This window comes from Triturus cristatus, chromosome 5_2, assembly GCF_964204655.1.
Source record: "Triturus cristatus chromosome 5_2, aTriCri1.1, whole genome shotgun sequence".
Classification (NCBI taxonomy): domain Eukaryota; kingdom Metazoa; phylum Chordata; class Amphibia; order Caudata; family Salamandridae; genus Triturus; species Triturus cristatus.
Window position 1 is genome coordinate 966,215,781 of NC_140588.1, and position 72,089 is coordinate 966,287,869.

General features: G+C 43.6%; 3 long non-coding RNA genes across 3 annotated transcripts; 1 reads left to right on the forward strand and 2 right to left on the reverse strand.

Annotated features, from left to right (window-relative positions):
* Nucleotides 1-10,067: 10,067 nt before the first annotated feature.
* Nucleotides 10,068-11,315, reverse strand: LOC146829487 (uncharacterized). Its single transcript, XR_014961994.1, has 3 exons — nucleotides 10,674-11,315; nucleotides 10,483-10,592; nucleotides 10,068-10,378 (listed from the first exon to the last, which is right to left on the reverse strand). It is a non-coding gene; the product is annotated as an uncharacterized LOC146829487 (long non-coding RNA).
* Nucleotides 11,316-15,860: 4,545 nt separating this feature from the next.
* LOC146829488 (uncharacterized) lies at nucleotides 15,861-16,385 on the forward strand. The gene is made up of 3 exons (XR_014961995.1): nucleotides 15,861-16,004; nucleotides 16,086-16,195; nucleotides 16,295-16,385. It is a non-coding gene; the product is annotated as an uncharacterized LOC146829488 (long non-coding RNA).
* Nucleotides 16,386-23,164: 6,779 nt separating this feature from the next.
* On the reverse strand, nucleotides 23,165-58,549 carry LOC146829489 (uncharacterized). The gene is made up of 3 exons (XR_014961996.1): nucleotides 57,980-58,549; nucleotides 31,689-31,731; nucleotides 23,165-25,884 (listed from the first exon to the last, which is right to left on the reverse strand). It is a non-coding gene; the product is annotated as an uncharacterized LOC146829489 (long non-coding RNA).
* Between the last annotated feature and the right edge of the window lie 13,540 nt (nucleotides 58,550-72,089).

Consider the following 72,089-nt stretch of genomic DNA (forward strand, 5'->3'; position numbering starts at 1 on the left):
GAGTGCACCACAACAACAATTTATTTGTACTGAGCACATGTTAATCTGTCAATACACATATGCTACATACGGAGTCAGGTATGTGCCACATGCCCTGGATACGTATGGCTGCCAGGTGACACTCCTACCAAGACCCAGCTACACACAGAGATTGTGAACCTCCACATGCCATGGCATGGGATTAGCTGTGTCCCACTGTAAGTGAACAGCCAGACGCAAGACAGGAGTGACATACATCCACACATCAGCAGAAGTAGGATGTCGATTGCAGAGACTGGTAGCGGAACACTAGAGCCACAGGTCACATGACATTACACTAGGACAGCCCACACACCTTGCCATGAAGGTGTACATGTGATGACTCACCACACATTCATAGAGAGTATGCAGACATGTCCTTGTTATGCTACTCCGTGTCCCATGCATACATACGCACCTCACATCCGATACCACATGTGGCATGGTGTGCGGAACAGTGTGCCATGTCAATCTACACACAGACACATGTTGGTCGCTGCAACAGCTGCAGCTTTTGAGGGAGCTCCAACATCAAGCTAATGGGAATCCCCCACACATACATGACATAGTCACATCGTGCACCGTGGGTAGTGACATGTCAGGTGTGGTAACCCCTGTACCGGGCCTCAGGGGACACTTCCGTGTGTTGTTGTCCGTGCCATGCCAGTGACGCTCATCCCAAGTGTGCAGTACGACATGCACACATGTCAAAGGAGTCAAGGGCATGCCTGGCACACATTGCACCGTCACACATTACATGTGTACACATCTCATCATACATCTGGTGCCTTCTCGACTCCGGAGTAATGTGCCACATCACAGCCTTTCCTACCTGTGCCCCACACATGTAGTACTGCCCAGACAATGCCTTGATGTCCATCCATGGACAAGTATGTCAGCCCTATTCCTTCCTGTGTGCTGCCTGTCACCACTGTGATGTGTGAAAACCACCGTACTTTCGCTAAGGGGGCCTGTGTACGTTCCCGTATCACTATGGGAGTGCTGCCGTATGTGTACCCATAGTGATGGTGAGCGTACAGGCGTGTGTACGGTCCGTACCACCATGAGTACGCATACGCGAGAACACCCATAGTGGTACGGAGCGTACACGCGTGCGTACGTTCACTATCACTATGGGTGTTCTCGCGTATGCGTACTCATGGTGGTACGGACCGTACACACGCCTGTACGCTCACTATCACTATGGGTACGCATACGCGAGCACACCCATAGTGGTACGGACCGTACACGCGTGCGTACGCTCACTATCACTATGAGTACGCATACGCGAGAACACCCATAGTGATAGTGAACGTATGCACGCGTGTACGGTCCGTACCACTATGGGTGTGCTCGCATATGCATACCCATAGTGATAGTGAGCGTACAGGCGTGTGTACGGTCCGTACCACCATGAGTACGCATACGCAAGAACACCCATAGTGGTACGGACCGTACACGCGTGCGTACGTTCACTATCACTATGGGTGTTCTCGCGTATGCGTACTCATAGTGATAGTGAGCGTACAGGCGTGTGTACGCTCCGTACCACCATGAGTACGCATACGCGAGAACACCCACAGTGGTACGGAGCGTACACATGCCTGTACGGGCCGTTGATATGCATTTGGGGTGCCCTAGGGCCCCGGAACGCACCGTACCTGTGTGTGAAGCTCAAAATTACATAGGGGACACATGAGGGACAAGTATAAAGGCCTACATGCATGCTGGTTGTCATGGAGACCAAGTTTAAAGTTAGAATTTGTTCTGGAAGGTGCACAGCAGAAGTCAGTTGGAATGAATCTACTTTGTTGCAATGTGTTTGTGGGGTTGACATCATGCTGAAGAAAAAAACACAATAAGAACCCACTGACTGTGCTAGGTTTGAAGGGATTGGAGGAAACATAGGATGCAAATGTGAGTGACCAATCACTCTGTACTCCTGTGCATGAAACAGGCCGGCAAGGCAGATATAAGGCAGCCAGGTCCCATGAGGGAGCACTTGCCTGCACATCTTTGTATTCCACGACCCAGCTGCTGCTACTGATTCCCTGGAACCATGTCAAGGTCTGTGGAGAGGTCACAGCCCTTCACCCTGGAGGAGAACCTGGCTTTGCTGGATGTGATCCTCCCACAGTACCCCATGCTGTATGGGCGAGCAGGGTATCAGGTGAGTGCAGAGTCCACCAGCACAGACTGTGTCCCTTTTTTGTGAGTGTGACTTCTGGCATTGTGTCCAGGTGTGGCACACATGCTATGTACTGTAGGGGGGGTCCCGGGGGGGGGGAATGCCTGATGTCTCCCAGCCAGTGCATGCTGTGGTGCATGTCTGCCGTCCTCACTTGCATTGTGTTTACTGTGACAATCACTGCATGGTGCATGCCACATTCTGCCTGTCTTGTCCTCCTGGGAATGTAGCCTCTACAGTCCTCATGTGATTCTGTGCTCACACCAGTGTGACAGGTGACTGTACCCACAGATGTGTGTTAGTTCTGTGCACCTGTGCTGAGAGTGTCCACATGATGTGTTCGTACCCTGGACATCGGTGTATGTGTAAGTCCCCTGTCATGTGGGTGGGTGCATATGTGGAGTGTGGCACCCCAGCTGCATGAGGGATGGATATACCCTGGCCATGTGAGCAGGGAGCAGTGCTGTGTGTCTGACGTGCAGAGCCAGCCCCACACCTGTGAGCCCCCCCCCAGTCTAGTGGCACATGTGCAGATTGAGGTATGTCGCTGCATTTGGCAATGCCAGGTGAATGTCCTGTGCCTGTGTGTGTCTGTGTACTCTGCTGCAGTAGCGTCAGTGGCCTGTGGCATGTGACTGCTTAGAGGTGTTGCACATTATCCTGGTGTAGCTTGTGATGCACAGTGTGAGCCTGGATCATTGATTGTGTAGTTGCCCTCATTCCACCTGTGTCCTTTCAATGGCACGTACTGCTTTTGCCCTTCCCCAGAGGATCATGTCCCTATGACAAAGGTGCAATGCGTTGGATGCATACTATGCCTTGTTGTAAACAGCAAATGTGTTCTAATATGTGCCCCTGTGACATGTGCCAGGTGTATTGATGTAGTGTCACTTTTTCATCCTCACAGGTAGGCGCCTCTGCCAAGGAGCAGATATGGCTGACCGCCGTCAGCACTGTGAGGAGTGTGGATGGTCGGAAGCGGCGCCTGTCCCAGGTGAGGAAATGCTGGCAGGATATCCGGTGCTGGACGCGGAGGATCGCACGGGTCCTGCTGGGGGACTCACCTGAGAGCCATAAGAACCGCGGGCGCCGCCGACTGACCCACATCCACAAGCGTGTGCTGCCGGTGGTATTTCCAGACTTGGAGAGGCGCTTACAGGAGAAGCAGCAGCAGGAAGGGGGTAGGTACATGTGTGCTTGTTGTGTTTCACCAGCATTTGTAAGTGCACAGTTGCATGGATACACTGCCAGGGTTTAAAGGTGCTGTGCAGATCCAGTTACCCACAGTATAGCTGTGCTCTCCTGCCTCCCTTCCCCTCCTTGCAATGTGTTCCCTGGTCTGTGTGTAGTCACTCCTTCCCAAGGTAATGTAGGCTGGCGCTTTCTCCACGTGAACTATGCCTGTAGCTTCATGTGTGGGGGTGGTGTGTAACAGGTTTGGGGACCTTGCCTGTGCCCTATCCAGTTCAGTACATGTGGGTTCCATGTCAGTTGGCACTGATGCAGAGTCCAGACATGGGAGTTAGTCTCACAAGTGTCATGCCTTACAGCGCGCATGTCCTATGTTGTGGCCTGTGACATGATGCGCATGAGTGTGCGATACGCATAGTGCAGGGATGGTGGCGTGTGTTGCAGTCATTCCCATTCAGGACCATGGAGTTGTGTTGCCACTACTGTCCCCTGGGGCATATTTTCATAGGTGTCATGTGTGTCATTACAAAACGTGGACACTCTCAGTGTCTACAGCATAGGTTGTGCTCTGTGCCATTGTCCCCTGGCACCATGTATATTGACGTGAAATGTAGTACAAGTGTCCACTGTACAGCCTGACCTGATTTTCCTTGTTCATAGTCACAGTGGCCAGTGCCTGTGTGTCTTGTTACAATCATCTGATGATGGCCATTTGTACATGATTATTTGGACAGGCGCACCTCGGGTATTTGGCGTCCAATCTTGCATTCATGCATCCCCTGTGTATTTCACCCAGACTAAGAGATGTAAGTGCCACCTGTGTCTCAACAAATTGTCTCATGTAGGGTGTGGTTGGTGCGGGCCAAGCCTACATGTCAAAACCAGAATTCTCCTTGCTAGGTCTGGCCAGTGTGTGATGTTTGTCTGGACATACACTCAAGGTGCAGTGAGCCAGTCATGTTGGGCATGTTTTCAGTATTACCTATGCAGCATGTGCCTCAAGCTCATGGATTTGGTCCCTCCTCATCCCTATTGTCGGCAACGCTGTGTGGTGCAGATGCAGTGCTGGATTGTCCCCAGGGCCTGGCTCCTATGTCAAACTCCATTTCATGTCATTTGCTATTGTGTCATGCTCTCCATGGATTTTCTGTGGCATGGTGGGTCAACCAACTGCGTGTTGCATGCCCTACATCTGTACCTTGTTTTGTAGATGTTACTTAACTTTCTTTGCAGGCTATGCACTGTAACCTATGTAGATTGGACTCATGTGACATATGTATACAGGTGTGTGATTAATTGCTGTCTCTTCACCTTGCCCACAGCATCGTCGGGGGACACGGAGGGAGACATGAGCACAGACGGAGCGGAGGGACCGAGCACCAGTGCCAGCGTTGACATCGTGGCTGGCACATTGAGTGGTACAGAGGCGGAGGAGAGTGAGGCCGAGGACCTGTCCACTGGCACCACCGAATATGATGCCGACGGGTCCGAGGATGATCTCTCCGAGTGGGCGGAGGCTGCACCAGCAGCTGACAGCGGAACAACATCGCACCCCGCCCCCTCCATTGCCATCAGCCGCCTCCCACTTGCTCGTGTCCCTTCCCAACGTCCACGGTCACCACATGTCTCCTTCCTGCCAGGCACCGCACCCCCTGCCCCTGTCTCCACTGCTGCCGCCAATGCCGAGTCTGTGGACATCCAGCGGCAGTTGCAGGTTGGTCAGGCTGCGATCCTTAATGTCCTCCATGGCCACAGCCAAGTGCTGCACAACATGGAGGCATACTTGGAGGGCATTTTTTCGTCGCAGGCTGACCAACGGCAGTTGCTGAGGTCCATAGACTCGACACTGACTGCAGCAGTGGGTCTCCTGCAGCGCTACGTCCCACCCCCTACCCCTGCCCCATCCACACTTCCCACTCCCATGCCTGTCCCACGTACACCCAGACGTCAGCATGCACCCACCACAACAGACACAGGCACCACACCAGCAGGGAAGGTCATTCGGACACCTCCTGGCACGCACACACAGGGTGAGGTAGGCACACCCACTGGGTCGGGGGGCAAACGTAAGACACGCAGCCAGAGTGGGAGTCCGCATTCCACCCAATCCACTTCCTCCAAATCCCCTCCCCTCAGCTCTCCTGGCCACATATCCGGCAAGGACTCCTTCATGGCCGCTCTGTCCCTGAGCCCCACTGCGACACCACCCCGCAAGCGGTCAGGGAAGTCCCCGGTCAGGGTGGTTGAGTCCCCCCCTGTCCACACCCTCCCCCAGTGGTGCTGCGACCCATCCCTCCGCCCCCCCCTCCTTGGGGCCTTTGGTTCCTTCAGGTGCAGGGGAGACGCTGGAGGACCTTGCTAAGGTGTGCAGCGAGATCCTGGCCTCCGCCTTTGGCCCTGCCCCACCCCCTGTGGTGGAGTCCTCCATCCCTGCACCCACGACACCTACCCTTCGCCCTCCTGTCCCTGCGGTGCCTGGTCCTTCCCCCCAACATGATGCCCTCCCCGCTGTGGAAGACGAAGGAGTCTGACTGTGCAGGCAAGCTAGGGGACACGCGTCCCACTGTGTCCCCCGTCCAGCTGTGACTCATGGACTGCCCTATGGGCTTTGTAAATATTGAACTTTCTACGAACACACTATTTAAGATCATGCTGATTAAAGCCATTTTTGTTTCCTTTGAACACTACTGCTTTCCTGATGTTGCTGTTGGTGGGGCTGCTACATGATTTTGGGTGGTAATCATGTGTTGGGTGTGTGGGAAATGTAGTAGTGTGCTGGTCATAGGGGGGACCCTGGTATCTGTGTGCCATCACATGGTGTTAGCTAAGTTTCTCTGTTCATGTAAGCAGTTACTGCATGGTGAAATTGTCCCAAGGTGTATTCCTTCCTCTGTGTACCCTGACATCTTCCCTGCAGGGTGTTCCCAATATTTAGCGCTGAGCTGTGTGTACATTAGCTGGGTGTGTGACGGACTTCTTCAACTTTGCACATGCATGCTGAGCGATGTCTCCACCTGCATCATTCGTGGCATCCTTGGTAGTCATTGTACTTGTGTATGTGGACTATTGCCATGACTTCATGTGGACATGTTTTCTTTTCGGCGCTATGCATGCGGATACTCCCAGCCTCGCACACATGTGGTACATGTACTGCAGGGTCTTTGTGCACCTGACTGACATTTGTGGGCATGGTATCTGTGGCTACTCCACCCTTTGCGTTCCATGGGCACTGCTGGGAGTGTTAGGCACCCACCCCTCCTGTGTCTGGGCACTGCTGTGAGGACTCTGCACACACCCCTCCTGTGTCTGGCCAATGCTGGGAGGACTCTGCACCCACCCCTCCTGTGTCTGGGCACTGCTGGGAGGACTCTGCACACACCCCTCCTGTCTCTGGGCACTGCTGGGAGTGATAGGCACACACCCCTCCTGTGTCTGGGCACTGCTGGGAGGACTCTGCACCCACCCCTCCTGTGTCTGGGCACTGCTGGGAGGACTCTGCACCCACCCCTCCTGTGTCTGGGCACTGCTGGGTGGACTCTGCACACACCCCTCCTGTCTCTGGGCACTGCTGGGAGGACTCTGCACCCACCCCTCCTGTGTCTGGGCACTGCTGGGAGGACTCTGCACACACCCCTCCTGTCTCTGGGCACTGCTGGGAGTGATAGGCACACACCCCTCCTGTCTCTGGGCACTGCTGGGAGGACTCTGCACCCACCCCTCCTGTGTCTGGGCACTGCTGGGAGGACTCTGCACCCACCCCTCCTGTGTCTGGGCACTGCTGGGTGGACTCTGCACACACCCCTCCTGTCTCTGGGCACTGATGGAGGACTCTGCACCCACCCCTCCTGTGTCTGGGCACTGCTGGGAGGACTCTGCACACACCCCTCCTGTCTCTGGGCACTGCTGGGAGTGATAGGCACACACCCCTCCTGTGTCTGGGCACTGCTGGGAGGACTCTGCACCCACCCCTCCTGTGTCTGGGCACTGCTGGGAGGACTCTGCACACACCCCTCCTGTCTCTGGGCACTGCTGGGAGTGATAGGCACACACCCCTCCTGTCTCTGGGCACTGCTGGGAGGACTCTGCACACACCCCTCCTATTTAACAATATGTACGCTTAGAACATACACGTGTGTGGGTTCGCTCCATGCATACGAGGTGGGGGTACGTGTCGTACATACACGGTTGGGGTGGGGGTACGCTCCATGCATACGCGGGTGGGGTTACGGGTCGTACTTACACTGTTGGGGTGGGGGGTACGCTCCATACATCCGCGGGTGGGGTTACGGGTCGTACTTACACTGTTGGGGTGGGGGGTACGCTCCATACGTACACGGGTGGGGTACGGTTCGTACTTACCCTGTTGGGGTGGGGGGTACGCTCCATGCATACGGGGTGGGGGTACGATCCGTACGTACACTATTGGCATGGGGGGTACGCTCCATACGTCCGCGGGTGAGGGTACGGGTCGTACTTACACTGTTGGGGTGGGGGGTACGTTCCATACATCCGCGGGTGAGGGTACGGGTCGTACTTACACTGTTGGGGTGGGGGTACGCTCCATACGTCCGCGGGTGAGGGTACGGGTCGTACTTACACTGTTGGGGTGGGGGGTACGCTCCATATGTCCGCGGGTGGGGTTACGGGTCGTACTTACACTGTTGGGGTGGGGGGTACGCTCCATGCATACGGGGTGGGGGTACAGTCCGTACGTACACTATTGGCATGGGGGTACGCTCCATACGTCCGCGGGTGAGGGTACGGGTCATACTTACACTGTTGGGGTGGGGGTACGCTCCATGCATACGGGGGTGGGGGTACGGTCCATACATATCCGTCCCCACGCTATGTGATGCTTGTGCGGGCCGTACCCAGGCCTTTGCCACGTGGGTACAGCCTTCCCGTCATCCTTGTTGGGATGACGTAGGTGTGGGCCGGGTACGACTCGTACCCACGCTCTTAAGGCGTGGGTACGGGACGTACCTGTATGGTTGTGTTGCCGGTTCGCGTCGTCAAGCACTTCCGTTGTGGTGGACGCTGGCTTAGCTGGACACGCCCCCACCCCCTCGTAGTGACCAGGGCCTGGGGGTCAGGTATGTCCAGGGCATGTGTGCTGTGTGACGTTGGTGGGGGTTTTGTGGCCTGCCCCTGCTCCTGCCCCCCCCTTTCCCCCCTCCCTTTGTTGTTCTGACCTTCTGCGGCGTCTGCGTCCGAACCTGTAGAGAAGGTCGACTGCTATGAGGGCTGGGATGACACGTAGGTTCGGGTCCATGTCTGTCCGTCGCGTGCAGGTACTCCTTGTTCGCGTCGTCCTGATTTCCCGGCAGTTTTTGGCAGCCGGAAAATATTCACCGTGCGGGATGACGTCGGTGCGAATCGTAATTCCTGGTTCGTGAATGGCAGGCTGCGTGCGTCCCGACGTCACGTCGGCGCTTTCCCGGATCGCATTTGTATGTTTATTTTCGTCGGTCGGGGTTTTGTACGAATCGTACGGAAATGGAGTTTCCGTGCGATTCGTAATTCCATGTTTGTAAGTTTTGACGACCGGGTACGCGTCGGACGGAGATTATGCTCCGTCCGACGGTTCGTACCCGGTTTTTACAGGATCGTGATCGGCACCAAAGTCTTTTAAACAATCACTTATAGAAACACATACTTATTCATACAGGATCTCTTCCAATCTCTCACTCTCACATATACTCACTTATATTCACCAATAGTCACATATACTAGTTTAAAACATATGTAGTTACTCATAAAGACACTATTGAGACAGTCATTCCCTCATTAACACACATATGCACACACTCATCCACCCATACAGTCCTGCACGCATGCTGTCTTCAACACATACAAACAGTGAGTCACTCATTCATGCACCTATGCACTACGTATTACCCATGTAGCTACTCACCAACCCATGCAGCCACTTATACACAAAGTGAGAGACTGATACAGATATTTACATATTTAAACATTACTCACTAAGCCATGTATTCACTAAGATACACTTAATCAGTCAGTTATACAATCAATTTTTCAAAAACAAAGCATCCATTTAGACACTTATATACCCATTTATTCTTCCATCGACCTTGAGATATACATATATAAAACATATGTAATTTTCATTCCAATGGTTTTGTACGAGTGAAAAGTCCAGCTAACTATAACGCCCCTGAAACCTATGGTTTCTTCAGTGAATTTCTAAGGTTTTTTAAATGCTAATTCCTAACTATAACATGCCTGAAACCTATGTTGTTTTCAAAGATTTGCCGAGCCCGTTTAGGTAACATTTCCAGCCATTTAATGCATTTTTGAGCAGCTCCAACCTTATGCGTTTCAGCTTTGTTCAGCCTTGTTCACAGGTAGGTGACATTACAACATAATTGCAAGTGCTCCAATTTATCAGGTCATGTGACTTTCGATGATAGCACTACAGGTTCCAAAATGCATTAGTTTTCATTAGTCTCAAAAAAGAGAGTTTCCCAGGGACCAGAAAGGACTGGGTGTCAGATATTTATCAAAAAAAGATTCCTTTCTGTGTATTACTCTTTTAGTTGGTGACCATGAGGCCTACACATTTAGATCAATAACCTTTGATTTTTGACTGTGACACTGGACAAATATTATTACTCCAGACTAGAATATACTTTTTGTTACTCTCAAAATTTATTTTTCATAGGAAAACACTTATGTTCAATAAAATCATATTTTAAAATTGCATTCAATATATACTCTGATTGGGTGCTCTGGTACAGTCTTATATATGCTATCTAACAATTCCGTATTACGGTATCTATCTCAGAGTCACACACACTTCAAATCATGTACTTTCAAAATTGCAAATTAAATACTACACAAATACATTTCATATGCTTTAAAAAGTCCCACTGTCGACGCGTTTCGGTGCATAGGTTACAATAGTAGCACCTTCCTCAGGACGGACGAGAATTTAAAACCAAAGTTTTGTTCTTCTTTCTAAAAAAGAGAATGCATATAATTAATACCATTTCCCTATGGAGAGTTAATTCTAGTTCTGGGCTATGCTGTTAGTGTCACTTATACATATTGTCTGCCCTTACTTTAAGTGTAGGGGTTGAAGTCCTTCTGTGGGTGTTCAGGACGACTTTATCACCTCTCAACTTTTGTGATTTTAGACCACTTGCATCATAGTCAGTGGAGTCATAGAATTCTACAAAAAGGGCATGGAGTTATTTCACCATACTTTTTGAGCCTATTAGCCTATTCTCATGCTGTTAAGCAAAACACTTACTTTTAAAAAGTCACGTTGACACATGTTCAATGGTGTCTTAAAGCAGGTACGTCTTTCGATATGCACCGCCTGTATTCAATTGTTTAGCTGTGCCTGTAAGGTACATAGATAATGCTATATACTTCAAATAATGATGTCATGGCACTGGTGTTTATTCTCAACAAATACATCCATATACCTACCAATAGGTTTTTCGCCTAATGTTTAAGTTCAGGCTGTCCTTCCCTGCACCTTTTCAAGTGGTGTCCTGATACCTGTACCGGAATAACATGACGTTCAATTTAAGTGTACAGTTATCCATAGATCATGGCTTTAGACATCTACCTATCCCCTACTCCTTCTAAATTAGAAAGGGGTTCAGTACATACCAGTTAGAGCCTGCAATATCTTGTGGCAGCCTGAATCTTGACAACGCTGTCTTCTTTTCTTTAAGCGCTGTCAGCCACACTGTAGGTTTTCTTGGGGGTGTTTTTACTTTTACTCCCAACCTGTGTATTAAAAGTCATATTGGAGGAGGTTTTATTTAGATCCTCGCATAGAAGAATCTTCTTATCGCATTCCCCAGATTTTGCCAAATTTGCTAATTACAAGTATGTCCTCTACTCTCATTGTCACTCATGCTGTTTTAAAGCAGTGCTGAGGTGTACTTTAATATTTCTTTATCAGACGTAACTAACAGAAACCGTGCCCTGTTCGCTTTGCAGTGCTACAGCGTTAAAAGCGATTGTCACAAGCAGCCCCTCCCTAGAGCACTTGCTTAATGACCCTCCCTAGAGCACTTGCTTAATGCAAGCTGATAGACTAAGGTCTTCAGAAAAGGAGTACCACAACTTTCCCCCTTTCCTAGGATTTCAGTCTTGGAATCCTGCATAGGAGAAAAGATTCTCTCCCTCACTCTACATACATTCGAGTGCCCAATGCTTACTCAAGTCTTCTATCCATCTAGTTTGCACCAAAGCGGTCCTTACCTTTAAAAATCGGCGAGCCTGCTAGTCACAACGTCCTGCTTCCACCGCAACTGGTGAATGCAGTCGTTTGTGCAGGCTTTAAATACCCCTAGGCATACTTATTTGGATGCCTATTACCTGCCAAATTGGTATTTAACATTCAATTACGGTAGCCGTCTATCGGCGCCATTTTAGTAGTTTTTTGCATCAATCCTTTAAGGACTACAGGTCCATGGGTTCAATCCCGGGTCCTCCTGTTTGCCGAATTTTAAGCTGGTGACTATTATTATTTCTGATTTATTTATAACACTGTCCCCTTTTCTTTTAATATTGTAAACTTCCTCCTGGGCACACCGGTTTGTTCAGACCGATTTTCGATCGTTTTCGGCCGCCATTTTGGTAGTTTTTAAGTCTTATTTGCGAACTACAGAACCACGGGTTCAATCCCCAGTCCCCCTGGTTACTGATTTTCGAATTTTTCCATATTTGCAGATTTTTCAGCTGGTGACTTGTATTATTTCTAATTTATTTATAACAATATCCCATCATATTTTGATATTGTAAACTTCCTCCTGGGCACACCGGTTTATTCAGACCGAATTTCGATCATTTTCGGCCGCCATTTTTGTAGTTTTTTAGTCTAGTTTGCGAACTACAGAATCACGGGTTCGATCCCCGGTCCCCCTGGTTGTTGATTTTCGAATTTATCCAGGTTAATATTTCTACCTTGCTGGTTACAAGTTCACATTAAATTCACGCCATTTTTGCAGTTCGCTATGCTGCATTGTTAAGGAACTACACGGTCACTGAATTGGTCCCCAGCCCTATATTTCACATAATTTGAGTATTAGTCTCTCTAATTACACAAGATACTGTTTAATTGATTTGCAACTGGCATCTTGGTATTATGTCATAGTTCTCTTTGTGCACAGAAGTACTAGGATGCAATGCTCATTAACTGCCTCATTCTGTGCTCAACTGTTATTCCTCTACTCGGCTGGTGGTTCCATGATCACATATTTCAATAAACCTGTAGGGCATGCCAATTTTCACACATTTCTTATTGTGAGGTGTGTCCCCTTATCCCACCCTATGGTCGTAGGTCAAAACAATTTATACTCCACAACAAATGTCATACGGTTCACTATTGCTATTCACCATATACTACATTTCATATCATTTGTGTATTCTTCTATACAACAAGAAAAAAACAGTTACCGTAAAATGAATGGGTATAAAGTTCAACCTTGCTATTGGACATCTTCTACACTGCATGTCTGCTTTATTCAGTTATAAAAATAAAATAGAACAGTCACCGTGTTACATTGTGCTTTTTGTTAACAATATCTAATACAACATGATTCTTTTGCATAGTCTTTACAGAAAATACTTGCATTATAGCTACAATGCCATCCTAAATACATAATACAATTTTCATTGCCTATACTTGCTTATTTCTCCCCATTGGGGCCAGCCTTAATTTGGGTCGTGTTAATCCTGATATTTATTAGGGAGATGATTACAGACTTTCATATTACTATCCTGTATTTCTTGGATGTGGTGGGGCAGAGATCTGCAGCACTATCTAATCATTCTGTCCCATTCCTCTCGACCGTTAAGTCCTAGATAATAAGATTTAAATTTGGACATATAAAACTGTTCTCTCTGTTTACGTTTTTTGTTTAAATCTCCTCCCCTTACTGAAATCCTGATCTTTTCTAAGATGAACCACTTGATGTCATCCATATTGTGGTTTTCAGATGTCCAATGTTCAACCAAAGGAGCATTCTTTCTTTGGTTTCTTATTGCGGATCGATGCTCCGTGAGCCTTAGACGCATTTCACGTCCGGTTTCTCCAATGTAACATTTGTTACAAGGACACAGCAATAGGTACACTACATTAGATGTGCGACAATTAACATGTTCGTTCATCCAATGAGTTATACCGTTGATTTCCAGTTTGTCGGTCTTAATGATGCTCTTACAGTGTGAGCAAGACCCACATGGCAGGTTTCCCCTAATAGGAGTATTATTTGCAATACTCCTTAGTCCCCCACTCTTTGGTTCTTTAAAGGTATGCACTAAATGGTTCCTGATGGTCTTGTTCCTCTTGTATGCATATGTTGGTTTAGCCATTGGTATCACTCCTACCTTATTCAATATGCCCCAGTTCTTGTTAATCAGGTTTTTTACCTTGTTACTAAAGCCGTTGTAGTCTGATACCATTATAATTCCATCATTACGATCATTCGTTTTTGTCGATGTCTCGAACAGACTATCACGGTTATAGTACTTGGCGCGCTTATAAGCTTGTTTTATTAAGCGCTTAGGGTATCCTCTCTGTGCAAGCTTAACTCTAAGGGTGGCTGCGTGTTTTTCATAACTGGATCTATCGCTGCAGTTACGCCTAATCCGTAAGAATTGGCTGAAAGGTATCCCATCTTTCTGGCATTTAGGATGGTAGCTGGTATGGTGAAGCAGGGTGTTACGGTCTGTGGGTTTTACGAACAATTCTACATTGAGGACTCCTTCTTTTTCATGGATCCTGATGTCTAGGAAGTCTACTGCTGATTGACTTTTATTTGAGGTAAACTTAAGATTTGGATCCCCGCAATTGATCCATTCAAGGAAGGTGTCTAAATCCCTTTCTGGACCGTCCCAAATGAAGAAAATGTCGTCTATGAATCTAGACCAGCACTTTACATTCTCAAAAAAGGGACACATCTCATTGTAGATATGTTGGGTCTCAAATCTCCCAACATACAGGCATGCCAGGCTGGGAGCACATGTGGCTCCCATACTGGTGCCCTTGATCTGGCAGTAGTGATCTTGCTTGAATAAGAAGATGTTGTTTTTTAGAATTATATCAATGCATTTTATGATGAAGGTGTTTTGTGCAGTAAGATCCCCTGCCTCATTTCCCAAAATGTCCTCCATCATTCTCACAGTATCCTCTTGTGGGATATTGGTATATAATGCTTCAATATCTAAGCATACCAGCCATTGGGTGTCTTTATTGAATACTAAACCCTCAATTTTAGAAATCATATGGGTGGTATCTTTTATATATGAGGGTAGTTGTGTGACCAAAGGCTGGATGAAGTGGTCCACATATTTGCTAAGAGGCTCAGTCAAAGATTCAATTCCTGACACTATAGGGCGCATTGGGGGGTCTTCCAGGTTTTTGTGAACTTTGGGCAGCCCATATAGTGCTGGGACCTTAGGGTTCTCATTAATTAGGAATCGATATTCCTCTTCGCATATTATATTGTCTTCTTTAGCGAAGGTTACAACATCTCTCACCTTTTTCTTAAGACTGTCCCATTCTCTCACGCTACTGGATTTATAGTGTGTCTCATTATTCAGTAGTTTAAGCATTCTGTTTTCATAGTCTTCAGTGGTTAACACCACTATGCTCCCTCCCTTGTCTCCTGGTTTTATGGTGATATCATCACAGGATGACAAGGACTTTAGTGCCGCCCTTTCCTGTTTTGATAAATTGTTTTCAGTCCATACTTTTGTATCTAATAGCTTCTCTAAACCAGTGGTCACTGCTTTTTCAAAGGTATCCACCTCTTGTCCTACCATTGCTGTATTAGGTGTCCAGATGGATGGTGGTTTGAGGCCCGATTTATTAGTGGTCTCTCTACTCTCTTTCCCTTCAAAAAACTTTTTTATTCTGACTTTTCTGAATAGGTCCCTCACATCCCTTTCTATGTTAAATCTACAGCCTATTGTGCTGGGGGCAAAACCTAATCCCTTCTCTAAAACACTAATCTCATGTGTTGTGAGTATTTTGTTAGAAAGGTTTATTATTGGGGCTTTGAAGGTTGCTTCCTCTATTTCTAGTCTTTGTATTGGGGGTGTCAGGTGTTCTAATTCTATTCCCAATCTTTGTGGATGCGGGTCCGCATGTAGGGTCTCCTCATGGTTCCCGCTACTGTTGGTTGCCCTGACAACCCCTCCCCCGGGCTTTGAATCCTCTCTGTTGGCGCCTTTGTTGCTGCCCTAAAAAAACTGGTTGGTATTCCCTGTTGTTTACCTGACCTCCTTCTCTTGTGTCAGTTCTGTTTCGTTGTTCCTGATTTCTTTCCCCTTCTGATTCAGAACTGTTGTATGATGTATCGGAGAATGTCACATTCTTCCTGTGGTACCTATTCCTATTGTAGGTAAATTGTTTACCATTGTACTCTGTAGGTGCTGGTTGCTCATAAAAGTATTTGTTGAGAATAAACACCAGTGCCATGACATCATTATTTGAAGTATATAGCATTATCTATGTACCTTACAGGCACAGCTAAACAATTGAATACAGGCGGTGCATATCGAAAGACGTACCTGCTTTAAGACACCATTGAACATGTGTCAACGTGACTTTTTAAAAGTAAGTGTTTTGCTTAACAGCATGAGAATAGGCTAATAGGCTCAAAAAGTATGGTGAAATAACTCCATGCTCTTTTTGTAGAATTCTATGACTCCACTGACTATGATGCAAGTGGTCTAAAATCACAAAAGTTGAGAGGTGATAAAGTCGTCCTGAACACCCACAGAAGGACTTCAACCCCTACACTTAAAGTAAGGGCAGACAATATGTATAAGTGACACTAACAGCATAGCCCAGAACTAGAATTAACTCTCCATAGGGAAATGGTATTAATGCATTCTCTTTTTTAGAAAGAAGAACAAAACTTTGGTTTTAAATTCTCGTCCGTCCTGAGGAAGGTGCTACTATTGTAACCTATGCACCGAAACGCGTCGACAGTGGGACTTTCTAAAGCATATGAAATGTATTTGTGTAGTATTTAATTTGCAATTTTGAAAGTACATGATTTGAAGTGTGTGTGACTCTGAGATAGATACCGTAATACGGAATTGTTAGATAGCATATATAAGACTGTACCAGAGCACCCAATCAGAGTATATATTGAATGCAATTTTAAAATATGATTTTATTGAACATAAGTGTTTTCCTATGAAAAATAAATTTTGAGAGTAACAAAAAGTATATTCTAGTCTGGAGTAATAATATTTGTCCAGTGTCACAGTCAAAAATCAAAGGTTATTGATCTAAATGTGTAGGCCTCATGGTCACCAACTAAAAGAGTAATACACAGAAAGGAATCTTTTTTTGATAATTAGTTTTCATTAGTACACACGTGGGAAGTAACAGTTCGTAGCTTAATAGCAATTTTTTACCAACGTTGCACTGAATTTAAAAATAGCATCTCGAAATAAAATGTCTGTGTGCCAAAAATGTCACGGAGCAGCAACAACGTAGTTTGAAATGGCAAAATGTTCCAAACTTTCCAAGTGAGGTGTACCCTCTCTTTTCTCCCTTTCTCACCTCTACTGGCCACAATAACCACGGCAGTCCAACGGTTTGGCGCAGGGTGAGCGGGTCATGCCCCCAAGAGTGTCAGCAACACCAAAAGAAAAGCTCCATGCTGGGGGCCCCCAACCCTGCAGGGCGGCTCCGGCGGCAACGGGAATGGAGAATCCCATCATTTAACATCGAAGAAAGATTTGCCGAGCCCGGTTAGGTAACATTTCCAGCCATTTAATGCATTTTTGAGCAGCTCCAACCTTACGCGTTTCAGCTTTGTTCAGCCTTGTTCACAGGTAGGTGACATTACAACATAATTGCAAGTGCTCCAATTTATCAGGTCATGTGACTTTCGATGATAGCACAACAGGTTCCAAAATGCATTAGTTTTCATTAGTACACACGTGGGAAGTAACAGTTCGTAGCTTAATAGCATTATTTACCAACGTTGCACTGAATTTAAAAATAGCATCTCGAAATAAAATGTCTGTGTGCCAAAAATGTCACGGAGCAGCAACAACGTATTTTGAAATGGCAAAATGTTCCAAACTTTTCAAGTGAGGTGTACCCTCTCTTTTCTCCCTTTCTCAGGTTTTTTAAATGCTAATTCCGAACTATAACATGCCTGAAACCTATGTTTTTTTCAATGAATTTATATACATATATATAAATATATGTATGTATATGTATATATATGTATATATATATATATATATATATATATATATATATATATATATATATTCACTGAAAAAAACATAGGTTTCAGAGACGTTATAGTTAGAAATTAGCATTTAAAAAAGCTTTGAAATTCACTGAAAAAACCATATGTTTCAGCGACGTTAGAGTTAGAAATTAGCATTTAAAAAACCTTAGAAAGTATATATATACCAATCTGTATTGAAGATTGAGTGGATATATAACTGTCTGGATGGAGGATTTAGTAGCTGTCTGACTGTCTGTTTAAGTGAGTAATTAAAAGTGTCTCACTTAATACATGGGTTAGTAACTAAACTATGTGAATGTGTGCATCACTGTCTCTGTTGTTGTATAACATGCTGCATCAGTTGGGCACTAACTACATGAGTGTGTATATTAGTTATTGATTAGTTGGGTGAGTATTTGTATGGGACACTGAGTTTGTGTGTGGTTGGATGGGGTGTGTGTAACTCTATGCATAGATGTGTGAATGGTTGATTGACTAGGTGTATAGGTTTAAGAGTGCATGTGGAAACAGTTGTTTGGGTGACTGAGTGTATTTATTTGTGTATTGGTGAGCGAATATATTTTTTAGTTGTACATCTTCAACAAAGTACAAAAATAAAAGGCATTGTATGTGAGAGTTGGTGTATATAAATAAGTATATAAGAGTCAGTGATTGTGAGAGTAACTATATGAATGAGTGTATAATTGTAATGGTGAGTTTTTTAACATATTAACTATGAGTTACTATGTGTTTGAATAAATGAGGTGTTGTGTGTATAATTGTGTAAGTGAGTAAATGTAAGTGTGATTAATTTTTTCCATGAGTGAGTAGGATGACTGCATAACTAAGATGACTTCTGAAGTGTCAATGTCTATATATGTGTATAAGTGCATTTGATAGTGTTCTATTAATTAGTGACCGCATGTATAAGTGATTCTGTTGTTGAATGGGTAGTTGTGTGTGTAGACTTAAGAATAAGCGAGTGGGTATGTAGTAACTGGTAATGGTGTGTCAATGGTTTCAAATATGGTACTCTGTATTTTACAGTGAGTGATGAAACGTTATACTAGTGTATGATGAGGTGTATCAGATTGTCACGTGGATGATGTCATCAGTGATGTCATCAGTGATGTCACTGACCATGTCATGAATGATGTAATATGTGACATCATCAGCAGTGCATTGCGGGCGCGCGAGTTATAGTTAGCAGAAGTAACTATAACGGAGGAATTTCTATGGTTTTGTACGAGTGAAATGTCCAGCTAACTAGAACACCCCTGAAACCTATGGTTTTTTCTTTGAATTTCTAAGGTTTTTTAAATGCTAATTTCTAACTATAACGTCTCTGAAACCTATGGTTTTTTCAGTGAATTTCAAAGCTTTTTAAAATGCTAATTTCTAACTATAACGTCTCTGAAACCTATGTTTTTTTCAGTGAAGTGTAATAGTAGTTATACCTATTTTTTGTACTGATTTTCTACAGTTTTTCAACTGTTTATTTATAAATATTTTATTCATTAAATAACATTATATATGTTTCTGAAAATTGCACAAAAAGAAATTAAAAAAAATGAAAACTGAAATATTGTTTAATTTTTTTGTCGAATTTTTTATTTTAATATATTTATATTATTTTCTTTTTTTTTTTTAAATCCCAATTTTTTTCGGAGTCGCGCACCCAAAGCGTACACATCACGGTGGGTGCGCGGATTCTAGCTGACATTTTAGAAACGTCGTGAAGGATCCGCGTACGGTGTGCGACGGCTGCGTGTTTTTCAGTTACATCATATACATTTAATATAACGTGATGTGCGCGATTGGTATGCGACCAGTCCGCGACTCCTGCTACCGTGCATTCACGACACATGTGCATTACGGTACGCGACACTTGCGCGGTGGCGGGTCCCGTGTCCCGTGTGACGTCATATACGGGCTGGGGTGCGCTGGGTGCGTGACTCCCGTGAAATTTTTTTATGTTCTAAAATGATATGTATGTGTGTTTAATATACATATTAGGGCAAGAGACTATCTAAGATATTCATAGTGCCCATCCTGCCTGACCTCCATGGTCATCTTGCTGCTCCTGCCCTGCCCCCTTGCCCCCAGCCCTCTGTTTCCATGTGCAGACCCCTATTCCCTCCCTCCTGGCTTGTCTGTTCCATTGTAATGCCCCTGATCCGTCCCTCCTGCCCTTTATGGTCTGTTGTGCTGCAGCTTTCTCTCCTGTCTGTCCATTATGGTCAGCTAGCTACCATTTCCTCTTTCCCCTCTGTTCTCTGTTGTCCATGTGCATGGTCCTGTCCCCTTCCTATTGCTTTATATGGATTGTTGTGCTGCACTCCCGTCCCGCATGCCCTGTGTGGTGTATTGTGCTGCTGCAAACCCTGATGCCTGCCCTGTAGGGTCAGTTTGGTGCACTTCTCCATGTCCCTCCTGTCCTCTGTTATCCGAGTCCATATCCCTACCCCAATTCCTCCTGCCTTCCATTATCCAATGTTCCATACTTGCTAACATTTTGAACTTGGTAAGAGGGAGATTTTGAAAAATAACTGGTGTATTGATTTTCCCCTTTGACTCACATTGAAAAAGAGGAGATTGTAGACAGGAGACAGATCAAATAAAGCCCATTTGGGCTTAAAAACATTAGATGTTTCCTGGCTGAATCGGGTCTGTTGGCATGTATGATTGTACTACCACTGCCTCTTCCTTCTGCCAACAATGGTCTATTATATTGCCACAGCCTCTCTTGCCAGTCCTGTATTGTTGGTTTGTTGCCCCTGCCCCCCTTTCCACTGCCCTCCATAGTCTGCTGTGCTGCCACTGCCCTTCCTGCCTGCCCAGTGTGGTCAAATTGTTGCCTCTGCACCCTCCTATCTGCCTTCAATTTTCAGAGTCCGTGCCCCTGGCCTCTGCCTCTCAACAGTATCCTAATGAACAACTAGATTGCTAACATTCTATATTTATTACAAAAGTGTGGAGTGCCTGACGTCATCTTGATGTAATGAAAACTGTAATACCTAGAGCATTTCCTTTAGAAATTACATATATGAGAGGGTCTTATTTACATCAAAATTATGGTTAGTGCTCTAAAAAACTAAAATGAGGACATATTTTCTGAGTTTTCAAATAGCGACTAAGCACTTTTAAATTATTTGTTATCTTTGTTTTTTCATCCAGTTGACCACTTGATTAAATGTTGCACTTAGGGGCAAGGATGTGGTGTTACTTCCAGAGATACAGACTTTGCAACTGGGGAACCAGGTTGGAGTTTCTGCTTCAGCTCGACATTCTGTGATTCTGGTCAAATCACTTCATCTCCCCATATCTACAACCAAAATGAATTTGTTCTTGTGTGATGTAGCCAATGCTCATGTAAAGCACTCCAAAACGTGACAATTCTGCACTATATAAAACTGCAAAAACACAAAAAATAAAAAGTGTTTTGCACACTTCTGTAATTGGGCTACATGTGGGCTACATCTGGGTGATATTTGTGCAATATTTGGGCTCTTTTGTCTCTGGTGGCCATCTTGGGAGATTTATTTGCTATGAAGTTTCCTAATTTCCTCATTTACTGCAGTCTCCTCAGTAGGAAATGCTTTCAGTTTTTTACTTTGATTCCATCAAGAAGGTATTCAGATATGTCACACATTTGCCATAAATTCTGAATGTTAGCACTCTAGTTGCTCATTGGATCACTGTAGTAAAGCTACTGCTCACCAGGGAAGTCTGCTGCTGGTATTAAAAGTGCATGTTTCAGTCTGCATGTCAGACTTTTTTAATGAAATAGAAGAGGATTTGAGAAGTCACTCAAAATGTGCCCTAGTTTTTCTTTCTTCAGCACTAATCATAATTTCTATGGCAAAATGAACCCCCTCATTGTGTTCCTTTTTCAATTAAATGTTTTAAGTGTTACCAGTTTATTCCAATCAAGATAGCTTCAGGTGTGCCATACTTTTGTCATAAGTAAGACAGTAAGCGCTCTAGTTGTTCTTAAGAACACTCTGGGACATTCTGTCATTGGGCTATACTTGGGCTACATCTGGGTGATATGTGTGCTACATTTGGGCTCTTTTGTCTCTGGTGGCCATCTTGGGAGACTTATTTGTTATGAAGTTTCCTAATTTCCTCATTTACTGCTGCCTCCTCAGTAGGAAATACTTTCAGTTTTTTACTTTGCTTCCATCAAGAAGGCAATCAGATGTGTCACACATTTGCCATAAATTCTGAATGTTAGCACTCTAGTTGCTCATTAGATCACTGTAGTAAAGCTACTGCTCACCAGGGAAATCTGCTGCTGGTATTCAAAGTGCATGTTTCAGTCTGCATGTCAGAATTTTTTAATGAAATAGAAGAGGATTTGAGAAATCAAAATGTGCCCTAATGTTTCTTTCTGCAGCACCAATCATAATTTCTAAGGCGAAATGAACCCCCTCATTTTGTTCCTTTGCAAATTAAATGTTTTAAGTGTTACCACTTTAGTCCAATCAAGATGGCTTCAGGTGTGCAATACGTTTGTCTTGTAAGACTGTTAGCGCTCTAGTTGTTCTTTAGAACACTCTGGGAAGCTGCAGTAGAACACAAAGAATCAACTGATAGTCTCTGCCCTTGTTAGATGTACATGTTTTACTGAGAATGTCAGACTTCATTCTCACATGAGTGAGAAAGATAATGTGAATTTACAGAAAATATGCTCTCAGTTTAGCTTATAGATCACCTTCCAAACCTCTGTGGGAAAAGCATGAGAAAATAGTTTTCTCTCAAATATGATTTATGATATCCCAGCAGAAGGCTTTTTCACATGGTAAAATCACCTTAGAACCCAGCAGAAGGCTTTTTCACATGGTAAAATCACCTTAGAACACACCACAATTCCTAAAATGAGTATGGTACCATCAACAAATGATTTATAATGTAACTAAAGTCTTAAAACCTTCTATTAACTGCAATGCTTTTTAATGAGGTGCTATCATGTATATTGGTCCCAAGATGGCTGCCAACACTTCTTGGTTGAAGTGCTGACAGCCAATCAGATCTCATGATTAGATGTGTGGTTAGGCTCCACCCAGATATATATATTTCTTTTTCCATTAATATTTTAAAAACTTCAGAACAGATTTACACCATTTAACTAAAAGGCACGACTCTGAACCAAGGGCTAACTTTTTGCCAAATTTGGTGTAATTCCGTTCAGCAGTTCGGGCTGTAGCTGCGACTAAAGGTTCCTATGGAAAATTGCATGGGGAAAACACGTTTTGGGGCCCCCTTTTTTCTCAGCCCTCGCTTGCCGAATCACCCCGAAATTTTCGAGATAGGGGCGGACCGGAGCACCCCACGAGTTTTGAAAATTTCGCGAAGATTCGTCAATCGGGCCAAAGTTATTGGGAATAGAATGTTGCGTTTTTCCTAGGGTAACTAGGTCCTAACTATAACTACCTACTTGCGACCGCCAGTAGGTAATATATATATATATATCATGCTCAATTCCAAAAGGAAACACGCTGCATTCGCGGGGCCACTTCCAAAATATTTATTCGCAAGGACGCGTTTCAGCGTTCAGCCTTCTTCCAGCTTGCATATGAATACAACAGCACTATTGTGGCAGTCTTTAAAACAGGTAAAGTGATTTCATTGGATGCAGCCTGTGAGGGGAGAAAGAGGACTGTTATATCTCGGACAAATGTCCTTTCACATCCAGCTCTTACACCCCAGAACTCCTAGCCTCCAGGCGAGCCTGCTGGAAACTAAAGGAGAAAAGGCACAGTGATCAGACTCCGGACAGCCACGCAGCCCACAAGGACGCCATCCGCAACCACCATCACCTCATCAGGACTGCCAAGAGGACCGCCTTCAAAGACCGCCTCGACAACAACGCACACAATAGCAAGGAGCTCTTCAACATCGTGAAGGAACTTTCCAACCCCAGCTCCAACACCAACGACATCCCGCCGTCGCAATCCCTGTGCGACTCCCTCGCCACTTTTTTCCCCCCAAGATAGCAGACATCCACCACAGCTTCAACACCCAGACAGCCCCAACAGACATCAACACAACAGACTCTCCACACACCATCGACCATGACCCTCTGCTAGCCTGGGCCAACGTGAGCCTCAATCTCTCCCTCGAGACCGCAACCTTCCCAGAGAGCTGGAAACACTCCAAGATCAACGTCCTACTCAAAAAACTCAAGGTGGACCCAAGAGATCTCAAGAAATTCCGGCCCATCTCTCTGCTTCCGTTCCCGGCCAAGGTCATCGAGAAGATCGTCAACAGACAGTTAACCCGATACCTTGAAAAAAACAGAATCCTGGCCCCCTCCCAGTCAGGGTTCCGCAACAACCACAGCACCGAGACTGCCCTCATCGCCACCACCAACGACATCAGAACCCTGCTGGACAACGGTGAGACCGCGGCCCTCATCCTCCTGGACCTCTCCGCCGCCTTCAACACCGGCTGCCACCGCACACTACGCGCACGCCTCCATGCCGTAGGGATCCGAGACAAGGCTCTGGAATGGACCACCTCTTTCCTCTCTGGCAGAACCCAGAGAGTCCGCCTCCCCCATTCCGATCCGTAGCCTCGAGATCATCTGCGGCCTACCCCAGGGATCTTCCCTCAGCCCGAGACTGTTTAACATCTACATGGCTCCGCTCGCACACGTCGCCCGACAGCACGACCTCAACATAATCTCCTACGCCGACGACACTCAACTGATCCTCTCCCTCACCAAGGACCCCATCACCGCCAAATCCAACCTTCACGAAGGAATGAAGGCCGTCGCCAACTGGATGAAGATCAGCCGACTAAAGCTGAACACGGACAAGACGGAGGTCCACATCCTCCGCTCCAACCCATCAGCCTGGTAAGACTTCTGGTGGCCGATGGCACTGGGGGCAGCCCCGACACCCACCGACCACGCACGCAACCTGGGAATCATCCTCGACTCAACGCTCTCCATGACCAAGCAAATCAACGCTGTCTCCTCCTCCTGCTTCAACACCCTCTGCATTCTCTGCAAGATCTACAGGTGGATCCCGACAGACACAAGAACAACAGTCACCCAGGCCCTCGTCAGCAGCAGACTCGACTACGGAAATGCCCTCTATGCGGGAGCCCCGACCAAGCTCATCAAGCGACTGCAACGCACCCAAAACGCCTCTGCACGACTGATTCTCGACATACCACGCCACAGCCACATCACCCCCCACCTGAGAAACCTGCACTGGCTTCCCGTCAACAAGAGGATATCCTTTAAGCTCCTCATCCACGCACACAAGGCACTCAACAAGACCGGCCCAGCCTACCTCAACATACGACTTTCCTTCTACATCCCCAACCGCCAGCCCCGCTCTGCCGACCTCGCACTCGCCACCGTCCCTCGCATCTGTAGCACAACCACAGGCGGAAGATCCTTCTCCCACCTTGCCGCCAAGACCTGGAACACCCTCCCACTGAGCCTACGACAGACCCAAGACCTGCTGACCTTCAGGAGGCTACTCAAGACCTGGCTGTTTGACCAGTAGCGCCCCCCCAGCGCCTTGAGACCCTTGCGGGTATGTAGTGCGCTCTACAAATAATTGATTGATTGATTGATTTATTGATTGATACAGGGATTATAAAGTCCAATGTAACTTTTTGGGAGCACAGAATCTTTGTATTCTCATCTGCATGACACATATAAATATTATGCCGCTGCATGGGCACACTTCCCAAAAGTCCACAGTCCGTATCATCCTGTGCTGGCAAATACCTGCAGTCTCCTTGTCCAAGCCGCCGTTTGATACATATACTCATTATTTTAAATACCTTGTTACGCTGCTTTGATGACTCTTATGGAGGGCCCCTCGTCGAACAATAGGGTTTCAGAGCACTGCGCAGGAGCCGGTCAAATGGCTGTGTCCCTCCCAGTTTGTATAACTGTTGACACTCGTCGGCGGTGGTGCCCAGATTCCGTTGTGGCGGTGCAAACGCCTTTCAATAACACTCCGCTCCACTTTCTACCTTAGGCGTCTGTTGCACTCTTCCTGACGGGTGAACCCACACAGGGAGGTGGATCCATGTCAAGCATCACGCTCAATTCCAAAAGGAAACACGCTGCACTCGCAGGGTCACTTCTAAAATATTTATTCGCAAGGATGTGTTTCGGCGTTCAGCCTTCTTCCAGCTTGCATATGAATACAACAGCACCATCGTGGCAGTCTTTATAACAGGTAAAGTGATTTTATTGGATGCAGCCTGTAAAGGGAGAAAGAGGACTGTTATATCTCGGACAAATGTCACTTCACATACACGGATTATAAAGTCCAATAGTAACTTTTTGGGAGCATAGAATCTTTGTATTCTCATCTGCATGACACATATAAATATTATGCCGCTGCATGGGCACACTTCCCAAAAGTCCACATTCCGTATTATCCTGTGCTGGCAAATACCTGCAGTCCCCCCTGTCCATATATTTCTACATACATTTATGTTGTTTCATTTGACATCTGGGAAAGACTTTCTGTTAGAGAGTGTTGCTCAAATAGAATCCCGCGCTTTATTCTGAAAACCGTCTTTTGATGTGCCTTATTTTATGAGAGTGTACCCCTTTCCAGGTGTTTTCTTGCTTCGCCGTGTGTGTGCCTCTGTGTGGGAGAGGTGCATTTTCTATTATGTGGTAGTGCAAAGTAATACACCACCTGCGGAGGTTTAAATTACAGGTAAGTGTCTAACGAAATGTAGCATTTTTATCTTTTCCGTTGCCAAAGTATACGTGACAGATGGAATATTGTAAATACATTGTATTTGTGGCAATCGTCATTTTATCCATCTCTGTCAAACTTTCTAGAACGATACATGTGACATACCTAAAATGGCAGATGCCTGACCTGTCAGTCATGCTAGCCGGACAAACAGCGCCAACTGTAAACACCCCTTTGTTGCTATTGGGTGATTCTCTTTGTAAAACGTAATGATTGGTGTACACGTCTGTCAACGTATTCATACTTCAGTGTGGCGTATGTGCTTCTGCAACTAGACTTCACTTACCTCCTTACCTCGGAACTATGCACAGCTCCTTATACATTGCTGGTCCTCTACCTCTCCAAAGCTAAAATGGCTGAGAGTTCTGGGGACAGAGCCCCCAACTTCACCGAAGAAGAACTTTATATGTTAACTGAAGAGGCCCTATCCCTCTAGAGCCAGCTGTATGGCTCTGCAGAGCAACAGGTAAGGAAGCCCCTTGTTAACCCCTTCCATGCCCATGACGGAACGGTTCCGTCATGAGCATCGGTTGCGCTGTGCTCATGACAGAACCGTTCCGTCATGGCCCCGCCCGCGCTCGAACCCTTCAGCACCGCGGGGGAATTCCCGCCGCGCTGAAGGGGTTAAGAACTAATATAGCATTGAGGTAAATGTACAACATAGATATTTCTATGTTAATGTGCATAAAATATTAATATTTTATTTTCAAGTAAACATTTGTCTAATAGTTTAAATTATTCTTATTTTAAAGAATCTATCAGCGGGATTTCTACGTGTCAGAGCACACTTGTAGAAATCCTATGTTAAAATATAAATGTTTTCGAAGATTGTGCATAATGTGTTTTAAAAAGCACTCCATTAAATTTGTTAACATTACTGAACATGGTGGAGGTCAATATTTGTGCCTTCTATTTGGAGTAACATTGTTTAAAAACAGCAATACTATTTCATCAACTTTGTAATTTTGAGTCTATTATAAATAAACTATATATGTTTGTTTTGGTATTCAATAAACAAATTAATCAATACATGTATAATTATTTTTTACATGATACATATGATTCTTTATAATGTATTATGTTTGTATAGATTGAGAAAATTTGACACCGTGAAAGAGAGCTATATATATTTTTAACCTGAGTTGCATTAAGCAAAGCTAAATGTATGAACTGTGTAATAACCATAACCCGCAGGGGGTGGACCTCTTGGATGCCTACAACTTAGTTCAGGAGAGGCAAGAGTACACTCCATTTTAGTGTCTAATTGAAACTGGTCCGATGGGCCGGCTGCAGGACAGGTTTGTAGTTGCCAAAGTAGTCTAACATTAGAAACATATTCAAATTAATCTATACCTGTAAGAAATTAGTTTGTTAGTTGAGAGGGGTGGAAGCCCAACCCACCACAATCCTTGTCAAGTTGAACCGCAAAATATCAATAAATTATCCTGTGTTTAACCCTCTGGTAGCATGGCACAAAATCAGTCAGGAGTCACTTAGAGCCAGTGTGTTAAGTATTTATGCAGCACTCAAAGAGTAATAAAGTGTAGACACAACATTTTTCAAAAATCGAGAGTACATTTTAATAAACTAAATGACACCATAAAGATTTTAATCAAATCATAAGAATCGGGGTTATGATTTTTTTACGTGTTTTCAAGAAGCAGGTCCAGTCTTCGTTTCTCAGGCAGCAGGGCATTCCTTCTTCAGAGACTTACACTGATCCAGACATTATATGATTTGGGGTCTGGCAGTGCCATCTTTTAGCTCCATTGCCAGCCTTTTCGTGAGGAGCAAGCCTTGGCCAACTCCTAAACTAGATCTGACCAGTTCCCTTTACTTCCTGGGTTTGGCTCCTAAATGTCTAGAGTGATAAAAGGGTAGTATCCGGTTCCTTTGTGTGTGTTGCAGGCACGGCAGTATGAAGTGTAATTCAGGGCTGGGTACAACTTCTCCCCCAGCCATCCTAACAGAATGGGCCATCCTGTCACACCTAAGCCTCTTTTGTATCCATGTATTGAATGAAATAACATCCTCTCACAGAAAAGACAGTCCCAGCCATGTGGCCCTATTTAGGGGCAGAAATGCTCTGTAGGTGTGGGAACAAAAATGCAGCATTCCAAAAAGTGGCTTTTCCAAAAATGTTAATTTGAATACAACTTAAGCATTAAAGAGGATTTCAATTTGCAGTTCAAACGAGTCCTATAAGTGCTTCACTACCTGCTCAAAATAAAGGTACACTTTAGTAAATATAATAAGGTAACCCAGTGCTAGTCAATGGGAGATATAGCCTTATAACAGTGATAAAAGACCTTAGGATTCTTTCACTTCCAGGACATGTAAAAGTTAAATCCACATTTTTACATACCATGCACCCTGCCCATGCAGCTGATAGGGCATACCTTAGGGTTGTGGTATAAGTTTAAAAACACAAAGGTTTAGGCCTGGCGAAAAAAAAAATTGCCAGTTCGAAATGGCAGCATAATACTGCACACATAGGATGCAGTGAGAGGCATGTTCAAAATGGCTACTTTAGTGGATGGCACAATGGGTGCTGAACACACTAGTAGCATTTAGTTTAGAGGCCCTGTAGTACCATTTACTAAGTAAATTAGATTTATGCCACTTATTCCAAGTTTTCATGGAAGAGCACACGCACCTTTGCACTGGTTAGCAGGGAAAAGTCACAGAATTATCACGCCAACAAAAACACGGGCAGTAACGGAACATGGAAATCTGGAGGTGACTTGGGAAGAGAGCCAGGCCCAGCAATGCTTGTGTAGACTTTTGGTGTACCTGTAGCCTACACATGAGGTCTATCTAGTAACATTTTAAAAGACTGCTGGGGTCCTAGATGATTCAAAGTAAGCATGTCCACTCTTCGTTCCAGGTTTCACACAGCTGGATTGTCTTTATTCTGATTTAAACTGGTTGTATACTGAACATAATTGTTGGACCAGGCATTTTTATTGGGGTTATCCCCCAGATTTTTGGCTTCTTGACCACCTTTTTGCTGAACCTATTTTTGATGCTATTAGGACTCGGGGCACTTTTGTCTGCAAATCAATGGTAAAAAGCATGTGCTCTCTCCCAAAAGCATGGTAGAATTGGTTTACTCGTGATTGGCACAATAAGTTTACTTTTAAGTCTTTAGCAGATGGTGTAGTTTGTAATGGAAATGGAAATTATACTAGTGGCCTGCAGCACTATTGTGTCACCCACCACATCAGCCCTAGTATTGTGAGTTGCAACCTCCTTATTTAATTTGGCTAAAACATATATAGTGAGACAATAACAAAGGGAGTCCTTGTGTCTGATTCATTTGTGTGAGCATGCGCCAGGGCCCTCTGAAATACAAGTTGGCTGTGAATCAAGTGTATCCCAGCCATCCTGCAAGTATAATCCACTCCTCTCCGCACCCAGCACTTACTGGAGAATGTGTTGTCGTAATACACATTCCATGAGATTAAAATTACACATCCTCCACACCGAAAGGACTAATACATATGATGCATATAGAAATGCAGTGTTAATCCATAGAAGTGCTATACCCTACACTAGTGAAAATTTGAACATAATAGCCTATTATTTCAGTAAAACACAGATGTCCTTTTCATGGCATATACTCTGAGACCTACCTTTGATTTTATTTTTAGGTATTTAAAATGATATTTGGAAACAATAATTGGATTTGCTGAGACTTTTACAATCCATCACAAACATGAGGACAAATATGTTTGACATATTGCAACAGTCATAACACAAAATGCTCCTGCAGGATGACAAACAGCATCATCATCACATTTGTGACAGAATGAGCCACCAACAACATCTGCTAACTATGTTTTAATGTGCATACTAATATGACATAACACATACCAAAATATATTCTTTTACTTTTTCCTAGAAGCTGGGGATCAGGATGTCTGCTTGGAGTCAGAAGGTGGCAACGCTGACACTGCAGGAGCCAGCGGCATGGAGGGCGACTGGGCTGGACAGGAGGCCAACGCATCACCAGATTCTGAGGCCTCACCATCAGATCAGCCCCCAGTGGTGGTGGATCCCATAGTATCTGGAGGGCTTAAAAGTTTGACCACCACCATGGGTCCATCAGCACCCTCCCTCCTACTTCCCCCAGTGTGGCCAACACCCAGTCTCCAAAAGAGCTGGGGTCTCCTCTGCTCCTGGCACCTCTTCTCCTGCCCCTGTCCACCCAGCAGTGCTCTCTGAGGAGGATGTGGATCTGGATCTGTTATGACGCTGACTGCAGTATTGCATGTTATCCATGAAATAAGCCAACATTTCACACAGTTAGTCGCCTTCCTGGATGGCAAACACTCTGCTGTGTCTGCCATACAGAGAGTCTTGGTGTACAACAGACCCCCCCCCCCCCCCGCAGAGGCACAGGCGACAAGAGACAGCAAGAAAAGAAAGAAGAAGGGGTTGAGGAACAGGGCAAGGCAGGGGAACAAGAGGACGAGGCAAATGAGAGTAAAGAAATCAAAGTTACGAAATTGCCATATATGGGGGGAATATACGACGTTATCCCACAACCCAACACTCCGCATACCATTACAACGCAATTTTAACTCCGCAAATGCCATGACTCCGCAAGATTTTATAACGAAGCAAAGTGAACGAAAAATGCATTTAAACATGTAAAAGTACATTTTCAACACAGTTTGTAACAACGTTTGCTATTGCCACGAAAATAAAAGGCTAAGAAATGCACTTTTTTCAATTTAGTCACTTACCTACTGGCACGAGATGACGGCAAAATAGGGGTTTTGGGTGGGTAAGTAATTTAAATAATACTCGAGTACTTTTTTGTAATGTTAATCAAATGTAAATTAGTACAAAAATGTTAGACAACTACTGGGATGGGATACTAGTAAAACAGCGGTTTTGGGTGGGTAAGTAGATTTAAATTCATGCTTTCCAAATGAATACTCGAGTATTAATTTGCTAGAGTTATTTCTTTCAATATTTTGAAGTTATTTAACAAGTAATCTGGAACGGGGTGGCAGGAAAAATGGGGTTTTGGGTGGGTAAGTATTTTAATAATGTAGGTATTTAAATTAATGCTCGAGTATTCATTTAGAAGTGTACATTTCTTTAATTAATTAATAAATAAATAAATAATAAAAAAAAATGTATCTCATCAGGGACTGAATAGCAGGCAAACTGGTTTTATTTGTGGGCCATTAAATATTAAAATATGGATTTGTAATAAATTAAACCTTACTCTTTCACTCTCTAACTCTCAAAATCAATAAAACAAAAGAAGTTCAAACTTACCTCCCCACAGATCTCTCCTGCATCCGTCCTCGTTTAACTCGCTCTGTAAAGTAAAAATAAAAAATGGTTTACCGCTTTCAACAATAAGAGTAATAAAGAAAAATAAGAGACTAATTTATGCGTTCAATAGCCTATGCATATCTTCAAACGCGGTTCATCATGGGTAATATTCTTCAGCCACTCTTGTGCAACGTTGGAGCATCGCGTCGTCTAGTGTGTCCATGGAAGTGAGGATCTTCAATAAATTTCCGCAAGGAGAGGGACATGTTATTTGAAGTTACCTTGACTCCTGTGCATGGTTTAAAGACTGTCCGCAGCTTTTCCGCCAGTAGGCAATCATTACGATTGCCTACCAGGCGGAAAAGGCCCATAATATGGTGGTGGTGCCTTGCAGGCACCGCCATCCATATTATGATGTGGGGGAGACTCCGCCATGAAAAGGCATGGAGAGTTCTCTTTGGGGGCCCGTTGCGGGCACCCAGGGGGTTTGGGGGGGTGAGGGGCTGCACTTGGGTGGTACCCAAGGTACCCCCCTACATTGGCATGCACAAGGTGGCCGGCACCGCGTGGTGCCTGTCACATTGTGCATGCCAATGTACAACATGCATATATTGCATTGTGGCGGGTGCTGCTTACAGCACCGCCTGCCACAATGCAATATATGCGGGATGCCACGACCACCATGGCGGTGGCATCCTAATTTCCAGTGCGGGACCGCCGCACCACTGGCATCCTAATGGGCCCCTTAATATTGGTAACCAAGAAGAATATATGGAATGGGGAGTATGTAGAGACGTTAAAATTACTACACAGTGATTTAAGAGCGAAAGTGGAAGAATTTGAATTATCAGAACGGCATAGGGTGCTGATGACAATAGAAAATTGGACTGCTGCTTTCCTTATTTTTGCTAGTGTATAGTGCGAAAAATATCCAAAGAGGTGCGTCTCCTTATTCAAATACATGGATGTGATCAGAAGAGCGCAGGTCACATATAGGGGGTAAGCCTGGTCTCATTATGATGAGGAATTCCAACGCACTTTGCTCAGAACCGAAAAGCAAAATGGGGGAGATGGATACAGACCTCTAGCAACAGACAATGGGTTCGGTGAAGTTCAGGAAGACAATATTTACTGCAAGCGGTCCTGCCATTTGTGTACCACCCCTTTCAAACCAGTCCCACCGTAAGGGTGGGATCTGGGCCAAGGAACTAGGGAGGAGTTCAGGGGACATGCTGGGATTTTAACAAATGTCTCTGCACAAGAGAATATTGTCGGTTCTGGCATGAGTGCTCTAAGTGCGCAGGAAGGCATCCCCTTGTGTAGTGCTCTGGGGCTGGGACTAGAAATCAGGGTCAGCAGTCAGGGCAATGGAACCAACACAACAACATGTATAGCGGAGAGCAAGGGAATCAGACAGCAGAGGGCAGGGGAGGACGTGGAGTCACTGTTCCCATTAAGGTGAGCGTGCGCACCTCTATTAACGTGGGTGCGCACTGCCGTACGTGCAGCGCGCACACACCCACGACATACCGCGAGTGAATCGCGCCGCTGCTTTAAAAAAGCGATTGGCGTGAAAATCACTCACTTCCTGGATGCGGTGTGCCGGAACTCGGGAGTGAAGGTAAGGCAGGCTTCGGGGCTTGGGGGCTTGCGGCTGACGGCACTTGCGGGGCAGATTCTGGGCTTTTGTTTAAGTATTCATGTTAATCACAGCCCCTTCACGAGCTGTGATTATTATGAATACTTAAACAAAAGCCCACAATCTTCCCCCGCACCGCGCTTTACTAACTAAAATGCACAGCAAGTTTAAAAACACAGCGTGTACTTTGAAAAGTACACGCTGTGTTTTTAAAGTTGCTCTTCTCTTTAGTTAGTAAAGCGCGGTGCGGGGAATATTGTGGGCTTTTGTTTAAGAATTCATGTTTATCACAGATCATGAAGGGGCAGTGATTATCATTAATACTTAAACAAAAGCCTATGCTGGTTCACAAACGTCTGTCCAAAACCATGGAGTGGGAAGCCATAGCTAGTGTGCACCCATGGCCAGAGAGAGAACCTAACCCTTAATGCCATCACCCGCCACAGGCCTAGTAATCCCCCTCTCAACATTCAGGAACTGCATGGTAGCCCACCCCAACACATGATCACTTTAGTGGCATCACACTCACAAGAATAGCGACATTTAGTAACCCAAGGTGCCAAAGGTTTTGTAAGGACTGGCTCTTGAGAATTTGGTTGCATGAGGGTGCTAACAGCAATTTTAATGTTCAATTATCTAATCCAATTATTAGGCAGGAAACTACATTGTACTTGGAGGACGATAGATCCAGAGTTGCAGTAATGTGATGTAAGGTCTTGTTTGTGTTCCAGTGTCATTAAGTTGATGGCTGTATGAGGTCATTCTCTGGCACTATGAACGAGTAAACAACCGCAATGGAGCGCACACCGCTAGCTCCTCCTCCGGGTCGCCCCATGGGAAGCTGGTACATGAAGTTCTAAAGTGGTTCACCCCAGTGGGTGCAAGTAAGTACTTGTTAAACTGATTATCTCTAGACCCGATACATGTCCCGGGTTTTAAAATATCGCCCGAGACATGGCTCGGGTTTCGGGATAACTTCCCTCCTCAGTAGAGAAAATAGTTAGGGGTGGAAGAGAGGGCCGCCAAGCAACCGTCAAGGGCCTCAGTGCCCGCACAGGCACGCAGGTGCGTCGTCCAGGAGCTCGTCAGCTCAAAAGCTCAAGGGAGCCATGTCTCGGGCAATATTTTAAAACCCGGGACATGTATCGGGTCTAGAGATCATCTGTTTAACAAGTACTTACTTGCACCCACTGGGGTGAACCACTCACAAGAACTTCATGTACCAGCTTCCCATGGGGCAACCCGGAGAAGGAGCTAGCGGTGTGCGCTCCATTGCGAATGTTTATATAAATGGCTCCCTTGAGCTTTGAGCTGACGAGCTCCTGGACGACGCACCTGCATGCCTGTGCGGGCACTGAGGCCCTTGACGGTTGCTTGGCGGCCCTCTCTTCCACCCCTAACTGTTTTCTCTACTGAGGAGGGAAGTTATCCCGAAACCCGAGCCATGTCTCGGGCGATATTTTAAAACCCGGGACATGTATCGGGTCTAGAGATCATCTGTTTAACAAGTACTTACTTACACCCACTGGGGTGAACCACTCAAGAACTTCATGTACCAGCTTCCCATGGGGCAACCCGGAGGAGGAGCTAGCGGTGTGCGCTCCATTGCGAATGTTTACACTATGAACGAGTAGTTGGATTGCTTTTGGTGCTATTGCCAATGAAGGTTGGTTATGTTTGGGCTTTTAAGATAGAGTGGAATGGTCTAATTATGTTTTTTTAAAATATAGATTCAATCTTTGCTTATTATGGCATTACTTCAAGCGTCAATAAAAGTGAAAAAATGGTCGTCATTTCAGTAATTTTATCTAAATTGATTTGTAGGAAGTATTTTGTTTGGAGTGTTTTAATGGGTGGTTGAAGACTCCAGTTGGATTACACAAGAGGGACCATTTTTCACACAGTGACTGAAATGGTGAGAAAGTGCTGTCTTCGGATATAGGTTTTTGGAGTTCCCCTACTATTTAGAAAAGTTCTCCAGAAAGAGTGTGTGCATTACTTAGCTATGTGGAGAAGAAAATACTTTTTGCTTCCTTTGTTTTTTGTTGTGGTACTGTTTGGACAAGGTGAGATAGTTGGTGTGCTCTGTAGGCATGTCATTTTTACGCCAGCACCGTTTAACCCTTCTAAGTGCTTGTTTCCCTTTCATCAGTTTTTCAGAAAGCATGGGTTTCTTTTTTCAAAAGTTTGACTTCTTTATTAATTTTGATGGAAGATGTTGATTTATGGAAGAGTCAATGGTATTAGTGAGTGTGGTAAGTAAGACATTTGGTGACAGGTTTAGCAACGTATCCCATCGGTTGTAAAGTGAGATATAATTCATTGCCCACTTGTTTTGTGCTTGAAGTTTTTTTAATTATCCGCTGTTCATATATTTCATTTTATTAGGGGGGCTCTCTATTGAGGGGGTCTTATGAAAGGCCAAATCACCGGAGCAGGTGCAGCAAGAAGCGAAAAGATTTAATTGCATGGTTCAATTCGAAAGGCTTTGCTCCGGAGTAAATTCTAAACATCTCAGATTTACACATAGGGGACTGTGACGTGTGTGTGGTTCATTGCAGAACTTCAGCGACATGGCAGCTGATTAATCACGAGCTAAGCACTATTTATACTATAAAGCACATTCTGGAACCATGGGACTAACTTACTCAAAACTCTGAGCTGAGCCGCGGTAATTCGGTTTACGGCTGGGCCACGCACTTCCAGAGTGCTCCTGGCTGCAACAAATGACTTTCTTGGGGAAATGCGCTGCCCGGGTCATTCAGGATCAGCAAGCAGCAGTTGTGCTATGGGCTCCAGTGGTCTGATGCGTGATACTCGGCAGGACTAAGTAAAGAGTGGATGCGAGAGAGATTGTGGGCTTTTGTTTAAGTATTCATGTTAAGCACAGCTCATGAAGGGGCAGTGATCAACATGAATACTTAAACAAAAACCCACAATCTTCCCCGCACTGCGCTTTACTAACATAAGAGTAGAGCAAGTTTAAAAACACAGCGTGTACTTTCTGAAAGTACACGCTGTGTTTTAAAACTTGCTGTGCTCTTTAGCATAGCTGCCAAGATTCAGATTGCTATGTGTGGCATGTTAATAGTTTCCCTGTAATTTTGAATGACATTTCAGCAACTATGAGTGACATTTTCTCCAGAGCAAAAATTAAGCAATGAAACATAGGGAAACAAATAAATATCCGAAATTACACCCATTTGAGCTACAAAAACTGTAAGAAGCAATTGAAGTAAAGTGCACTAATGGGGGCGGGCAAACAGCGACGATGATCTGCTCTGCCAATCAGTGCGCCCCTTGCTGAGTGGTAGCTGAAACAAGAGTATTAGCTCGATAACTGCACTTTTTATCTCCATCCTGAAACATTGCAACATTCAGGTGCTACACCTTTAGGTCCTCATTAGAAACAAGACTTCATCTCATTTGCACCTTTAAGCCCAACACAAAACATGATGCAGTCCAGTCTGTGGCACCATCAGGCTATACTGAGCATACATTATTTTGATTATCACCATACAGGCCAGGGTTTTGCAGTTAGGAATATTCTGCTTTGTAGGAATGCTTGTCATAAAAAGGCTCACTGGGTGCTCAGAAGCAGGGAGTGAGCACAACCACATTGATACATTGTCTTGTTAAGTTACAAGACCATTGGCATTGTAATACCCTAAGATCATTTAGCTGGCATGGTTTACGTGTGTACACAGAGCATGCCTCTGCGGAGAAGTAGTGAAATATGTCAAATTCAAGCATGGATTTTATGAATGGACTTTAGGAGAATCATATTTTATTTGTGTTTTACTAAAAAAAGGTGTTCTGAATAAAAAGGATTAATCAATAAAATCAGTAGCTTTATGTAATGTTCCTAGCTCCCAGCTGAAACGCATTGTATGTTGTAAAGAGTATGGCAGAAGTGTTTTTGGATTAGTAGATTGAACAGCGCAGAGCCTATATTCTTAGTTAACTATTTTTTGTATGTTAGCAAAGTGTAAACATAGATGAAGAACACACTCAAAAAGACGTTTGAGCGTAGGCAAAAACTCCCATTTCCTGCTGCCAGTGCTGGATTTTGCCTTGCAATTATGCAAGAGGGGGGTGGCATTATCCCAGGGCTAGGCATCATCGTGCCGTGGATGCCTGGAGCTGCCACCATTATGCTTGAGCTAGTTTTATTCAAATGATAGGCACCATCATACCATGGATTCCCTTAACTTGCAAAGAATTATCAACATTATGCCAGCGCCGGCTTTATACTGGAAATGTGCCAGTCACACACATTCAGGCATGCGCTCCCATACTCCGGCACACGCACTCTCACTAACTGTATTAAATGTAGTTACTCTGCGAGGCTGCAGTGCGTGTGGTGCAAGCTGCAGCCCCTCTCACTCATGGTACCTACAGCATAGCAGGAGGTATGGGGTTGAAAATGCAGAGCTTAAATTCTAGCTAGTCACTTTGTGGTTTGAGATGTATAGAGGTTGGCTGTTATTTAGGCATCTATTTTAGTATTTGAGGAACTCCCTTGAATCGGCTGCCCTACTGTGCCTTGTTCTGTGTTTTGTTTAAACTTATCTGCAAGTAAAACATGATTGAAGGTTATTCCTCTTGGTGCTGATTTTTAAATTTAAGGCTGAATTTTTCTATTTACTGTTCAAAAACACCCTTACGTTCTTACAGTCAAAAGCTATACTACTCTTCCGCTCGGGTGGTCTGTCGCAGGTTGCAATGAATGGAAATGCAGCTCTTTGATAGTTAATAGCTTACTGTTCTATATTAGGATTTAAACTTATAAACTGCAAGTAACAAAAGGGGCAACATTTCCCCACCCAACAAACAGTGCTCCAGTTAAGAATCTTTAGTAAAATCTTATGATGGTACCACCATTGGGGGCATATTATCAAGAATGGCGTTAAATTTATCGCTGCTTTAGCAGCAGGAAACTGCCACTAAAGCGGCGATAATGGGCTTGATATTATGCCCTTGAGCATTCCAATGGAAGCCCAGGTTCACACCAGAACATGGGCTTCTATTGGAAGAGTACTGCCAAACATATGCAGAGGGACGACAGAGACAATTTTGTTCTCGACATTGATGTTCTAGAAGTCCTTTGGGGCTTTCAAGGTGTCTAAGCTCTTGGGGAGGAAAGGAATTCCAGGGTTGGAATGGACAGATGTAGGGGGTAGGAGAGAAGAGTGGGGTAGCCAAGAGCTGTGACTTCGACAATCCAAGACAGACCAAAGATCTAAAGGGAAGACAGTGTGGTTAGGTGCTTTCCCAGATGCAGGCCTGTGCCCAGTCCAGTGGAGAGCGAAGCTGAACACACTCAGTGATGACAAGGGGGAGGTGGTGCATTTCACAAAACCCTGTCGTTTTGTTAACCAAGTTGTTTTTGGTTGGGGTTTTTTCAATGTATTTTTGACCAGAGTTTGCTTAAGGGATCTCGCTTTGCGAAATGTGATTTGCTGCCTGCGGGAAACAACTTTGCCAAGGATTGGATCATTCTTAATCACATGCCACTGTTTGTTTAAAATACCTCTTACTTTATCATGCTGAGCACTGTAAGTTGTTACAAATCTACCTGGTTGGTTTGAATCCATTTTTTTCTTATCTTTTTTCTCAAATAGAATATTCTCTCTTTTCTTTTCATTCACTTTGAAGATTGCATCATCAAGCCATTCATCTGGATATCCTCTTGTCTTAAACCTATGTTTTAAGACTTTCATTTCTTTCTTTATCTCTTTCTCATTACTGCAATTTCGTTTAGTACGTAAGCATTCTCCATAAGGAATACTCCTCTTAAGATTTACTGGGTGAAAGCTATTTGCATGCAAAAGAGTATTGCTGGAAGTAGGTTTTCTATTTAACTTTGTTTCTACTTTTCCATTCTCAATATACACTGTTAAATCCAAAAAGTTCACATTAGTTCGATTCATTTCACTAGTAAACTTTAAATTAAGGTTGTTACATTGTAAATCATTGATGAACAGCTTGGCCTCCTCTTCTGTGCCTTTCCATACTAAAAACACATCATCAAGGAAATGACTCCAGTGTAAAATGTTTTTTTCCCACTGCTGCTGGTACTGCGACCGGACTACCTGCTCCTCCCACCAGCCCATATGCAAATTAGCATAGCTGGGGCGAAGCAGGTGCCCATCGCCGTACCACAGATCTGATGAAAAAATTCATCATTGAATAAAAAGTAGTTACTTGTCAAACACTTCTCGATCATGGATAATAGCATTTGAGTATTAGACCACATTGTGATTGGTCTCGTTCCCAGGAAATATCTAACTGCTTTTAATCCATCCTCATGACGTATGCTCGTGTAAAGTGTTGACACATCGATGGTTATTAAAAGATAATCATCTTCCCAGGGTAGATCATGAATACCTCTTAGAAAATCTCCTGAATCTTGAATATGAGATGGTAAGGTTTGGACAAGGGGATTGATGAAGGAATTTACATATTTAGATTATTTTCTAGGGCACATCCTATTGCTGAAATGATTGGGCGCCCAGGTGGATCTAAAATGTCTTTGTGGACCTTAGGGATTAAATAAAATACCGCTGTAACTGGTTGGTCAATTTTTAAAAACCTATACTCATACTATACAATACTTGATCAAACCAACATTTCAACTGTGTAGTATAGTTTTCATTGCTGGCAAACATTGTTTTTTCAACCACTCTCACATAGCATTTTCTGTTGTTTAACTGTTTATATGCTTCTATAAGATATTTCTGTTTGTCCCAAAGGACTATGTTTCCTTCTTTGTCTGCATTGCGCACAATGCAGTTCTCATTCTCTGATAGTTTTTTGATTAAAACTTGATATTCCTTTTGTTTTACATTGCCAAATTTATTGTTTAAGTTATTTTCATTCATTTGACCACTTAACTTCTTCAATTCATTCATAACTAAATCACAAAAAACATCAGTTCCATCCTTTGCTGACATTGGAATGAAACCCACCCCACTTGGGCTAGATTGACAAATTGCTATACGTGATGGCCCACTGGGGCACAATCGATCCAAAAAACGGAAAATGCAATGTGTAATTAATTAACTTTTAACGCGGAATTTATGAATGTATATATTTTATATAGTTCATAATGAAATGACATGCATATTATTGATATATAATTGTCACAAGCGTTTTATATCATATTGTCAATGGTATACTATATTGATTATATGAAAAACTACGAGTCTCTCTTCACATACACTGAAACTGTAGTTTTGGGAAATCACGTGTGTAGCACAGTAAAATGGCCGCGAAATCAAATCTCCATGTCAGTGAACAAGGGTGCAGTGCACTCGAAACGCATTTGACAAGTGGCTGATTGAGAATAAATTCTTTTTAAACCGCACAAGGCTTCGTTTTCCTTCAAGCAATTGGGAAGATTTGGAGAATAATTTGATGGGACTCGCTTCCATGGGGTCTGAAAGCAACGAAGCAACTCTCGTTAAGGAGGAGGCAACTCATACACAGAAGGTTTTGGAGAGAAAAAAAAATATATATATATATATTCTTTTGGGGGGGGGGTTTCCTCTGCTATCCAACACTTTCCCTAATATTGCACTCACTGGAGTGGGAAATGTAATTTTTACCTCTCCGCTATCCAGCACTTTCCCTACTGTAGCATTCACTGTAGTGGGAAGTATTTGTTACCTCTCTGCTATCCAGCACTTTCCCTACTGTTGCATTCACTGGAGTTGGAATAGTAATTTTTACCCCTCCGCTATCCAGCACTTTCACTACTGTTGCACTCACTGGAGTGGGAATAGTAATTTTTACCTCTTGGCTATCCAACACAACACTTACCCTAATGTTGCACTCACTGGAGTGGGAAATGTATTTTTTACCTCTCCGCTATCCAGCACTTTCCCTACTGTTGCATTCACTGTGTAGTGGGAATAGTTATTTTTACCTCTCCGCTATCCAACACTTATCCTACTGTTGCATTCCGTGGAGTGGGAATAGTCATTTTTACCCCTCCGCTATCCAACAGTTTCCCTAAAGTTGCACTCACTGGAGTGGGAAATGCAATTTTTAACTCTCCGCTATCCAGCACTTTCCCTACTGTTGCATTCACTGTAGTGGGAATAGTAATTTTTACCCCTCCGCTGTCCAACACTTTTTCTACTGTTGCATTCAGTGGAGTGGGAATAGTCATTTTTACCCCTCCGCTATCCAACACTTTCCCTACTGTTGCACTCTTTGGAGTGGGAATAGTAATTTTTGCCCCTCCGCTATCCAAAACATTCCCTACTGTTGCTCTCACTGGAGTGGGAATAGTATATTTTACCCCTTCATTATCCAACACTTTCCCTTCTGTTGTACTCACTGGAGTTGGAATAGTAATTTTTACCCCTCCACTATCCAGCACTTTCCCTACTGTTTCACTCACTGGAGTGGGAATAGTGATTTTTACCCCTCTGCTATCTAGCACTTTCCCTACTGTTGCACTCACTAGAGTGGGAATAGTAATTTTTACCTCTCCGTATCCAACACGGATGGATGACGTTACAACGCATACTTTTACAACGCATGCACTTACAACACAATTTTTACAACGTAACATCCACTACAACGCATTCCATTACATCGCATGACACTACAACGCATTTTAAAAAACTACCTTTACAACGCATTCCATTACATCGCATACTACCTTTACAACGCATACCATTACAACGCATAATGTTACATTGCATTTAAGGTAAGTATTGGATAGTACAGGGGTAAAAATTACTTTTCTTACTCCAGGGGGTGCAACAGTAGGGTAAGTGTTGGATAGTATAGGGGTAAAAAATACTATTCTTACTCCAGGGGGTGCAACAGTAGGGTAAGTGTTGGATAGTATAGGGGTAAAAATTACTATTCTAACTCCAGGGGATGCAACAGTAGGGTAAGTGTTGGATAGTATAGGGGTAAAAATTACTATTCTAACACCAGGGGGTGCAACAGTAGGGTAAGTGTTGGATAGTATAGGGGTAAAAATTACTATTCTAACTCCAGGGGGTGCAACAGTAGGGTAAGTGTTGGATAGTATAGGGGTAAAAAATACTATTCTAACTCCAGGGGGTGCAACAGTAGGGTAAGTGTTGGATAGTATAGGGGTAAAAATTACTATTCTAACTCCAGGGGGTGCAACAGTAGGGTAAGTGTTGGATAGTATAGGGGTAAAAATTACTATTCTAACTCCAGGGGGTGCAACAGTAGGGTAAGTGTTGGATAGTGTAGGGGTTAAAAATTACTATTCTAACTCCAGGGGGTGCAACAGTAGGGTAAGTGCTGGATAGTGTAGGGGTTAAAAATTAATATTCTAACTCCAATGGTATGCATTGTGATGGTATGTGTTGTAATGCCTGCGTTGTAGTGACATGCGATGTAGTGTCTGCGTTGTAATGGTATGCGTTGTAATGGTATGCGTTGTAGTGTCATGCGTTGTAAAGGATGTTCCGTTGTAATGCCTGCATTGTAAGTGTAGTGCGATGTAATAGTTGCGTTGTAAAGGTTGTTTCCCATCCAACACTTTTCCTACTGTTGCACTCATGGAGTGAGAATAGTAATTTTGTCACCTCCGCTATCCAACACTTTCCCTACTGTTGCTCTTACTAGAATGGGAATAGTAATGTTTACCCCTCCACTATCCAACACTTTTCCTACTGTTGCACTCACTGGAGTTGGAATAGTAAGTTTAATTCCTATGCTATCCAACACTTACCCAACTTTTGCACTGATTGTATTGTGAAATACAAGTTTAAATATTTTTTTAATAGTTTAATGTTTTAATTTATTATAGATTTTTGTTTTTTTTATTTTGAATCATTAATATATATTTTTATTTTATATCATTTCAAACTTTTAACATAGATTAAAATTAATAGTTTATTAATTGTTTTAAAGTAAGTATATTTATATATAAACATTTTATGTTTGTGTGTTTATTCTTTTTATTAAGTTTATTTGTTATATTTTATCAAAATGTTATTACTTTTATTTTATTTTGTAATATTATGTTTATTGTATTTAATATATATTATTTTATTTTATATTTATATAAAAGTCAATATTTTATCCATCGATATTACTGTACTTACCCACCTGTTTAAGTATAGGAGTCGATATTTTTGTTGTCTATATTTTTTAGTCAATATTTTTAGCATTGATATTTTTTACATTGATGTTTTCTCAGTGAACCAGTGAGGTTTAGTTTTGTAAGGCGAAGGCCTAGGGTGTTTTGTGATGAGCATCTGTCTTCAATAAAGTGGCCTTTTTCACACAAAGGAGCGCATTTGTAGTCTGTACTACTCCCTTGTGGCCCAATGGGGTTTTGGGGTCAGGGGGCAGTCGACTGCAGGGCGGTGTGCCCCCCCCCACCCCAGGATGTTTGGGCCTCATATGGGCTTCTTTTGGGCTAGGACCGTTCGGGCTTGTATCCCAAATATATAACCGACCATTTTAAACACAGTGTCACCATTTTAGGAAAGGTGACACGGTGGCCGGCAACAATTTGTGTTAGAAAAGATTTTTTTCCCACCATCACTCCCTGGTATTAGGCAAATGGTATATATACGATTATAGCAAAAACCAAAGGAAATGATGGACGGAGTGTTGAACATTGCCAGCACTCACCCCCAGTCAACTGATCTGGGTTTAATCCATCACCGTTCTTTAGCCCACTCTGCCACCCCAGTTCAGACATGGCCATATGCAAATCAGTCTGACCCTGTGCCTCATGGGAACAGTCCAGCCCGAACTGCCAAGCCATGTCTTCCCTGGACCGGAAACAAGCTTCCTAGGACCGGTTTCTGGCATTTCAGCCGTCTTCAGCCAGGCTTGCTTGAATCCAGTGGCAAAGTGAGCAAGGGACTCACGTCTGAGCATACCCTGCCAACTTATGGCGAACAAAGCAAAAACCAAAGGAAATGATGGACGGAGTGTTGAACATTGCAAGCACTCACCCCCAGTCAACTGATCTGGGTTTAATCCATCACCGTTCTTTAGCCCACTCTGCCACCCCAGTTCAGACATGGCCATATGCAAATCAGTCTGACCCTGTGCCTCATGGGAACAGTCCAGCCCGAACTGCCAAGCCATGTCTTCCCTGGACCGGAAACAAGCTTCCTAGGACCGGTTTCTGGCATTTCAGCCGTCTTCAGCCAGGCTTGCTTGAATCCAGTGGCAAAGTGAGCAAGGGACTCACGTCTGAGCATACCTTGCCAACTTATGGCGAACAAAGCAAAAACCATATGGCCATGTCTGAACAAATGCTTCTATGTCGCCATCCATGCCAGGCCACCAAAATGAAGTTTTTACAGTTTGTTTAGAGCGGACAATACCACATTGTCCTTCATGACATAAAGCAATTATGGACAAATGCAAACTCTTTGGGGGAATTACTCTTTCATCTCGCCAAATATTTTCACCCTGAACACATAGATCAAATCTAACTTCCCAAAAAGGTTTCAAAATGTTGTTCTTCCCCATTTTCCTTGGCCATGACTGTTTGAGGTGCATTTTAACTTTACACAATTCCTCATCTTTCTTGTATTCCTCCTCCCATTTGTCCTTACAAATACCACTATCACCAAAATCCTGTACATAAGCAACTTGATATGAGTTCCAAACTTCATTATCACATCTGTCAATTTGTTTAGGCATTTTAGATAAAAATTCAGGCATACAGTTTTTTTTTCCAGGTACAAATTACATTTTATAACAATAATCCTGCAATCTAATAGATAATCTAGCCACTCTTGCAGATGTGTTAATAGTGCCTTCCGTGTTGAGTACTTTCAGTAACGGTTTATGGTCACAACAGAAAGTGAAACATTTACCCCACACAAATGCCCTGAAATGGTCATCAGCCCAAATACAGGCCAATGTCTCCTTCTCTATTACTGAGTACTGTTCTCCAGTGGGTGACAAGGATCTCGATGCATAGGCTATGACGTGTTCATTACCTTCAACATCCACTTGGGCAAGAACAGCACCCAAACCCTTGTTACTCACATCAGTTGTAATTACACTGTGGGCATCAGAGTCAAAACTTTTCAATGAAGCAACTTTTGCAATACATTCCTTAATATCACAAAAATCCTATACACATTCTGGTAACCACACAAATTAGTTTCTATTCTTTAGTAATTGCCTAATATAGTATGTTCGTGAAGTAAAAATTGGGAATATACTTTGAACAGAATTCAGCAAGGCCAATGAGAGATCTAACATCATCTTTGCAATTAGGGGCAGGTGCACACTTAATAGCATCAATTAAGTTAAGTTTTGGTCTAATACCATCATTGTCAATAACATGGCCCAGATAGGTGACACTACTTCTGGCAAATGTACATTTAGAGTATTCAATGGTTAATCCATTTGATTCCAGAATAGTTAAAAACCTCCTCTAAATATGTATCATGTTCCATTTTGTCTTTACGGAACACGAGTATATCATACTGGAAAAATGTTGTGTGTTTTGTATTGGCAAATAATTGGTGCATTAGCTGTTGAAAAACCGTTGCAGCCGATGCCAAACCAAAAGGCATCCTTTTGAATTGATAACATCCTTGCGGTGTAATAAAAGCTGTACATTTCTTGCTTTTCTTAGCAAGGGGAATCTGATGGTATGCAGCAGATGTAGTATCTTGCAGTTCTGCTTAGCCATTCTAGTTATCCTGTGGAATGTTATCATTCATGTGATCTTGGAATGTTGGGATACTGGACTCTAGGAGTCAGTTGAGAGCTGGGCTGAGCAAGTAACATACTGCTCCTGGTGGGGTCTCTGCATAAGCTTCCATCTTCTACTTGGAATAAACTTCTAAATATACTACCTCGTCTGATTCCTGATTCATACACCATCACTACAATTTTGGCGACGATTTGACTGAACTTGACTGAACTTCCGCCTGCTACTTCAAGGATTTCTAAGATTAATGAAACTTCAAGGTAATGGACTTCCTTTTCTTCTAACCACTAACCACTAATTCAAAAGCATACTGGCACCCTGCGAGCCCCACCAGTGACTTTTCCACCGGTCGCCCACATTCCTTAAGTGCCAGTCCCTGCTGTAATTTACCTACATGCTTCTTCTAAAATCCATGGAGAATTATTCTGCCGTGCTGTAACCTCCTGCCTGCTTGCCTTCTACCTGCTGGTCACTGTTTGCCTGTCTTGGAGGAAGATTGCCTCTCCTGCCCCGTGGGACAGCCGTACCCTTCCTGCTACTTTAGGAGAGTTTATCCATCAAATGCAGAGCAACGACTTCCCCTGCTCCTTTGTTTCTTGCTGCCTGCCTGCCTTGCCCCTCTGCTTCTTGAGGAGAGGTGTACTGCCCTGCGGTGTCTTCAGTATGCGTGACCACACCAGCGTGTCTGTCGAGGTGTTTCTGACGAGTGCTAAGTTCTTTTAAGACACCCCTTTACATTACAGTCCAGGACCATTGAGGGTGTTGGAACATTTTGCCTTGCAGTGCCTGGTTCAATGTGCAACATGGGTGAAATGTCCTTGGAGTTACTGCCACTAATGAAATTGTGGATGTTTTTCAAGTTTAAACTGTCAGGTACACCACCTGTGACTACTTAGCGCATTTCGTGAATGAGTCACGTATTTATTTATCCATACACCTGTTATTTCGCCGAAGTTGACAGTATTTTAATATGAAGCTTTGAATTAATCATTTTCCTTCAACCGCCGTTCACACCAGCGCGAGCCTTACCTTTTGAAAGTGGCCTCACGCGCGTTGTTCACTCCTCTCCCTCGAGACTCTATGACGTTTCCTTTCCTGGCAATGTTTGCTGCACTGTGATGCCGGTAACCATCCGGTACTGCGTCACTGTGCGTGCCGCCATCTTGTGGTTGGCAGCTGAATTAGATTACATTGGATTCTGCCATTTGATACTTCCTTCTTGATGGAGAATTACTGCCAACCACGGTTTTTTTTCAAGAGCAGCAGCAGCGTCAAATTTCCTCAAGAGCAACTTTTCACATGAAATCTCCTGTATTTAGCATGACATCGGGGACGTCGATCTATTTCTCACCTTAATGGGTTGCTGTACTCCAGTTTTCCTTGTTCTGCAGGACATCGGCAATTTCAACAGTGTTTTGTTCCTCAAGGTACTGTTAGTGATAGTACTTTCTTCATAAAAAAAAAAAAGGCACGTAGTGTGTGAGTAGTTGATTTACACCTTTATTGTCTACAATTTGCAGTTTACAAAGTTTTCTTGAATCCCTGCTGCGAGTCCTCTTTGCTGATTCGCACAGCCTTTTATGTTCTATTTCCACTTATTTTCGCTAATGGACAACGGTGACTACCTTATTTATTTTATTTTATTATTTTGGGGACATTTACTGTGTGATACATGGTTAATTTAATATTATTCAAGTTTCCACTCCACCTTAATTTTTATGTTCTGGCATGATTTCCTTCTACATTCCCACTTATCGGTTGAGAATTCGCTCACCTGTAAGTATTATGAAGCTGTTGTAATTTTCTAATGGATACTTAATGATTCTATTGTTGTATTCCAAATTTTGTTCTACAAGCTTTAGTGCACGAAACCTCTTCCTGTGATTCTTCTTCAACAGTTCTGTATGATTTTTTCTTCAACAGTTCTGTATGATTCTTCTTCAAATGTTTTGCCAGTTTCTGTTTTACCTTGTGTAAGGGTTTCTTTCTAGAAATGTTACTGGCAATTGTGGTTCTTCCATTTTTTAGATGGTTTGTACTCCTGTTAGGTGTAGTTTTCTCACCTTTCTTCTTTCTTTCTTTCTGGGAGATTCTTGTTGTTTTCTCCTGTTAGGAGTACTTTTCTTTTTTTTTTTGTGTGTTTCTCTTTTTTGCCTTCCGTTCGTCGGTTCTCACCTTCATACCAGTCTGGCCAATTGGTGTGTTTTGCTGTACCTTGAACGTATGGTTTAATTCTCTTTTGTCTTTGAAAGAGAAGATGTGTGTCTTCTTTCCTTCATCCTTGTTTTATTTTTCTTACCTTTGCTATGTTTTTCGTGTTGTGCGTCACATCTTATTCACATTTTGTAATTATTCACCTCATGTAGTTAGTGTTCTCTTCCCTTCTTATTCCTGCTGTACTCGTTTATTGCTCTTCCTATTCATTTAATTATATTTTATGTATTTAGTGTTGTCTTCTCATTCTATTCTTCGTGTTCCTGCTTTGTAGTTTTTTCTTAATGCTTTGTAGTTTTTCTTAATGTTCTTTCCTCATCGTCTACTCTATGTTTCTATTGTTATGGTTATACTTTGCATTTTTAATGTTTTTATAAAGGGGAAGATGTGTAGTATCTTGCATTTCTGCTTAGCCATTCTAGATATCCTGTGGAATGTTATCATTCATGTGATGTCTTGGAATGTTGGGATACTGGACTCTAGGAGTCAGTTGAGAGTTGGGCTGAGCAAGTAACATACTGCTCCTGGTGGGGTCTCTGCATAAGCTTCCATCTTCTACTTGGAATAAACTTCTAAATATACTACCTCGTCTGATTCCTGATTCATACACCATCACTACAGCAGATAAATCAATTATGGAGGACCACTTGGCACCCTTCAAAAAAGCCAACATTTCATTTATTTTCGGCAAAGGAAATTGATCAACTATAATGTTGTCATTCAAATGACGTAAATCCACACACAGCCTCAATTTCCCATTACTGCGTTTAACAACTACTATGGGAGAAACCCATTCTGAGACTTTTACTGGCTCTATATTATCAGAATTAACTAATCTGTCAAGTTCCAGAGCCACATCATTCCTGAAAGCGACTGGTACATTCCTAACTTTATGTATTTTTGGTGTAGCACCATCTTTATGTAATATTCTGTGTTCAAATCCCTTCAACTTGCCTATCTTTTTCTGAAAAACTGACGGACACTTTTTCAAAAGTTTCATACCTTCATCCATTACCAACACTTGTTCTACAGCCTGTGAGTCAAGAATGATATGTAGGGTTTTCTGGTCTTTCCAGCCAAGAACAGATGGGCCTTTTCTTGAAACATACAATTTGTCATAGGAATGGCGATTCTTAAATTCGACTTTAACCAGCGATAACTCAACATATACATTTTCTCTCCTCCATATCCTTCCGGTTCAATGTCAGATGAAAAAGGTTTGATACCCACTTTACTTATAAAGTTCTTTTCCATACCTCTTCGTTTGCAATGGAATATGGTGAACAGGAATCAGCGTAAATTTTAACTTGCACACTACCAATACATATCCAACACTCAGGTTTGTTCTCTACAAGTAAACACCCATCCCTGATGTTCAAAAGCAATTTACTTATCATCTCAGAAATGCATTCAGAAACATGCTCATCATTACTTCTTAAATCACCATCCAAGTCCATATCGTCTTGAACACATTTCACAGACTTAGACCTTCTTCTGCATACCTTTGTGTAATAACTTTTCTTGGAGGACATGATTTTGCGAAAGCCAAATGCATTAGGCTTCCCCATCTGTAACATTTAGGTGGTTCTCTGTTTGACCTGTAGCTACTCCTCCCTTCATATCTTTCCTACTGCTAAAATTTGGTTTATCCATCATTCTTATTTTGGCTACAGTGTCACTTACCATTGTCTCTCTTTTCAAAGCATTAGCACATCTGCTGGACGTTTCAGCTTTGCGAACAATAGCAAGAATGTCATCTAAACAGGTATCTCCATCCATCCATAAACACTACTGAATGGCTGGATTAAAGGCATGCATAACCACTTGGTCCCAAACTAAATCCTCCAAAAACTCACCAAACGCACAGTCAGTGGCTAGTTTCTTCAACTCACTCACAAAATCATCAATAGACTCTGCTTTAAGTTGTTTTCTTTGAAAGAACTTATAGCGTGTGATGCTTTGGAACAAAATACTTATCAAGTTTTGCTAATGCGACAGTCAACACATTACTATCATCCCCACCAACAACCGGTTTGTTCATCTGATTGTACGTTTTAAGTCCTTGTGGACCTAAAGAATGTAACAAACTGCGCTTCTTGTTCTGAGCAGACATTTTCCCATCAGAATCCACAGTTTTAATATAATTTAAATAGTATTCTTTCCAATCTGTCTATTTAAGAGATGGTTCTGATCCACCAGGCCAAAATACTTGTGGAGGACTTGAAGTAAAAGTTTGCTGACTCATTTTTCCTTAGATGGCCTTCCACTTTCGCCAAATACAACACTAAGTGGAATTTTTCACTGTCCTTTATTCACCACAGTGTACTTGGTAGTACTTGGAATTGTATTTCAATGTTAATCACTTTAGAAGGAACAAAAGAAAAAAATGATCACCTTAAATTGACTTACTTGCTGCTTGACTCTCGAAACTTGAAATCCTTTCCTGATTTGCTACGATTCCAGCTCGCAAGGCTTGACGCTTTCCTTCTCTTTTTTTAGAAAACAAAACAGAGAACTGATTGGTTCCTGATGGTTCCCAATTGAAAATGCCCGCCATACGTAGCGTCAACACGCACCCCATCATAGCTGCAGTGATGTCTGCTCACTACTCAGGTTTCTGTGCGCGAGAGGAACACACGTTGCTGGGCAGTTACGAGCTGTTAGCATGAGGGCACATTCCTGGGCAACAACTGCTAGAATTTCTCGCAAGCAGGAGGCGCGAGGGAGTCTCCAGCGTTATAATGCCCAAGTTTAATTTTTTAAAAACTAAAGATTTCATATAAAGGCCCGCAGCTCCTAAATAAGGTAAATATACATCCGCTCACCAGCGTATGTGTGCTGCGCCAACTCTGTTCAGCGTACATGCAGCGTCAACTCTGCCTGTTTTAAAGATATTTTCCTCTGTCCTTCACTCATTTCGGATAAACAGGATCCCGCTTGTCGCCATTTTCTGTTATGAATGAAGGTCCAAACGTGGGTAGCTTCAGAATAACTTTATTCTGTACAAACAGGCAGGTACAAGTATGCAGCGTATGCGGTGTCTTGATAACCTCCTCTCATCAGTAACTGCCGTTCCTCAACTTCCTTGACATCATGTTCCATATTCCATGGAACGAAAAGCCCACACAGTAATCTGTTCACTAAACATAATACTACATAGACATAACACTTCCCTCCTCGGGGTCAAATGGCGCAGAGCAGACGGTTTCAGATTCTGGGTAGGGATTCTTGAAGGAACGCTCTTCAATCCTGGACTCTCCCCTGACCTGATTTTTCAGCCTCTTAGACATGTTCTCTCCCATCACATAGCGAGCCGGCGGGGATAAAATAAGAAACACTCTGCTAGCATGGCAAGGAAAAATCAATGATCCTCCTCACGCAGAATTGATATGATGTCTAGGGGATGCTGGAGTCTACCTTAATGCATTAAAAAACACATTTTCAAGGGTAGACTGTTTAAAAGCAATCTAGAAGGGGCTTAACACTAGACTGAAACCACTGCTGACCCTTTTGACTTCCAACACCAGCCGATATTAACCAAGTTTGACACAAAAATGGCAGTAGAAATACTACAATGGAAGCGATTGCTTGGGTAAAATGCTAACTTTGAGTAAAATGCTTAATGTGTCCCTTTCGCAATGCGTAACACAACTAGCGCATTGTGCTTTTTAAATACAAAAAAGCGCTGTACTGTCAGTATCGTTTATGATGCGTGATCATACATGTAGCACCAATCAGCAAGCACCCCAAAGCCAAACACCAGAGAGAACGATTCATGTCATGAAACCTACAGTGAAAACGCAGCACTTCCCCCACCCACTGTCACCCCAGTCTGCAACGGCATAGCAGCCATCAATACCGGCAACGTCTAAAGTGCAGTTCCACTATCAGAGTCCACAGCATTCTTTGCCCCCTTAAGACTAACTGAAAGCTGTAGTTGAATGCTTGTCTGTCCCCTTCATTACTAATGACTAATGGAGGGTAAAAAAACAAAAATATTATATTTTATTATTGCAACTAGCGTTTCAAGCACTTGCTGCCCGCAGTCCTCACCAGATCCACACATATCAATATTCTGTTATCGCAGCATCCTGTCAACCCTATTATATCTGGAGATGTTTTTTATCCTTTCTATGAACCAGGAAAAACAATACCTTGCACGAAAATAAGTCCCTTTAAAACCTCTGCTTCTTCTACAGGCTGGAAAAGTATGTACTTGCTTTTCTCCTGGTAAAATAATTCTTTTTCCCAGTGTGTAATTCCCAGACTTGTCTCTATTCGTTTCCTGACACTGCCTTGCGATTGATGAATAATATGGGCTATCTGTTGGTGAGCGCTGAAGGGATACTGGCCTGCTTAAGGCCAACTGAGCAGCCGGTGTTGAGCAGATATAGTTCCGTCCCTTTTTAGGTCTCGCCTGAGACAGCGCTTTAGCGCTGCTCTGGCGAGACTTATAGTAAGCACTTTTGGAAGTGCAAACGAGTGCTTTCAGGCCGCCAACTACTGTGCATGTGTGCCGGGCGCGCGCACCATTTGGCAGCCTGAAAGCACTCGTAGTCTTTCACTTTCGCGGCCGCTGGGCCGCTTTGATGTTTTATCGCGATTGCGATCACTTTCAGTTTCGCGCCGCTTGTTCTTGTTCTGACTTTGTCTATCTCTTCCTGTATTTTTCCTTCTCTTGCTGTCTATCTCACTCGCTGTCTCTCACCATCGCTCCATGTCCCTCTTTGACTTTGTGTTTTCCTATATTTTTCCTTCTCTTGCTGTCTCTCACACACTTTAATTTTGGTTCACACTTGGAATTCACAGCACCATATCGCCACAAAGTGGTTGGATGTGAAGCTAAACAAAAACCCTTTATAATTTGATTTAATAATGTTTGAAATACAAAACGAACACACAACTATGGACTCCTAAATATATTACACACTCTGAGAACACATTATACTGTATTTGTTTTTTATTTTTATATTAAGTCTTTAATTCATGCATTAACGTAGTGCATTGTCAAATTGCACTGCTTGATTTATTATTTGTGGTTTATATAAAATGACAATCTCATGTCCTTTGGCATTTTAGCGTATTCAGTAGTGCGGGAACATCTTTCCAAATAGTACAGAGGTTTCCAACAGAACGGACACTGATTTAATGACTAGAGACTGCTGCTCCCTTGTGGAAAATGTTAATACTTGTTTTCTGATAGATAACCTCTATGTAGGATCTAGGTTGTCACTAATAAGGAAGAGTCCGTTAATTGTAAACATTCAAACGTTTATTTCCAGCGCGACGTGTTGACAGCGGTAAGTCCAAGACAGTAATAACAACAGCTGTCATTACCACCATATATATATATATATCTTACCCCCCAATACAAATGAAGCTCCACGTGCCCCACCGTTAACACCAACCTCCAATGCATTATGTGGCGGATGACGACATTGTATGAAAATGGACACGAGCCTGAAGCAAGGTTTACGCTCAAGACTACATCAAACACGAGCACGACAACAGCATGCCGTGCTTGTGTGTACAACAATCTATATCCCACCGGGCAAAATGTATGATTATCTAGTAAGCTCAATCTTCATGTTTATCCGTGACATTAGTAATTCGGAGGATTCCCCTAAGGTAATAATTGTAGGTGACCTAAATGCAAAAATGTCCAACTCTGCATGTTCGTCGTTTGTAACTTTGGAAAAGGAAAATGCCTGTGCGATCCCTGAGGTAGTGTTTCCCAGAGGCGCCTGCTTCACGAGGGCGTAAGGGGGCGTTGATAGGGAAGGAGAAGACGGAAATTCCAGCAGCTTAGCAAACAAGCCTTTGCAATGCAATAGGTGTTGCATTTATGCAAGTTTAAGCTATTGGCATCGGAAATGGCAATGCCTTTTATTTATGTTTTAAAAAGCAAATCATAAAAAAAGGCATTGTCATTTACAGTGCCAATAGCTCAAACTTACGTAAATGCGAGACCTATTGCATTGCAAATGCTTGTTTTATCTTTGATTCATGTTTTTCCTCATTGTCACTTTTCGCTCTATTTTGTAGGCAGACAGGCTTCCGTTCCTATATTCTCCATTTTACTTTGCCTCTCCCTGTTTCACAAAGCTCGGTGGTCCTATTCCCGATAGCGCGTCTATGTAATAATGTTAAGGCTACGCTGGCAGATGCTCAAGCTTGCTTTAGCGTTCGATGATTGAAATGATCACACTTGGTACATTCCTTTCCTCCGTGACCCTGCGTGTGGTGGCTGTCTCATGCTCCTCACAGCCAAACACACATTTCTAGCTGGCACATTGTCAAAGATTAAGAGAAATACCAGGCACAAAAGGATCCCTTCTGTAATTCCCAATTTCAGAACACATTCTTACAGTGAGGAATGTTGAGAGACCTATAAATACCATCTAGGCGCATGTAGGGAGCGCACAACATACAATGGCTTTCTCCCTTTATTTCTCATGCTCTCTCATCTTTGGTTTCCATTTTTAGGTATGGTGTCACCCAAGGCCCTTTGATTTTACTAAAATGATATATGTAATATACTTATAGGCAGGGCCACTGGAATTTTGTGATTGTGCGGCTGCGGCAATTTTAGCATAATTATAAATTTGGCGCATTTGCCACATAATCCACCATTTTCTGCATAATCTGCAGATTTTAACAAAAAAAAGAATCTGTTTCTAGCTCAAAGGGTTCAAAGGTTTTTGGTTTTGGTTATTGGTTTCAGGAGCCATAAGTCAGCACGTGGCTGGCAGCTCTTTGGTCCTCTTCCACAGACCCTCAGTAGAAGGTCATATCCCCCCCTACTTACAATAGACTCTTTGCCCTTGTGAAGAGTTCAACAGAATTAAACACGGTGCTGCTCTTCAACATTCAAGTGCTAGCAACAAAAACTGTGACCACTTTGCACATCAGTCAGTAGATTGCACTGGGGAGGACTAGGCCAGACCTGTGACCATTGTGTAACTCCACCCCAAAATAGTGCTGTATAAAAATGTTTTTACTATTAAAGGGCTCAATGATTCTAATGGAAGTAACTTGTTTTCATTTTGTGAATCTGCGCGCACTAACATGCCGGCTTTCTTTTAACTATGTTTCATAATTTTTAAACTTGGTAATACAATCCACATAAATACACTCCACACCATGCCACATAATTCCAATCAGCATAGTTTCACTCAGCGCCATATACTTCTACGCCACACAATTCAACTCTTCATATTTCCATTCCACACCACATAATTTGAAAACAAACAACGTAATTCAACACTCCACATACATCCAATTCACACCACACAATTCCACATCATGCCACAAAATTAAACAGCACACCTCATAATTAACCTCCACTATATACCACTACACAACCCAAAATACCATTCCACATAATTCCACTCCATAACCCACAATCACACTCCACACACTTCCAGTACACTCAACACTACATAATTACCATTCATATGATTCCCCTGCACACCATGCCACATAAATCAACTACAAAAAATTACGCTCCACACCACACAATTCCACCACTAACAATTGCAATTCAATCCACGTACATCCACTCCACTCCAACCCAAAACACATGGGTAAAATACATTGTCATTTACAACGGCAATAGCTCTAACTCTCACAAATGCGAGACCTATTACATTGTAAATGCGTGTTAACATATATCCTGGTGCCAGGATGGGCAGCAGTACAAGCGCCCCCTAGCTCCAGGATCAGTTACATGACCGGGTCATCTCTATGTACTTTCTCAGGCACCCGTGGCAGACAGAAACAGCAGGAGCGCAAGGTGTTCCTGTCTGTGTAAAATGAGCGTTCACTGCGGCTACCAAGGGGCTACTTCTGTGTAGTACTGACGCCTGCGAGCAACCTTTCAAAATGCAAAAGCCACCACGACTGGCATGGCCAATGCTTGTTTTAATTTAGCTCCGCAAAAATGTGTTTTGCCTGAAGCGCTCGAAGTGCTCGCCCCATTCCTGCCAGGGCCCTGCTTTACGAGCGAGTCTTCATTAAGTTAAAAAATGCAGATGCAATTATCTGGCGTGCCCCTATGAGGGGGCCGGCTGCTGCTTAAGGGCTTGTCTGCTCTGTTGCTTACGTGGGAGGTCCGGTGCCCTTCCGGGGACGCCCACCCGTCTCTGCAGGGTGGATTTAAATAGAAGGACCTTTCACAGCATCAGCCTAGCAATAAACCGACAGCGTTTATTGGTTTGGAAGGAATGTGGCGGGCACCAGCTAAAAGGAAGCTCGACTTTCACGACCTCAACAAATGCTGTCTGAAAAATGTGCCCAGGATTTAAAGTGCCAAGTCAAAGGAGAGCTGAAAAAAGGACTTTCCAGATTCAACATCATAAATGTTCACACCTTCAACAGAGTACGTAAAAAGCACAAACCTATACTAATAATAAGAATGTAAACATGTACGGTCTGATGAATGTGTGTGTGCATTCAGGGTTTGTATTCGTAAAACACAAGTAGGCACCAGCAAATCTATTTACCAACATGTAATATTATCCCAGTGTGGCATGGCGTGGGCGTCCCAGGGCATGGGCATGGATATCCTGGGAAGTGTCTGCATACCCCCAGCCTGTTAGTTTGTGGGTATTCACAAAGTTTCCTCAACTCTTTCCTCCCCTGAAAGAAGTGAAAGATTTTCTCCTGTTAAATGCTTAGTAAATTCCTTTCCCAGTTGAGAACGGAAAGAAAACAACCCCAAAAATAGGAGAGAGGGGTTTTTTTTTTGGGGGGGGGAAGGGGGTAGAATAGTCTCACATTAAAGGAAACAAAGAATTGTAATGTTTCACGCTGAGTACAACGACGCCTGTGGAAATGGCTTGCATCGGCCTAAATGAGAGTTCTCAAAGAGTGCAACAGCGTCCCATGAGTAGTTCTGGCAACATTCAGAATTCTATTTTATATCTGGGTTTTTATGTAGCGCGAGCTGGGCCCAGAGACATTAGAGCAGGAAGTGAGTCTTGGGGAACAAACACCATAAAACAGCCTATTATTAGCACCTGGGAAACAAGGATCACAGGATAAGTAGGAGTTAGCCTTTGATCATAGTAAATCAGCAGCAAAATAAACAGAACAGAAGAGACAACAAACATGTAATTACTGGAAAGACAGGTTCAGTCAAAATAGGAGATGCAAGCAATGAACCCCTCTTTAATCAATGCCCCGGGCCCCTCACGGCAGGGGAGATCAAAGGGCCAGGGTATTTATGGAGGATGGCTGGGTCCACTGGGCAAGACCTTCTAGTACTTTAGTGTTAGCAAGCTAGGAGAAGAACTGGTGCCAGCCAGGAGGCGTGGTTGCCCCAGGCACAGGAAGCACGCTCAGCTACTCCCTGGATGTCCGGCCACTGCAAAGGCCACTTGTCGCACTCCTGGCCAGGTGGAAGGGGAGGGAGAAGGTATGTAAACCTGGAACTCACTGTGGAATTCCAGAAAGGTGTCGCAAATGGAAGAGGATGGCAGGACCCACTGTATGAGGAAGATGGGGACCCCCTTACCTGCCCAGGAGAAGCCTGAAGGAGTGTCTATGATGGGAGCAAAGGGTCTCGCAAACCCTCCAAGTGACACTGGGTGGGCACCCTGTACTGAAATGGTATGGTCCAGGAGCATAGAATGGAAGCTATCAAAATAGGGGGATGTTGTGTTCCCTTATGGATGTGAACAGACAAGAGGGTGTGCGAAGTGCTGGTGGGAGGGAGTTCCAAAGCCTTGTTGCACTTACCTCAATGTCAGAGGCTCCAGCAGGAGGGTCTCAGCATTTCTTAATCCCCGTTGAGCTCCAGAGAGTTTCAGTTTTTCATCCAGTTGAAAGAGAGTGGAGTTGTGGAGGACTTTGTCAGTAATGCACGCTGTCTTAATTTGGGGTCTTGTGTCAATGGGGAGCCACTGCAGGGTGCGGAGAATAGGAGATATGTGGATGAATAATGAATTTCCTGTGGCCTCTCACAAATCAGGCAGCTCCGTTGGGCAGTGCACTCAGAGGAGCTAGGTGTGCTTTAGTGAGTTCAGAGAGGAGTGAGTTACCATAATCTACTCTGGAAAGAACCAGTGCCTGGACCACAAGTTTCATGTCTCAGGAATTAACTGTCTGAGGCCCCAGATCCATCTCAACTGGTGGTGTACAAGAATACCACAAACCTGTAAATATTCACTCTAACAGTAGAGCAAATATACAATGTTAATTTACAAAAAAAAAATGTGAGCTGATCCATTAACGCAGCAAATGGACTGCAACTTTAAGGGAAGTCATACCTCCACCCACCACCTTCACTCTTCATTTCTCTACTCAGCCGTCTCACTCTGCCCTTCGCCCTCCCTCACTTAGTTGGCTATACGGATTCTTGTAATTACCTGGGAAATATTCCGGTGGTGAAGTAATGGAGTAAATGATTTACAGTTTATAGTTAGCAATAGCACAATGTACGATTGAACTAATTGACTGTAAGAAAGTGGATACTTATTATTTGAGGTGGACAAGCATCGACCTCTAAGGATAAGGCCTCCTTGATGTCACACTGAGTAAATAAAATAAACCTGTTCTCAATCCCTCGTAACATGACACAACGCAGTCCGAAGTAAATCAACGACAATGTGACGGCATACACTGTAGAAAAGTCACACAAAAAACAAAATCCCGCAACCAGTTGTAAAATAAAGAGAGAAAAAGTTTACAAGTGAAATAAGACAAAAAAATGACAACAATCTAATAAGGGGAGCTGGAGATATGAATTTTTAAAGATTCAAGTGAAAACAGCATAAAGACAATCACACGGCACCAATGGTAATCAATGTTCGTGGTAGACTGGGACCTCATTGCGATTTGAGGCTGACCACAATGAAGCCCTGGTTGGATACATTAAGTAGATTTGTCGTGGTTTAAAAAAGTTTCAAAGTTCGAATTCAAAAAAGGACTGAGTCATTTTCTTGAAGAAAAAGTTGTCTTCCCCCGGGACAAATCTGAAAATGTAGCCATCGCCGTGAGACTGCCAGTTCGATACCTGTTGCATGCTAATCCCTCTAAGGCTCTGGAGCTTTAGAGGTTTTTGCTTGAAAAAGTTTCTAAGTTCCAAAACAGTAGGGGACTGAGTTGTTTTTTTTCCAAGGATGTTGGAGCATTTCAGGGGGATGAATCTGAAATTCAGTCCAATGCCATGGAACTGCCGGTCTCGTACTTTTCACGGTAGGTCCCTTTGGCTCCGGAGCAAAGGTTTTCAACAGTTTCCAAACTTTGTCCTGGTACCCAAGCAACCACAGCACTGCACTTTTATGAGTCAAGCAGCAAAGTCCAGTCAAGTTCCATTGGCCATTAGTCAGCTTCGAATTGTAGGAAAAATGCCTATTCCATCTTTTTGAGTCCCTATTGCCACACAGGAGGTCAGCCAACTAACCCTCGGAGTCCACTTCTTTGTCCTGGGTACAAGGTGGAGCAGGCCCAGTTCTTCAGAGCTCTTCACAAGTCATAGAGACCAACTCCAGTTCTCTTCTGTTCTTCTGCCGGACCGGAAGTGTTCTGATGAGTTTTCCTCGACATTTATGCTTGTGATGTAGCAGGTAAAGCAAAATGTTGCATGAAATTTAATTACGTAATCATTCTAAATATTAACTTGTACTAATTAGTGTAAAATGGCATGACTAATCAACCTCTGCACCTTAATAAACACGAGATTCATGTGAGACTAAAATGCTGATTGCATGGCAAATAATTAAATGATTAACGGTGGTACGCAAACTAACTTTAGAATGTGGTGAAATAGAGAATTGCATGATTCATGTTGCTTTTGTGATGGTTTGTGCTTCCAGTGCTGCAGAATGGTGAGTATTATTGCTTTAAATGTTGCTACAAGCTAGGAAAATACTAATATATATCGGGATTAGTGTGGGTTAAACATTAGAATCTTCATTTCTATATTTTAATTACTGTTATGTTTGTTTTTGCTTAAGTTGGCATTCGGGCATACTAGGCCGCAGTACTTAAGATGGAGTTCTGAAGTTGCCACCGTCCTGTGAGCGCGATGTCTACTGCGCAGAATCGGATGGCTCTGGAAATCTCCAAGCGACCTCCAACGTGAACCGAAGTGTTCCTTGTCAAGGATAGGAACATGGAGGACTGCCAAGATGAAGAATGGTGTGAATGACCGAGGGGACAATGAAGGGCCTGTACAAGAAGGCTTGCATGTTGTTACTTCGGAACTTTTGCCTGTGAATTACCAAAAGGAATGCAATTGAGAAATGTCATGCCCGGTCTCATGGGAAACAAGCAAACCTGGAACATTCAGGAGACTTGCAAGTTGCAAAGGGTTTAGCCAATCAGAAAACTTTCTACCCCTAAATTGTTGCACATTGACCTAAAAGTAAGGAGAAAAAGGGTATAAAAAGTCTGTGATCTGGAAGAGGGGGTTGTTGTTAGTTTGTTGGTTTGATCGTTCGGTCAATTGACTGATTCGTGGGGACTGCGTCGAGCTGAAGGAGATCTCCTGGTTTACCTGGGTTTTCTTTGATTACAAGAGGACGATTCCATCTGAAGGGTTTTGATTATTGCTGTGGGTTGACGGGTTCTTCTGGAGATTGTCGCAGAGACTGGAATAATATTTGGGGTGGTCGGAAGGTCGCCAATGTTCAAAATTCGGTAAATATAAATGTTATGTCAATTTTATGTTAAAGATCAAAAATTGGAAGACTCTCAAATAGAGAAATTATTTGAACTGTAATCCTGAATATGCCAATACAGAGTGAACTAAATTAGATAAACTAAAATTGATTAATAAGAAATGAGTTTGTGATTCTTTAATAAGGTATTGAAAGTTAACCGAATGGTTCCGAAGCTTTAAATATGTTTTAGCTGGTTCTAAATCACCATCAACCAGTCCAACTAATTGTTCCATCGACCAAGTGGTGGAGTGCCTTGATGTTAAAGTTAGGATTCTATAGGTACAGATGTATATAATGTATATAATGTAAAGAAATTACTTCTGATAGGTAACAAGGTACCCCCACATGTCCAGCGCTTCTTTTTCTCCTGTGCGCAGATTTGAGTGAGACATATGAGTGTTGGTGTTATGGGCCCCACCAATGAATGAATGTATGAATGAGTTAGTGTGGTGACGAGTCTGTGACATAGGGGTAATATGTAAATTTGCCCATTTCCGCTGGATCACCTGACACCTACTGGCGGGTAAGTGTGATTCCTGGAACCTCTTTAACTGATGGGATAAAAGCTCCCAGTGGCATCCCTACCCACTTTTTCAGTAGTTCCTGTTTGTCTTACTGCAAACAATCCCACAATGCCCCTCACTCTCAAAATCCAAGATAGGTAAACCTTTCTCCCCTCTGTGCTCACCCAGAGGTGTGGCCAAGATAATGAGCAGTCCCCACCACTGTGGTGACTTATAACTGGTCTGGGTGTAGCATTCCACCCACTGCGTTTGGTGCCAGCCTGACCTGAGGTGCAAACGATGGGGCCTTTCCAGGAGTCCCCTAACATTGCTTGTTACAGGTAATACCATTCCAAGTACTTTAAGTCCCTGGGCCCACCCCAACTTGTCTTCCTGCCAGGGGAAAAACTACCCCCAGGCCATTGTCCCTGCTCTGGGAGCAGTTTTCACACTTCTTTCCCGTCTAATTCCAGCCAAGTATTAGGCTGGGTAGTTGCAGGAGAGCTAATTCAAATTAGCTTCCAACAACTTCAGGCAGGGTAAATTCTTAGGAACTGTGTGACAGTAGCTGCGATAACAGGAGTCGTGAAAGTGCCAGAGGATTGTTAGACCTTACTTCTTCCTTCTCCTTATGGTTGTGGTACATGTCTAATAGAAGGCTGCTCACTTATTTTTCCATCAGGTGGTGGTACATGTTTAATAGAAGGCTGCTCACTGATTCCAATTATATATAATTAGTGTATGCAAACCTATGACTTTGGTCACACAACAAGAATGAGATGTTCAGGCCACTACACATGTTGATAAATACCACCCCTTTGCAACACTAAGTTTCTAAGAATGAATTTTAAATATAGTATGGTTAGGCAATTGCCTTTCCTACGCGTATTGGCTGCACAGCTAATAGCATTTCTGGTTAAAGTAGCTGAAACAATTTACAGTTTGAAGCACCAATCATGGAGTGTAACTACAAATATTGGAAGCGTAGATCACCTTTGGCTTTACCAAAATAGTTCCTGTGCAAAGCCATGTGAATATGGTCTCTGCCAACTTCAATTATCATTAGGCAAACTCAACTGTAGATCTATAAAATTCACATCATCGTATGTACATTTGCGGTCAACTACTGCAGTCAGTAAAAAGGGCATTTGTTGAATTCTAATGGCTTTTCCAGGCCTTGAGCTTCAGTTTCACCTTAGATGATTTTGACATTCGAGAAGCTGATGATTAAGCTAATGAAGCAAACCTTTTCTTCCCATGATTGGGGGTTCAATTCTAGTGCTGGTTGACCCGACTAGGGCTGGGACTCATAGTGTTTGTTGGAAAGTTAAAAGGGGGAGGACGTGGCCTAACGGCTAGGGCAGTCGATCTTAAATCTGGGGAACCAGGTTCAAGTCTCGGCAATGACGCTCAACATCCTGTGATTCTGGGCAAATCACTTAGGGGCACATGCATCAATCTAAGGAATCGCAATTCCTTAATAGCGATTTTTAAGGAATCGCTATTAAGGAGTCGCAATTCCTTATGCATGTAGAAATCTAAAAACAAAATGCGATTCCTACACATTCCCTAATAGTGAATGGCAGAATGCGATTCGCTATTAGGGAATGCATTCCCATTCATTCCTATGGGTCTAAAGACCCATAGGAATGAATAGGAAAGCATTCGCAATTTGCGTTTACCAAATAGGTAATCACAAATTGCGAATCCAATTTCAAGGGTGTTAGGGGGCCTAAGGCCCCCCTGATACACCCCCAAAACAGGTAAGTGTGCACATGTGGCACACACACGGCACTTTGAAAAATGCAATTTTGTGCGTTTTCCTAGGGATTTGCATGTTACCATCAACTTGAAGTTGATGGTAATTTGTGAATCCTTAATGCAAATTCGAATTTTTCAAATGCTTCATGCATGGCATTTAGGAATCGCAATGCATTAGCAAAATAGGTAATTGCGATTACCTATTTTGCGAGTGCATTTTGATTTGGAAATGCCTTTTTACCAGTCGCTAACGGGCCGTTTCTGCTAATCGGCACGTTTGCGACCGGTAAAAAGCTTGATGTATGTGCCCCTTAATCTCCCCATGCCTATCAATAAAATGAATGTGTCCTTGTGTAATGCAACTGGTGCTCATGTAAAGCGCACTGATACCTTCGGGTCAAGTTCGCGCTATATAAAACTCTGGGGGGAAACTCACTTCAGGTATTGGAAGCACTTCTTGCAATCTATAACTGTATGAGATAGAGGGAAACATCAGTCACATTGTTCATGAACTCTTGCCACAGTTTCCCACTCCCCTTTAGGCTTGTCTTTTGAAGGACGTAGCAATGAGTAGATACTCCTCTGACCACCCCCTCAGCAATGACTTACAGTTCAGGTTCTCTGCACGTAACATTTCTCAGATGCTCTTAGGTCATTGTGATGGTTTGGATTGGGTTGTTGCAACACTGTATGGCTCTTAAGTATGTCAGACAGAGGTGAAAGTTAGAATCCAAGATGGGTGCTGTGGATGATACAGGGACTTTGATTTCCATAAAGCAATTTTGTTCCAGCAGTAAAACTATCTTCAATACGCAATCCTCATTTTGGCAGCATCTTCTGTGCACTTAAAGTGAGGTTTTATGGCAAAAAAGCCAACATCCTGTTAATTGTATGTACTTCCAGCCTCTGGGTGTTTTTCTCATATGCACGACACCAATGGGTGTAATATCTCACCTGATAAATCTGATTCTGCTGGACCTGCTGAAAACTTCTATTTGTAGATCCGGCAGTGAGATTTATCATCCAGAATCGTCAATTGCTGTTGTGACAGTACCGCAGTGGTACACCACCCTATTCATAATCGGGCAATAGAAGATAAGTGTACTGCTCTGAGGGATGTTAGGAATCATGGTAGAACTATAGATCATTTCAAAACACTGAAGGAGACCCTACAGTCCGTTCATTTACATCTCTACATAAGGAATTTTTTTCCTTGTTTAAAAAAACTTTCACAAGCATTGTCAACTATATTAAATTTTGACAACATTATTTCACAAGAACATATTCATAATCCTAGAATGCACCCACCAACTACTTTAAAATGACAAAGACCATTTTTTTATTAAGGGGTAATTTTGAATTGCAATGAAAAGTGAAAAATGCCCAGTAAATATTTTCTGTTTATAAAACATTTGAGATCTAGTTACCACTACAGTGGTAGACCATGCTTTTGAGTAATGTCATAGTACATACTTCACATACAGTCATCAATTCACCAACATAAAGGTTTAGAGTCCTTAGCCCTTTAATATATTCTTGGGATATCATTTTTGTTATTGCTCTAATAGATGGTACTCCTTCCCAAAATAGCTCTCAACTATTATTTTGGTCTTCTAACTATTTAGAGACCTTCATCAGGACAACCCATACTGCAAAATATACCAAATTGTCTTCAATCATAACATTTCACATTGAAATACACCTCCCATTGCCATCTTCTGCATCCTATGTTGCAACCATTTTAGACCTGTTGGAATGAAGAACTATATTTTAAGAACACACTTCCATACACAGTGTATAAAATATACCTCTGAGCGAATGGAAGGTAAATTCAGTCTTCAGGATCCAATAGACATATATTAACATGACTCTAGAATTTATTTGTAAAGAGCAACATATTGAAATACACAAATCACGTTCTAACAGGAATAGAACAATTCAATGAGTACGCACGAAACACTTATAAAATTTTCATTGCAACATCTTACAGCAGTTGAGTGGTCCTATCAGTATTACATTTAAATAAGGTGGAGAGACAGAGCAGCCTTCTTTGAGGCGTCTGTAATAGCCAAAGATTTGGAGATCGTTACTTAAAGTTACAGCCTCCTCCTACAAACAAGGATAAGACATGAGACTGATGTAGAATCAAACCGTTTCAAAAGTTGAGGGGAGTCATATTACAATAATAAAGTTGCTCTTTTAAAACAGAGTGGTGATTAGTGTGTATACGTAGTGTAGATGTAAAGCTATAGATTCATTTTTCCCTGGCTGATTGAATACAATAAACGTTAGCAAAGTTACTATTTGGTGGGTAGCTTACCATTTAAAAAAAAAGACTCAAGATTACACACCTCACACATAATAAAGATATTTGGAGAAAGTTAATGTAATTGTGAGAAGTTGGCCTGGTATATGCTGTCCACTAGTTAAAGTGGGCACCTTGCACCAGTCCAAACAACCCTTATGGTGATTTAAGAAGTCAAAGATAACCTTAGAAAGCTATCCAAGTGGTAGCTGTGGAGAGCAGCCTTCAAGCTTAGTCTTGAAGGAATGTTAAGCAGCTTGTTTTACCAGAATGCAACATTATAGTATTGGTTAAACGAAAGGAGAACCACACAGTAGTTATAAAAATATGTATTTATTAATATAACACTTTCTAGTGCTACACAATATCATCTACACGAAGATAATCACAAAGCACACAATACCGTTGCACAGAAACAATAGTAAATAGCACTAATACATAGTGGGCTCCAGGGGGGGGGGCCAAACCATATACTAAAATAGCGGTAAAAGGACCACGACTCAAGTCAAGACAGTGTCTAGAGGATGTAGAATGACTGGGACTCCAAGGAAACACCCAAGGTGAGTAAGTAGTGACCCAATGGAGGACAGGTGCAGTGGGAACACGACCTCGTGCTCAGTACAATTCTATGGGGAAGTTGCGGTTGAAGTTTTAAAGTTTAAGGACCCGTCCCAGTGGACTTTGAAGAAACCCCGTGGAAATTAGGAAGTTGGAGAACCACCCCACCCGTGGATAGCATAGCACCAGAGTTACCTATCCCAGGGGAGCCTGTTGCATAGGTCTGAAGTAGCGTCGGAAACCTCCGACGATCTCAATGCAGGACTTCAAAGAAGAGCCACTGCTGGAAGGAAAAAAAGTGTCCGTTGGAATCCAAAGGTGGATTCTTGTTGAAGAGTACCTGAAATCAGAGGGGACAGACTCTGGGTCACTCAGGAGTGACCAGGGACTCGGTAGACGAATACCCCCCGATGTCTGGTGCTTCAGGTGCATTGAGGAGGTTCTTGACTCTGCATCCACCGGGAACAGGAGACGTTGAGGACAACCAGGAGCCAGATATGAGCTGTCCCACAAAGGATGTCAAGTGCTGAGGGGTCGGTGTCTGGCGGGAGCACCAACAAGCCTTGGCAACTGCAACCCACACAAAAGGGCGAAGAACGTTATGGTTCCGACCAGCAAGATCCAGGTGACTCACCAGAGCAAGGGGAGTCAGGCAGGCCTAGAGCAACCAGGGGAGCCCAAGAAAAGCAAAGATGACCATCAAGTGGCCTCACAGGCTGGAGGCGCAGGAGTCGTGAGAGGACCTTAAGCGATTCCACCAAACAGTAGCCCACGGAGCACTCGGTGCGAGGAGGCCAGAAATTCTTGGTAGGAAATGGTTCCAGAGGTTGGGGCTACTTGGAGCCAAATGCACTTGCTCGGAAAACGCCAATAAGCATATGCACTTGCAAATGAACGCGGTGCACAGGGGTAGGGGTATTGCAGCCCCCACGAGGAGTCTGGCCTCAAACTTGGTAAGAGGGCAGCTCAGACTTCGAGGGACATAGAAACTCACCTCCTGTGTTGCTGGAGCCTTCGGAGTCTGTGGGAGCTCAGGAGCAGCAGACAGATCAGTCGTGATGTGGTGCCTGCGGTTGCAGGGGAGTGCCTCCTTCACTCCAAGGCAGATACCTTTGGGTGTCCTTGATGCTCCACAGGTCATGCATGGAGCCTGTATGGTGCACAGACAATCCTTCAGACTGAGAGGGAGACAAAGTCGGGCCCAAACGAAGCCCAGCGAAGTCCAGAGTGGCCAGACGGTCGAAGTTCAGTGGTTTCTTGTTCATAATCTTGTCCACGTTGAATCTAGGGTCCTAAAGCCGGGTAAGCCCTTTTGTACCCACGGAAGAGGGTTGGACAGATTCAGGGGGGAGGTTACTCTCATGTCTTTTGTCCAGTTTCGCGCCAGAGCAGGAGCCAACAGCTCCCAGGACTGGTTTGAACTGGACTATGCACAAGGGCACCAAATGTGCCCCTCATGCAGACTTTTGGTTGCTGGCAAGCGCACCCACCCAGCCCTAATACACTAAGGCCCAGATGTATCAAACTGTTTTACCCAATCTGTGTCAATGGGAAAATGTGTTCATACATCTGGCCCTAAATCCTGTCTTGGAGGTGGTCACTTCTCCTTGTGACAGGATGCTTATTGTTCCACCTTCCTCTGCTTGAGCTTGGCTCAGCAGCAGGAGGGCAGAAATGTGTCTCTGGCCGGCAGCAACCATTTTGTGCTGCACAGGACTAGAAGGCTGGTACCGGGAACACCAGGGACCCAACGAAGCTCACTTCTGAGGGGTGGAATCATACCTCCCACACCGGTTACCGGTGTGGCGGTATGATTCCACAATGTTTGACACCAGCCATTTTAGAGTTGGTCATCACGCGGTTACATAATGCCACTCTATATGTCGTAAATGGCTGCTGCACTAACAACCTGGGAGAATGGACTCCGTAGGCTGCAGGGGTGTCCTGCTCATGCAGTGGCACCCTCTCACTTAGAACCAAGCACCCTGCCTTCAGGATTGTTAAGGCCTGCTACAGGGGTGACTTATAGGTTTTAAGTGTAGTGTCCCTTACATATAGTAAATGTATATCTTAAATAAGTGGTGCATGCACCATCTTACACAAGATGCAATGGCAGGCCTGAAGTTCCATTTTGCATGGCCTCTCATTGATGGCATAATACATGCTTCAGCCCATAGGAAAACCTCTGGGGTACCTATGCCCTGGGTACATGGGTACCATATACTAGGGACTGACAAGAGTACCCCAGTATCCAATCTGGAGTGTACCTAAGTACATAACATAGCAGTTTAGGAAGAAAGCAGATAGACTGGGGTCCTGATTAGCAGGATCCCAGCCAGACTAGTCAACAAGCATTTACAATGCAATGGTCTCGGCAATATTATAGGTAGAGCTATTGGTATTGCTCATAATTTTGTTATCATTATTGTATCCCTAAATAAATGGCATTGTCATTTCTATTGGCATTAGCTTTTTTTTTGCATATGTGATACCTATTGCATTAGCAGAGAGAGAGAGTGAGGTAGTGAGATAGAGAGAGAGAGAGAGAGAGGTATTGAAATAGAGAGTGAGGTAGTAAGAGAGAGTGAGGTTGCTAGAGAGTGAGGTAGTGAGATAGAGAGTGAGGTAGATAGAGAGTGAGGTAGTGAGATAGAGAGAGTGAGGTAGTGAAAGAGTGAGGTAGTGATGGAGAGTGAGGTAGATAGAGAGTGAGGTAGTGCGATAGAGAGAGTGAGGTAGTGAAAGAGTGAGGTAGTGAGGGAGAGTGAGGTAGATAGAGAGTGAGGTAGTGAGATAGAGAGTGAGGTAGATAGAGAGTGAGGTAGTGAGATAGAGAGAGTGAGGTAGTGAAAGAGTGAGGTAGTGAGGGAGAGGGATGTTGTGAGGTAGTGATATATAAGCATAGAGTGATGTTGTGACTGGCCTTTCTTGTGATTGGACTCAATCCTATTTCACGTTGGATATTACATTTTACAACTAACCTATTATTCACTATGAATATATGCCAGCTACTAATTGCTCATCTTATCTTTCAGAATGACTTGAGTGTAGTATGAAGCCCACAGATTTTAATATCAGTTCATGAGTACATCTGGAGCGATGAGGCTCAGCAGACAGGGTGTACTGGCTGCCCGTGCATAATATGCGTACACCTGGATGCTGTGCTTTGTAGCCATTGCTGCAACCCCAGTACGCATACTTTTGAAATGTATTACGTGTACCTTTTCATACTGTACAGTGCGGTCATATCGCTATTTAATAAAAGTGTTCTAGTGAAATAAGGCAACTGTGGTCATATGTAAAACAGAACGATAGATAACACGGGGTTTTGGAAATACACAAACCTCTCCCATCAGTTGTGCTGCCTCTTTTTCAGTGCATTGAAAAATAAAACCAATACAAAGAGAATAGCTGTGGGAAACAAAAAGCAGCGTGCTAACAGTATAATTTGCCACCCTTCCAAATAATCAGTTCTCACCCCCTCCCACTAACCTTTCCCTAACAGATTGCGTTGTGACGTCCTTTGTTATTGTAGCTCCACCTCACTCCCATTCGCCCAGCATATCCCACGCCGCACCCAAGCACCGACATGCTTATCTGAGTGTTCTGGTGAGACGGGAGCGCAGCAGCAGGCTGCACTTACTCCTGTCTGGGGGAATGAGACTAACATGCACTTACTCCTCTTCGAGGGGGTGAGGCAGACGTGCAGTTACTCTTTGCTGAGGGGATCAAATGTACCAGGAGTGTACTTACTCCTATCTGAGGGGGTAAAACGGGCGTACACTTACCCTTACTTCTCTCTGAGGGGGGATGAGACGGGCATGCACTCCTCTTCAAGGGGGTGGGGGTTAGGCAGACGTGCACTTACTCCTCTCTGAGGGGGTGAGACGGGCGCGCACTTGATTTACTCCTGCCTTCCAGATTTAGCAGGGCATGCGCAGGTTAGGGGCGTATTGTATCCTGGGCATCTTCCCCTCATTTGAATGAATGAATGATTAAACACCAGAGGGAAGCTGTGCTGACTGCCGATGTTGTGTCTGCAGGGTGATAGTTTAAAAGCTTTTTTTCCCCAAAGGATAAACTGGTACGTGAAATCCTATCCTGGCGAATCCGGTGCCAATGCTGGGTGCCTGCAAGATCGGCCCGCTATACAAACACACTTCACAAACTGAATGCCACGGACGTGGAGTCATCCACACTGCTGGGGTGGGCACAGTTGGCACGGCGTGGCATCCATCTATTTGTTTATGTGAACATTCCACCGTTATAATGGATTTCCGCAACAGCCAATTGAGTCCAAAGGGTGGGCTCGTCAGCGTCCCTTGATGGTCACCTGTAAAAGGGCACCCCTGGAGTACAGCCCCAGCCCACTGGCACCCAGAACGGTGTTTCACGTGAAGATGAAACGCACATTCCCGAATTTTTTTCTAGAATGACTATATAACACCGTCAACACAGGCTCTGGAAACCTAGCACTAACGTATAATATACAATCTATATTGAACTCCTGCATATTACATTATCCAGAAACTATACAGTGGATCGGGCCTGCGCTTGACACCCTGGGTTGTGCATCCTATATTCCAATAGGATCAAAAGAGCTTCCACCGCATGTGTGATCCACTGCATGTGTGTGTGGCAAATATTGCAGATCACACACTGCGATACAATGCTCACGGTCTGCAGTACGGCTGTGTAGGAGTCTAGAAGCCACGCGCCTCCTATATATGGAACGCTCACAAACTGAAGGACTCATATGCTCTCAATGGTTTCACCGCGTGCCAGTGCCACACCAACTGTCAAAGATTTTTTTTTTAACTCAAATACACAAATAGCACGATATCTCGTGACAAATCTGGACCATCATAACATCACCACAATACACAACATCTTTGCAAAAAAGCCTGCAGGAAGGCTCGGTGAGCTGAGCGCTCCCTGCTAACAAATGCGGTGTTCTGAAGATCAAGAGTTCGAATCTGGGAAGGCAGACTCATCCTTTCAACTTTAAATGTATTGCAATACAGAATAGTGACATCTTTCATTTACAGTGCTTAGAAATGGCACTAGTGCTGCTTGTAGCGCCCTATAAAGCGTTGGCTAGGGCGTCCGACCTCGAATCTGGGTTCGAGTCTTGGCAATGACGCAGAACATCCTGTGATTCTGGGCAAATCACTTAATCTCCCAGAGACAAAAATGAATGTGTCCTCATGTAATGCAACTGGTGCTATGTAAAGCGCTCTGAAACCCGATTCGGGTCAAGTTTGCGCTATATAAAACTATGTACAAAAAATATATCTGAACGTAACACAATAACAGGTAACAGGTAACAGGTAACACATCCAACCAAAAGGCAGCAGCACAAACAGGCAAGAGATGCAGTGTGTGTGTGGACATGTATACGGGAGATCAGGTTGTGTGATCTTGGGCCTTTAACGATTGTGAGCGCTTAGAATTAGACTAAATGCTTGGTTGCCGTTTGTCCAAAACTGGATATTTACAATTACAATATATAATGGGTACCTTCATGCCCACTGACAGTTTTGTGACTGAGAACCCTGGCGTCAGGCCCTGTGTTTTTGAAACAGTAATGGTCTGTGTTTCAAATGGACAGCATTTCAATAGGTGCGCCAATTTAAAGCACTACTGTGGGTACATCCAATAATGCCCAGGTCTAACAAATGAACACAAAAAGAAAAGAAATGTGAGTGAAGGAGATACAGAGAGTTCTTCTCAATTCACCACCAGCACTGCCGTAGTGACCAAAGCAGAGAAGATGGAGGCGTAAGCCGCGGGCAGCTGCAAAAACATAAAAACACGCTATTATTGCGTGTCCGATCACAAGGTTATTTTTTTTATACGTGAAAAATGAATTCTTTCATTTACTTGAAGTGCCAGCTAAGAAGTATGGATTACATGAAATGGAGAGTCATGGTTGATCAATTAAACACACATTTGTCAACGTTACTCATTTAAAAAAGCTCCCCTTTGGAATGAGGTTTGAGGTATTTAATCCTTAAGAAAACATTTTACTGTCAGTTTCCAAAAGTAAGGAATTA